We start from the raw sequence: 72,089 nt of genomic DNA, 5'->3' as shown, positions 1-72,089 counted from the left end.
TGTTAGATAACATTTAAAATTTTTTTCAGAAAATAATTTTTTAAAAATTAAACTGAATTAATGTTTAGTTAATTTACTAGGTAAAATTTAATTAAAAAAATTATATAAGCTCCAGAAATTGTATCGCAAAAGACCATCAGCTCAATTGGGAAAACACTAAATAATTTTAAAAATTTAAAAAGAGTAATTTTTATTTTAGAAATATTTATATCTTTTATACTTTTATAATATATATTATAATTTTCTCTTTTAACAACAACGCAAATATACTTTTATTTTCTCTTTTAACAACTCAAATATAGATTAATTTTTAAGAATCATAAAATAAAATTATAAAAAACCTTAATTTTACACTTATTATTTTAGAAAAAAAATATTTTTAAGAGAATATTTTAATTTAAAATATTAAATTTTTCAATTTTTTATATATAATTTTTTTTATAAATATATTAGTGAGAAATTTTTCACTTGTTACTAAATCTAGTATATTAATAATTTCCTTTTTCTTTTATGATAGAATATAAGTAACTTTCAACATAATAAACGCGCGTAATGGTTGGGTTAAGCTGAAAGAAAACTGTTTTTGTAAATTAACTTTCAAATAACGCATATTACATAATTAACTTTCAACATCTATCTCCCAATCAAAAAGGCAAAAGCTTTCATCATCTGTCGCTGTCTAACTTCAAATCTTTTGTTCTGTTGTTGCACTTCTATCTTTTATGCCTTGGATGGAGGTGTAATTGCTCAACACACACAACTCACCCTAAATTTACCCCTTTTTTCTTTGACGCATGACTCTTGGTCAAATTCTTCGGAAGATCCTTATATTAGGCATTATTTTTAGATTTAATCCTTCTATTATGACTTTTATTGTTTCTATTTTTTTTCTAAATGCAGTGTATATTTCTAATTATAATCTCTTCTCAATCTTTAAATAGAAAGAAAATTATATTTTTTTTGTGAAAAAAACATAACAAAAAATACAACTTAAGAGATTCTGAAAGACACTAAAAGATTTATCTTGTTGGATAGTCGAAACCACCACATCAAGAGAAACTTCAAAAATTTGGAGGGAGGTTTGCCAAGATAGGCTGATCTTTGCCAATTGGTCAGCAATTAAATTGCACTCTCTGGGGACATACTTGAATTCTCACTGATCTTTAGATTGTAAAACTCGTTTAAGTTTAAAAAAAATGTATTTAAACACATTTAAACTTACATCTTTCTAATTATTGTAATAGCAATAATGTGAACTGAGTTATTTTTTAAAACTTAAAAAAAAACATATTAAAGAATATAACTTATATTACTATTTAGAAAATAAAAAATATATATTTTTCTTTATTGCTTATATAAATCAGGATGATGTAATTTTCAAATGTATGGAGTTAGTTATAAAATTTTCAATTAAATTAGACCATTAATTCATTTAAACCCAATTGTCGGCTAAATACGTATATTTCCCGCCTTTAAGTAGAAAAAAGGTAGGGTCAGTCGTCACCTCCAAAATCTAGTACCAAATCCAAGTCGCTCACAGGGTTCTAGAAATCTCAGTGCATTACACCCCAAATTAATAAAATAATAAGTAAAAAGAATTACTTGGTATTTAATTACTTTGGACTTTGAAGGATCCCTTCTAGCGGTGGTTTGCAACCTGGCAACAATGCAAGCTCTCACCTTTACTCATCTGCAACTACAGCCTTCTTCCTTCCATCACCACTTTTCTCCCATTTTCATCTGATTTTGTTTTCTGGGTGCCATCTGATCTTAAAGTCCTTTTTCCCCCATTTTTAGATTCTCCTAGAGAATCCAACATTACATGCAAAAGTAAAGAGAAAATCTTTAATTTTTTTAACAGAATTTTGAAAAGAAAATGAAGGACGCCAAGAAAGATTCAGAAATGGTATGGGATCAGATTCAGATGAGGAGCCCATCGGGAAATCCGCTTGTTCTTGGACATTCGACCCGACCCATTCCCAAGCTCATGGTCTGGTTAATCCTCTTTGTTTCAGTTACCTATGTTGTCTACACTCTCAAGCTGCTAACGGCCTCAGTTCATCACACTTCCGATGATTTCCCGTTTACTTTATCCACCAGAACAGGCATTACATCTCCGCCGTCGATTCTCAATCAGACGGCTGAGACAACGTCGCCCCTTCTTCGCCATCGAGATGTCCGAGAAAAACTGGCGGTAGCGGTGCAAATGCCGAATAAACCGAAGCCGACGGAGATCCAGGACATCGTTTTCGGGGTCGCGGCTTCTTCCAAGCTATGGCAGCAGAGGAAAGAGTACATCAAGATTTGGTACAAGCCGAACAAAATGCGGGGCGTGGTTTGGCTTGACGATCGCGTGAAGTACTCTCCGGAGGACAAGCAAACCCTTCCACCGGTTCGTGTCTCCAGCGACACTTCCAACTTCGCCTACACGAACCGGCAAGGTCACCGGTCGGCGATTCGAATATCGCGGATCGTGACGGAGACGTTGAGGCTTAAGATGGATAATGTCCGGTGGTTCGTGATGGGTGACGACGACACCGTGTTTATCACGGACAATCTGATTAGGATTTTGAGGAAATACGACCATACACAGTATTACTACATCGGGAGCTTGTCGGAATCTCATATCCAGAACATTTTTTTCTCCTACGGCATGGCATACGGCGGTGGAGGTTTTGCCATTAGCTACCCTTTGGCTAAGGCTTTGGCGAAGATGCAGGACCGGTGTATTCAGAGGTACCCAGGATTGTACGGCTCAGATGACCGAATGCAGGCTTGTATGGCTGAACTCGGTGTCCCACTCACTAAGGAACTCGGCTTCCACCAGGTCGGTGACTCAGTTTGTTGAGTTGGTAAAGTGCATGCATTGTTTCTATTACTTTTAGTAACTTCAATGCTAGTATAAGTATCTCTAATAGTAATGTAATCGGGTAAGTTAATCCTAACTGAATTTAATACTGTGTGAGTTAATGAAGCATTTGTAGGGGTGTTGAAGTTGCATTTCACATTTCTATTTCAAGAAAATTTAATTCAGGTGCATGAAATAGGTTTGATGGTTCATTTGGGTAAAGATTATAATGCTGCCAGGAGCATAAAAATGAAAAAAAATCATTAAAATACTCTTAATAGCAAATTAAAACTGAGGGAGTTATAAATAGATATTTCAACTAAAAATCCAAAATATTTTGGATTACATTACTTGGAATCGGATGAAATCGAATTGGTCATTACTGCAACCGCGGTTTAATCATTGTTTGTCAACAGTAGTTTAGGTGTATGAACCTTGGGTGGTTGATTAGCTCAATGCATTTGGTTGTCAGAGCTAGACATAGGCGATGGGGTTAGGACCCGTGTGTTGGTAAGGTTTCGACCTCAGTTTGTTAGGTTTATGTGGTCTTTTGCTCAAGCTTTATGATACATGGCTATTAGACTGAAAGATGGAATTATTGACTAGTTGATCCTAAAGACATTGTTAACAAGAAGTAAAATGTTTAGCTTATCACAGCATTGAATCAACTATGTCTTTCAACTAAATTACAAGTTACGAAACGGTGTATCCCCATAAGGTAATTTGTTTAAGTTGGTATGGTGAAATGAATTTCTTGATGGAGTATTATGTGCAAGGCCTGCATACCTACCTGATTTATAGGTGGAGCGTGTAAGTCAATTTTTTGTAGTTTGGATGTCTATGTCACAAGGAAAGTGGCAGTCCTAGTAAGTTTTGGTTTTCACGTAGATGTTCATTGTTAATGCTGAAGCTGGATGACTCATTAGCCATTAGAACAACTTTTGCCACTATTATTAATGCGATGACTCGATATCTGATTCCAAGTGTTCCTTGTTGGTTGATTTGTATCAGTATGACGTGTATGGGAACTTGTTCGGACTCCTTGCTGCACATCCCATAACACCATTGGTGTCACTGCATCACCTTGATGTTGTCGAGCCTATTTTCCCCAATGTAACCAGGGTTGAAGCCCTTCAGCGGCTTATGTTGCCTGTAAAGCTGGATTCAGCAGGAATCATGCAGCAATCCATCTGCTATGATAAATCCAAGAGTTGGACTATATCAGTTTCGTGGGGTTTCGCTGTTCAAATCTTTAGAGGAATCTTTTCACCACGGGAGATCGAAATGCCTTCTAGAACATTCTTAAATTGGTACAGAAGAGCAGATTACACAGCATACGCTTTCAACACTCGTCCAGTTAGCCGAAACCCATGCCAAAAGCCTTTTGTGTTTTACATGTCAAAGGTGGGAATGGATTCAGAACTGAACCAAACAGTAAGCGAGTACGAGCGGCACCGTGTGCCTCATCCTCCCTGCAGATGGAAGATGGCTAATCCCGGTGCACTTGAAATGGTGATCGTCAATAAGAAACCAGACCCACATCTATGGGATAGAGTAAGTCACATTCTTCATTATTTTATTTACATTCCACATCAAAACATGAATTATTAAAAAAAATTGACATGATTTTATTTTATTTTTGGCAGTCGCCGAGAAGGAACTGTTGCAGGGTGATGGAATCAAAGGAACCAGGAACCATGGTGGTGAATGTGGGTGTATGTAAGGATGGTGAGGTTAGTGAAGTATAGTGTGATTAATGCTTTGATCATTTTAGGTGTTAGCTTTTCATCCTTAATTGTGTTTCCTATTATATTTATTAATTTATCTCTCAAGTGTCCAAATATTGTTTCTTTATGCAAGAATAGAGGGAGTGTAATTTGGAGAACAAGCAACAAATTATATGTTGTATAAAAAAATTGCAGTATTATAATACTAGCCTGTTTATAAGTTAAAAATATCTAAAGAGCAGACCTTGTTGGAAGCATCCCAGCCAGTCACATGAAAATGGTAATAATTTATTAATTAATGATGAAGTTTGACTATATGAATTGAGGCTAACGCAGTAATGTCTAAGTTAACATTCTATACAGTAAGAAAGGTTGCTTTTACCCTTTTGGTAGATGATGGGTATATTTAATGATGTTTTGCCAAAAGGAATCAGGTACAGTTATCAATTGGGTCAATAGAGAATTTATGTTGTCCGCCATTGTGTTTAATATAAGTTATTCAATATTAATGGTGGATTTAATGAGGGCAAATGGGCTTAAGAAATGTCGGTGCAAGTGCTACTGTCCAAATGTAAGGGCAAGAACGTGTATGCCCTGCACCTGGTCCAATAAGAAGATTACATGAAATGAAAGCCGGAAAATAAGTATGGCAACCAACCCTTGGGAAGTGGTTGGCCTGCAGATTACTGGTTTCAATTCCATGGTGGGACAAGAATAGTAAAATATGGTAGATCGTGTCGCCCAGTACGGTGGGTCCACTCATCATCAAATCTAATGCCTCGGCCTCATCAATCATCATGACTCTCCTTTATTGGATGGAAAGTTAAGACTAAAAAATAAGAAAAAGTCCAATTACTTTTTACTCTTTCATATATTCTTCAGATTAACTTCATACACATGAATAATATAGATATTACGAGCAACTCGCTACAAACAACCAAGTATGTCTGAGTAATCATAACAGTCACATATTGAAACTTGAACACACACATAATTGTTCATGATCAATCTTGAACTTAGATGTTGTTATTGACAATATCAAAACTTATATAACCATAAATTACAATTACAAATGCATATGAATAAATTATAATGGCGTTCAATTCTTAGAAGAAATAAATCTAGATAAAATTTACACAATATAGACTTGAAATCTTCATATGATTTAAACAATGATGTCTAATAAATAATGAATTTAAATATCAACATTCTCAACCTTTTAAGGTCCAAATGGGTTTGTTACAGGCATATTTTACTTTGGGAAACCCAGTGAGCTCATTAAGGCTACCTTAGTAACATGTGACAAGGGGTAAACGACATAATGTCTGTGCACTTATCACTGGACATCAATCACATTCCTACTTTTTTGAACCCAAAGGCCTAAAGCCCTTGCTTTTGGGTACTAAATTCTATTAAGGATCATTTAAATTCAATAGTCGATTATTCTTTTTTATTGATTTTCAATGCATTGATGGATAGAATCATCATTTATAACCATCTTATATAAATTTCTTAAAATACTCTTTCTCAAATTTTAATTTTACACAATTTATTCTCTCGGATTGTTTGATTTAAAAATTAAAATTTAATTAATAACATTTTAATCAAATTTTTATATATTCAAATTTTAAAGAATATATATTAATAATGTTATCAATTGAGTTTTAATTTTCAATCCAAATAAAGAGAGAATTAAATTTTTAAAAATAAATGTAAAAAAGATATAACATTTGGGTGCATAATTAAACCCACATCATAAGAACACATTTCCCCCCCTTTTTTTTCAATCTGCTAATATATTTGTTGTTATAATTTACCCATAGGAAATTATTAAGAGATTTAACATAATTACATGAAATTAGAACCTCGGGAAAATTTTAATTAATTCTTATCATTAACTTTAAAACTTAACATAAAAATTGAGACTTAATGTAACGCCCCCTAACCCTATACCGTCATCGGAACTGGGTTACGAGACATTACCAGTCAGTACAGTCCAATTTCGGTCATTAATTAAAATAAATATTTACACACATCCTAGTTTTAAGATATCGTCCTTTTAATGGGCCCTCGCGGTCCAATATGAACAGTAAATTTCAAAATTCATACTACATACCGTTGCCAACCATAATTTGCTCATTTCATGAGTACATCTACAACCTAAATGACTCTCATAAAACATCCTAGGTACATGCCATTACCAATAATTAACACACTTTACCTTAATGAATTCGGGATCGAACTGGGATGCTGATTCAACGTTCTATCTTTACTAAACCTGCGCACGGAAACAAACCGTACGCTGAGTATGGTATACTCAGTGGTATTTCCATAATCCGAACACTTAATAATATAACAATTAAACTTAAAATCACAATAACAATTATAAGTATTCATTTACTTGTTTTATAGATAAATTTTCAATTACTTACCATATAAATTCTATACAAGTCATATAACAAACACAATAACATATTTGTTCAATTCTTTTCATTTACTTACCGTATAAATTCTATACAATATATTCACAATTCACTTGTTTTCACACTTTATTTCTTAACAATATACCATTTTAATTCATTTTAACATCAATCATCATCCATTTGAACTTCACTCATTTCATGAACCTTTTGGTTCATGTTTTCAATCTCATATCTCAATTTCAATTCTCAATTCAATTTCTCATTTCATTCCAATAGCTCAATCAATCAAATTCACTCGACTTATCTTTTCACTTATTTACCCCTATTAACAAGACCCGGACCTTGGCGGATACACGGATCCAACCAAACACACCAATATGGCACCCAGTGCCTCATCGGATAGTTCGAAGCAATATTTGACACCCAGTGTCTCATCGGCCTATCCGAAGTAAAGTTGGTACCCAATACCTCATCGAATCTATCCGAAGAAATATAGTGACACCCAGTGTCTCATCGACTCGAGGTCGAAGAATCCCTGAACACTTCCAATCCTATGGCATGCCAACTATATCCGACTCAGCCCGATACTGTTAATAGGGTATTCAATTCACTTTCAATTTTTTTCAATCAATACACATTTTAATTAATCACATAAATTCATAATTCAATACAATTTAATTCACTTTTCAATAACAAATATCCAAATATCACAAATCTCATATTTAAAATTTTCAAACAATTTATATTTCAATTCAATTCAAATAATCAATATATATTCAATATTCAATATATATATCTATATATATACGCCAATTCAATCAATATAAATTCAATAATTTCATCACATACTATATCAATCCATTTCATTTGCAAAACACAATAATTCTTACTTCAAAACACTTAATATACATATTAAGAAATAAATTCAACAATTAAGTATTAGGTTCGGATTATAGAAATACAAACCGTAATTTTCGAGCTAACTCCCGTTGATTTTGTCTTGTCCTTTCTTAGCCGAGATTTCTGGTACCACATTGACTACGAAATTAATACAATTCATAATCATTAATACATTACTAATTCATATCTTGAGTTATAGAATTCTAAATTAAGATCCGCTAATTTTTCCTGAAACTAGACTCACAAATCTTCTTACAATAAAATTTTCAGAATTTTTGGTTTAGCCATTAAGTACAGTTTATTCTTTAAATTCACCCCTATTCTGCTGTCTGACAGTTTCGTCCCTTCTTCACTAAAAATTAATTATCTCACAGTACAGAACTCGGATAACATTCTTGTTGATTTCTAATGAAAATAGACTCATTAGGGATTCCAAACATATAACTTTAAGCCTCTAATTATTTTTATTCAATTTTTGGTGATTTTCCAAAGTCAGAACAGGGGAACCCGAATTCATTCTGACCTTGTCTCACAAAATTCATTATATCTCATAATTTACAATTCAATTGCTTATATCGTTTCTTCTATAAGAAACTAGACTCAATAATATTTAATTTCATATTTTATTCATCCTCTAATTCAATTTCTACAATTTTTGGTGATTTTTCAAAGTTAGACTACTGTTGCTGTCCAAAATAGTCTTAGTACAAAATGTTGATTTACTTTAATTTCAATTTAATTCTAACTAAATTCACTTACTTTGCTATCTTAATTCATACTTTATTTCTATTCAAATTTCATCCATACTCTCATTTAAATATTAAATTTCCAGCATACTTTCCTAATTTCAAAATTTCATCAATTTAGTCCCTACAACATAAAACTTATAACTTACTTTACAATTTGATCCTATTATCAATTCTAGCTTGAAATTTACTCAATTAAACCCTTAATTCACTATTTTATTCAACATGAACTATACTTGAAAATCTATAAACTCTCAAAATATCAACTTAATTTCATCAAAGTCTTGTTCCAAAGCTTCTAAAACATCAAAATTTAAGAAGAAATGACTTAATTGACTTACCAAATTAAACTTTGAGCCTTGAAACCCTAATTTTCCTTTTTCTTTTTCTTTCTTTCTTTCTCCCCTGTTTATTCTCTGTTTCGTTTGCTTTCATTCTGTTTCTTATGTTTCTTTACTTATTTATATAATATAATATATAATATAATATAATATAATATAATAATAATTTAATATATATTTTAACACATAAAAAATCTCAGATTTTTATGTTTATGCCGCCTCACTTAGGACAAATGGCATAATTTCCATTTTGGTCCTCTTCATTTTCTTTTATTCTACAATTCAACTTTCATCCTTTATTCAATTTAGTCATTTTTCCTAATTACTCTTAATTAAACTAAATTTACTTAATTAAACTCTAATTAACCACTCAATTGACTTCGTAAATATTTTTAATAAATATTTACGAATCCATTTTTCAGAAACAGAGACCCGAAAATACACTTTTTCGGTAACGGTAAAATTCGGGTCGTTACACTTAATTCGATTGATATTATTATTATTGTAACGATAAAAATTTAAATTTAATTAAATCCATATTATCTTCAGATTTAAAAAAGGATGAATAATGAATAAAAGTAAATATTTGTATAAAAAAAACATTATAGGATTTAATGTAGCGACGTAAAAATTTTGGTTTGGTCGCTAATTGTGGCAATTTATTGAAAACTTGAAAACTGAAGTTTGATTTTTTGAAACATAAACTGAAAAACAGAAATAAAGAGGGGAGTCGCCACCGATCCTTTTTATAGGTGTGATCGGACACCTAATAAATTTATTTTTAAAAACAAAAGAAGACCGAGTTTAGGTCTACGTTAAAATCAGAGATAAAGTAGGGCTCGGGAGTCAGTTACGCGCGAGGAAGGTATTAGCACCCTCGCGACGCCCAAAATTGGTATCTTTTAAACATGTGTTGTCTTAATTTTCAAAAAATGCAAGTTCAATTTAAATTCCAATTGTGATCCGATTTAAAAGACGAGAACTTTCAATTTTTTATTTTTGAGAAGGATATACCGTTTTAACACGAGCCGACAAATTCCATCCAACATAGCGATGAAATTTACGACTTAATGTTAAATCGATATATTGCCTCGATTAGTAATTAAAACATAAAAAATATTCATGAAATAAGAATTTAAAATAAATCAAAGATGCAAACAATGACATTATCAATGAAAAATGTTAACATAATACTAGAGCAGTAGCAAAAAAATAATAATAATATTTAAAAGAGAAATAAAAACCAAACATGAACAAGTATAAAGTACATTTAGTAATAATAATATAAGGTAATATATACATAAGATAATATGCAAAAATATAATATATGACATATATACATGATGTATAAAAATATAGTTGTAGGCCAATTTTAGCCCATTTACATCAAAACCCAATTTAGCTTTACCTAACCCACCAAAATTAAACCCAAAACTCAAAATCTTAACTACCCAAAGCCCAATTTACATTAAAACCCCAATGGCCCAAACCCTAAGCCCAAATCAAAATAAAAAAAACCTAGCCTACAACTTAAACTTTTCTCAACTAGCCACTCCTTTTCCACCACCAACTCCACTAGCCACACCTTTTCCACCACTAACTCCACTAGCCACTCTTTTTCCACCACCAACTCCACTAGCCACACCTTTTCCACCACCAACTCCACTAGCCACTCTTTTTCCACCACCAACTCCACTAGCCATGTAACACCCCTTACCCGTATTCCTTACCGGAACAGAGTATGATGTATTACTAAATTTTTAAAAATTTTCGACAGCATTCCTACTTATTTTTGCTTAAACCTCCTGCAAATTTAGAACACATTCCAATATACCAACCAATTTCATTTGTATAAACACACATATAGTTTAACTATTAATAAACACTACATTTAAAAGGGAACCATAACATATATTTACATGATGATCCCACATTACATAAAGTGTCTATACATGCCATAAAATTTCGGAACACTAGTAGTAAAATACCCCAAATGTGAAGGATAGTGTAGATGATTGTCTGACTTCGTTCCAATTTCCGAGTTGTTGGAAGTCACTTGGTGCAAAATATCGAAATTTTGCACTTCACTCCACTATCTTTTTTTTTCCTCGTTTGAGATAATCTTCGCGTCTTTCTTGATTATGAGCTTGAGAAAGCAAAGAAACCTTAGCTATGGCTTCCTTCAAATTTCGACAGCAACTAATGAGGAAGATGATGATTTTTGTCATCTTTTTCCCATTTTATTTTTTTATTACCAAATGACTAATATGCCCCCACTTAAAAAAAATCTATTTCTCTCATTTCTTATGTCTATTTTTGTCCATCAACTAACTAATGGTCTAATTACCACATAAAGACCTCCAATTTAAAATTTCATATCAATTAGATACTTCTACATATAGAACTCAACTTTTGCACTATTTACAATTTAGTCCTTTTGACTAAATTGAGTGCCCAAACGTCGAAATTTTCGAACGAAATTTTTACGAAAACTTTCCGTGAAATTGTAGATCATAAAAATATAATAATAACCATATTTTCCCTCGTCGGATTTGTGGTCCCGAAACTACTATTCCGACTAGGCCCAGAATCGGGCTGTTACAACTCTCCCCCCTTAGGGATTTTCGTCCCCGAAAATCTTACCGGAAAAGAGGTTTGGGTACTCTTTCCTCATAATTTCCTCCGGTTCCCACGTAGCCTCTTCCATTCCATGTTTTTGCCACAACACTTTCACTAAGGCTACACTTTTATTTCTTAACTGTTTGACCTCCCGAGCCAAAATCTTTATGGGTTCTTCTTCATAAGTCATATCTGGTCGAACCTCAATCTCTGTAGGAGAAACTATATGTGAAGGATCCGAACGATAACGTCGCAACATCGACACATGAAATACATTATGTATCTTTTCCAACTCTGGCGGTAAAGGTAACCGATATGCTACAGGGCCAACTCTCTCGGTAACTTCATATGGTCCAATAAAACGTGGACTTAGTTTGCCTTTACGACCAAATCTCAGAATCTTCTTCCATGGGGATACTTTCAAGAACACTTTATCACCCACTTGAAACTCAATTTCTTTTCTCTTTAAATCCGCATACGACTTTTGCCGATCTGAGACAGCTTTTAGGCAATCACGGATTATTTTCACTTTTTCTTCAGTTTCTTTCACCAGGTCGACTCCATGAATCCGATTCTCACTGAGTTCAGTCCAATATAAAGGGGTTCTACATTTACGCCCATATAATGCTTCATACGGTGCCATTTGTATACTTGACTGATAACTATTATTATAAGCAAATTCAACCAGTGGTAGATATTTCTCCCAACTGTCCTTCATTTCTAAAATACAACACCGGAGCATGTCTTCAAGAACTTGAATCACCCTTTCTGATTGTCCGTCAGTTTGCGGATGAAATGCAGTACTGAAATTCAATTTCGTACCCAAAGCTTCCTGTAACTTTATCCAAAACCTCGAAGTAAATCTCGGATCTCTATCCGATATAATAGATTTAGACACCCCATGTAGTCTCACTATTTCAGCAACATATAATTCAGCCAACCTGTCAAGTGAATAATCAATGCGTATCGGAATAAAATGAGCTGACTTTGTCAATCTATCAACAATTACCCAAATAGCATCTTTCTTCTTTGGAGTTAAAGGCAATCCTGTCACAAAATCCATCGTAAAACTATCCCACTTCCACTCTGGAATCGTTATCGGTTGAAGTAAACCCGATGGTACTTGATGTTCAGCCTTCACTTGTTGACAGATTAAACACTTTGATACAAATTCCGAGATATCCTTTTTCATGCCTGGCCACCAATACAACTTCTTCAAATCATTATACATTTTCACACTACCCGGATGAACTGACAAGTCACCACTATGTGCCTCACATAAAATGGTCTGAATTAACTCATCATTTCTTGGTACACATACTCTATCCCGGAACATCAAGCAATCATCTGAACCAATTTGAAAATCTGAGTCAACACCTGCTTCACACTGAGCTCTCTTGGCTTGCAATTTACTGTCATTCTTTTGAGATTCCCGAATTTGCTGAAGAAATAATGGTCTAGCTCTCAATTCAACCAACATTGAGCCATCATCAGATAAAGTTAACATCGTACCCATAGCTCTCAAAGCAAATAAAGATTTTCTGCTCAAGGCATCAGCAACCACATTAGCTTTCCCGGGGTGATAATCAATCACTAGCTCATAGTCTTTGATTAGCTCGAGCCATCTTCGTTGCCGCAAATTCAAGTCTTTTTGACTCATCAAATATTTCAAACTCTTATGATCAGTGAAGATTCGGCACTTTTCACCATACAAATAATGACGCCAAATTTTTAAAGCAAAAACAATAGCAGCCAATTCTAAATCATGCGTCGGATAATTCTTCTCATGCGGTTTCAACTGTCTCGAAGCATAAGCTATTACTTTGCCCTCTTGCATTAACACACACCCAAGGCCATTCAACGATGCATCACTGTAAATTACAAACTCCTTCCCGGACTCAGGTTGCACCAACACTGGCGCCTCAGTCAATAATGCCTTCAACTTTTCAAAACTCTGTTGACATTTATCGGTCCATTCAAACTTGACATTCTTCTGCAGTAACTTAGTCATAGGAGAAGCAATCATCGAAAATCCCTTGACAAAGCGTCTGTAATACCCAGCTAAGCCCAGAAAGCTTCTAACTTCTGTCACATTCTTTGGTGGCTCCCAATCAACAATTGCTGAAATTTTGCTTGGATCAACCCGAATACCTTCACTTGAAACTATATGTCCCAAGAATCCAACCTCACGAAGCCAAAACTCACTTTTGCTGAATTTAGCATACAATTTCTTTTCTCTCAGAATCTGCAACACAGTTCTTAAATGTTCTGCATGCTCAGATTCATCCCGAGAATAGATTAAAATATCATCTATGAACACCACCACGAACTTATCCAAGTACGGCCGAAAAATTCGGTTCATCAAGTCCATAAAAATAGCTGGAGCATTTGTTAACCCAAAAGGCATTACCAGAAATTCATAGTGTCCATACCTTGTTCTAAAGGCGGTTTCCGGCACATCAGACTCTTTAACTCTTAACTGATAGTAACCAGACCTCAAATCAATCTTAGAAAACACTGTTGCCCCTTTTAATTGATCAAATAAATCATCAATTCTCGGCAAAGGATACTTGTTCTTTATAGTCACCTTGTTGAGCTGACGATAGTCAATACAAAGTCTCATAGAGCCGTCCTTTTTTTTCACAAATAACACAGAAGCACCCCAAGGAGAAAAACTCGGTCTCACAAATCCTTTATCTGTCAACTCTTGTAACTGAGCTTTTAATTCCTTCAACTCAGTCGGAGCCATTCGATACGGTGCAATAGAAATCGGTGCAGTACCAGGTAACAGATCAATAGAAAACTCAACTTCTCTAATCGGAGGTAACCCAGGCAATTCCTCTGGAAATACATCTGGAAATTCACAAACTACCGGCACTGATTCAAGCTTCGACCCAGTAATATCCGTGTTCAGCACATAAGCAAGATAAACTTCACACCCCTTTCTCAAGTATTTCTGAGCAGACATGTGCGAAATCACCATAGGCAACTTATTCGGCTCCTTTGTTTCAACCCGGAGAATTTCACCGTTTTCACAATTTAATTCAAGAATTTTCTGTCTACAATTTACCTTGGCATCATGCAATATCAACCAATCCATCCCCAAAATAACATCAAACTCATCAAATGGTAACAACATCAAATTAGCCGGGAAACAGTGACCTTGAATCATCAGGGGACAATTCTTGCAAACCTTATCGACTAAAACATATTTGCCTAAAGGATTTGATACTTTAACTACAAATTCAGTGTTTTCAACAGGCAATTTCTTACTAGACACCAAATTCATGCATATATATGAATGAGTAGAGCCGGGATCAATCAAAGCAATAACATCAATATCATGAAGAGAAAATGTACCAGTAATCACATCGGGAGATGAGGCATCCTCTCGAGCGCGTATAGCATAAGTCCTGGCAGGCGCTCTAGTTTCTGATCCTCCAGCTGCATCTTTTATCACACTCTTACCACTGGCTTTGCTTCCCACATTTCTCGGCGGTCTCCCTCTACTAACAATATCACCCGATCCAACTCTTGGCAAATTTTCTTCCTCTCTTCTCTCAGGGCAATCTCTTACATAATGCTCTTGGGAACCACACCTGAAACAAGCTCGTTTAAATCCCCAACACTCACCAATATGTCGCCTGCCACACTGTTGACATTCAGGTCTGGTGTTTCCTACATTACCCACACTTGCCACTGAGGTAGCTCGAGTTGTAGTTCCGGAATATGACCTCCCTCGGTCTCTGCGTGAATACCCAACTGAACCGGTTGGTCGTGGATCCATCCCTTTAAACTTCTTCGGGTGAGATTGAAATGTTCTGCCCATTGACCTCTTCCTTACATCTCGAGCTTCCATCTCTGCCCTTCTCTTTTCTCTACTCAGCTCTTCAGCTTTGCAAGCACGATCAACTAATACCACAAATTCTTTTAACTCTAAAATTCCAACATGTAATCTGATGTCTTCATTTAGCCCCTCTTCAAATCTTTTACACATAATAGCCTCCGTAGGCACACATTCCTGGGCATATTTACTAAGCCGGACAAACTCCCGTTCATATTCTGCTACTGACATTCGGCCCTGTTTCAATCCGAGAAACTCTTTGCGCTTCTGATCAATAAACCGTTGGCTTACATATTTCTTTCTGAATTCTTCCTGAAAGAAGTCCCAAGTAACTCTTTCTTTTGGAACCACCGTTATTAATGTTTTCCACCAACGGTATGCCGAATCCTTCAATAAAGACACAGCACATTTCAAACATTCCTCAGGGGTGCAAGATAATTCATCAAATACCCGAATAGTATTTTCAAGCCAAAACTCGGCTTTTTCCGGATCATCATCAACATTGGCCCTAAAATCTTCAGCCCCATGCTTTCGAATTCTATCAACAGGTGGCTTACTTGATCTCACCAATTCGGCACTCCGTGGAGCTACGGGAACCGGTTGAGGAATAGGAGGGGGTGGAGGAGGAGGAACATTCGGATTTACACGGACATATTTTGTATACCAATCACTCATCATTCGGAGGAAGGCTTCTCGAGCCTCATCCTGTCCATGTGTCTCATGTCTACTCTCTTCATGCGCGGTCCCTTGTGCGGGAACCGGCGTGTTACTTTCAACATCATCTGCCATACTTCGATTAGGATCCATTTACTATATAAAACAAAATTTTAAATTGTCAGAAATCATCACACTATCACAATAATTTTATGGCATGTATAGACTGACTTCCACACGTATTTTATTGGTCCGAGAACCGACTAAACCGTAGCTCTGATACCACTAAAATGTAACACCCCTTACCCGTATTCCTTACCGGAACAGAGTATGAGGTATTACTAAATTTTTAAAAATTTTCGACAGCATTCCTACTTATTTTTGCTTAAACCTCCTGCAAATTTAGAACACATTCCAATATACCAACCAATTTCATTTGTATAAACACACATATAGTTTAACTATTAATAAACACTACATTTAAAAGGGAACCATAACATATATTTACATGATGATCCCACATTACATAAAGTGTCTATACATGCCATAAAATTTCGGAACACTAGTAGTAAAATACCCCAAATGTGAAGGATAGTGTAGATGATTGTTTGACTTCGTTCCAATTTCCGAGTTGTTGGAAGTCACTCGGTGCAAAATATCGAAATTTTGCACTTCACTCCACTATCTTTTTTTTTCCTCGTTTGAGATAATCTTCGCGTCTTTCTTGATTATGAGCTTGAGAAAGCAAAGAAACCTTAGCTATGGCTTCCTTCAAATTTCGGCAGCAACTAATGAGGAAGATGATGATTTTTGTCATCTTTTTCCCATTTTATTTTTTTATTACCAAATGACTAATATGCCCCCACTTAAAAAAATCTATTTCTCTCATTTCTTATGTCTATTTTTGTCCATCAACTAACTAATGGTCTAATTACCACATAAAGACCTCCAATTTAAAATTTCATATCAATTAGATACTTCTACATATAGAACTCAACTTTTGCACTATTTACAATTTAGTCCTTTTGACTAAATTGAGTGCCCAAACGTCGAAATTTTCGAATGAAATTTTTACGAAAACTTTCCGTGAAATTGTAGATCATAAAAATATAATAATAACCATATTTTCCCTCGTCGAATTTGTGGTCCCGAAACCACTATTCCGACTAGGCCCAGAATCGGGCTGTTACAAGCCACACCTTCTCCACCATCACTTGTACCTACAAATGAAGACATAAACAATAAAAAAAATATTTTGTAAATGGCTATATAAGCCTTCTCATATTTTGTATATGGGGGGGAATTTTTTTTAGAGAGTTTTTGGGAGAGAAAGTTATTGTAAAGGATTTTTGGAGAGGTTTCTTTTTAAAGTAATTAAGGAGAAGAGTTATTGTGAAGGCTAGTTTTTGGAGAAGCTAGTTTTTTTTTAAGATTAATCAAAGATCAAAGCAAAAGAGGTTTCTTTGTCTATTCTCATTTTAAATTCTTTGTTTACTTATTGTTTTCCTTTCAATCTTATTTTGTTTCTTTTATACAAAAGTAAAAAATAAAATAAAAGGAGGAAGCTTACCCATTTTTACCGAAAAAGTTTTTTTGAGGTCCGGCTGCCGTGTACGGTGGCGCCGGCGGCGGTCCGGCGACCGGACGATGGCCGACCTTGTGGCCGAAAATCATCCACCCTCTCCCTCTCTCTCCTTTTTTGTTATTATTATATTTCTTAATATTATATTATATATATTCTTTTAATATATTAGGTACATTTTAAATTCTATATTACGTGTATATATATTTTATACTATTTTATGTATATATCTTTAATATTATATTATTTATATATATATTTTTTTACATGTTATCTTATGTATATATCTTAACTAAATTATGTATGTATTTTTAACACTATATTATGTACATATTTTTAATATTATCACGTATTTATTTTTTTATATATGTACATATTGATGTAGTATTATTAATAGTATTGATTTTTAAACATCATTATTATTTCTAATATATATATTATGTACATTTTTTTATTTCTATTTTATTTTTTATTTGTCAATATTAATTATTATTATTCTAATATTTTGATATTTTAATATTTTATATTTTATATATTTTATTATTCACATCATTATTCGCATTTTTTTGACAATAATATTCTTGGATTTTTTTTACTATCATTTTAAAAACTTTTTACAGTTTAATTTTAAGAATAAGGCAATGTACCGATTTTAACATTAAGTCATCGATTTCATCGCTATGTTGGGTGAAATTAATCGGCTCGTGTTAAAAACGGGACGTCCTTCTAAAAAACAAAAAAACTTACAACTTCTCATTTCCTTCAATCAGATCACACTTAAATGTCAAATTGAATTCGTATTTTTGAAAATCAAGACAACATGTGTTTAATAAGATACCAATTTTGGGCGTCGCGAGGGTGCTAATACCTTCCTCGCGCGTAGCCGACTCCCGAACTCTAAATTTTCTCTGGATTTTAACGTAGACCTAAACTTAGCCTTTTATTTGTTTTAATAAGAGATCTAATAGGTGTCCGATCACACCTAGGAAAAAGGATCGGTGGCGACTCCCTGTTTATTTCAAAATCAAACGTCAAATTTCAAACTTTTTTCAATAAATCACTACAATTAGCGACCAAGCTAAGCTAAAATTTTTACGTCGCTACAGCTGGCGACTCCGCTGGGGACCCTTTTTGAGAGTCGAGTCGAATTAAACTCGCGTTGTCAAAATTTTCAAAGTTTCTTGTTCAAATTAACATTTAGTCGTGATCCTTAAATTTTTTGTTTTCAAAAAAATCATGCATTTGCATCGTGTTGTATATATTCTAACTTGTTTTATCAGGTTGTTTTTCAGCTTTAAATTTTTGCGATTTTAGTTTTGGTTTAGTTTCTAAATAAAACGTAAAGGTTTACAAGTTTCTCCCCACACACCGTGCACGTACATTTTTATTGCAAAACATGAGCTCTATACCCGGGCTCCGTCCCTGTTAAGAGAAAGTAAACGCTACGCCATCGTGAGTTAACTCGTTCCTCCGCACAGGCTAGTGAATACTTTCGGGTTACATATGACTTATGCTTTCGTGAGTTAACTTGTCCCTCCGCATAGGCATAAGTAAATGTAATCCCTCGAATTGATCTCGTAAGCCTATGATGGGGCATGACCGAGGCTCTGTACTAATCTTAGTAGATGACAGTGCAGACGATTCGAGTACCCATCTAGAACCAAAACCGCATATAGTGAACCATACGAACCATCCAACTAGAGCCATGCCGAACCTCCGCTCGTTTAGTAGTCACCAAAATAAGTACACGGGAAAAGCACATCTTACCTTCTATTTCTTTTACATTTGTGCTTTCTAAACAAGGGAATCGAGTCCACTGGACCAAGTAGCTTAATTTGTTAGATTTTCCACAGTTTTTCTCTGTTTATATGTGTTGCGCTAACCAAGGTCGTTTGTCTGTATTTCTATTTTTCATCATGCATCGAAAGCATCTTGTTAGGAAGGTGTTGATTAGAGATTAGTCGCCAAAAAACGGGTTTCTAATGGAGGAGTCAATTATACGAGTGACCGAAATGTTGTGTAATAAACTCCTTTGATTAAGGAAATGCCTAAATAGGGGCTATCTGGAAATTAACACCAAATTTTTGCATATTCATTCATGACTGACATTCATTTGACATTCATGCATTCATTCATGCATCAATTCATTCATTGCATATCCCATACTCGTTCGCTGAGGTTAAAACGTACAATTCGCAGTTGCAAGACTTCAAGACTGGAACCACGTCATCCGTATAAAACGCGCCGACAAGCTAGAGTAATGGAGGATGAATTCAATGAGAGAATTGAAAGGATGGAAAGGGCTCAAAAGGAATTACAAGAGCAACTGGCCAAATCGTAACAAGAGACGAGAGACCTAATGGTGAGATCTCGAGAGGAATCACTCGAGCAAAGAGATTAGATGGCTAAAATGATGGAAATGATGACAACTTTGGTCAAAGGAAAAGGACCCATGCAGAACTTTGGTCAAGAATTCACCACGATCAGGATCCATTCTATCCCCCGGGATTCACTCCACCGCCCGCGTATACAACACAAAGAGGGTATACTCAAGGGGAACCCACAGGCTTGGAACATCGACCTATGCCACCCGCTCCACCCACTAATTTAGGGCAAGGAATATTCGCGTCGAACCCAGGGGCTAGTCTTGCTGATCCACTAGTTCCAGATCTGGATGACCCAGCAGAGGTAGCCAAGTTGAAATTGGATAACCATGACGCAAAATATAGGAGTCTAGAGGAAAGACTCAAAGTAATAGAAGACACTGAAGTCTTCTCCGCACTAGGTGCCAAGGAACTCAGTTTGGTACCTGATCTAATTTTTCCTCCGAAGTTCAAAGTGCCTGATTTTGAGAAGTGTGATGGGACAAGGTGCCCAAAAGCACATCTCATTATATTCTGTCGAAAAATGACCGGTTATGTGAACGAGGATAAACTACTCATACATTGCTTTCAAGATAGTCTAACAGGGTCAGCTCTTCGGTGGTACAACCAACTTAGTAGAGAAAAGATTCGATCCTGGAAGGACTTGGCGTCTGCATTCTGCAAGCGGTACAAGCATGTATCAGACATGGTGCTAGACCGGATGACCTTGCAAATGATGGAGAAAAAGACATCAGAGACCTTCAGACAGTATGCGCAGAGATGGAGAGACGTCTCGGCCCAAGTGAAGCCCCCACTAACAAAAACGGAGATAACCGTTCTCTTTATCAACACCTTAAAGGCGCCGTTTTATGACAAACTAGTGGGAAGTGCCACAAAAGAGTTTGCGGATATTGTAATATCTGGTGAGCTCATAGAGAATGCCGTCAAGAGCGGTAGAATGGAAGGTTCAGAAGGTTCAAAAAGGGCAGCGCCTATGAAGAAGAAAGAACCAGAAGCCCATATGGTGGGAATGGAAAACCGTTATGCCCCTAATCCATATCCAAATCAACCCCGACCTCGAAATTATCCACCTCCAAATTTCTATTATCCTCCTCAAACCCCTTACTACCAAGCACCACATCCGTCTTACCCCGTATACGCCATGAACAACCAAAGACCCGTCACCACTTTTTCACAAAACACTGCACCAGTTCAAAACCAACCCAGAAACGAACCAAGACCAACAAGGCCCAACCCCGAGAGGCCACAATTTACTCCTATCCCTGTGTCGTATGGGGAATTGTACCTAAAACTCTTGGAGAAACAATTGATATCTCCCCATTACATGGCCCCCCTTAAACCTCCATACCCGAAATGGTACGATCCAAACGCTAGTTGTGCATACCATGCGGGGAACCATGGGCATTCTACTGAGAACTGTCTTGCTTTCAAAAGGAGAGTTCAAGGGCTCATCGATGCGGGCATTTTGCGATTTGATGGTACTGGCAGTACGACCGGGAATCCATTCCCAAACCACACCGAAGGGAATGTGAGCGCAGTAGGAGAGGAAAATGAACGGCAAAGTAGAAGATGGGTTTCTGAAATAAGAACACCTCTGCAGAAAATCTGGGAGGTACTAGTTGAAAAAGAGTTGCTCTATCGTCTTGACGGAGTATTCGAAGGAAAAGATGCAAAAGGTCACAGTTTTTGTGAGTTCCATGGCGTTGAAGGGCACGACATTCAGTCCTGCGACGAGTTCAGAGGATTACTACAAAGTATGATGGATAACAAGGAGATTGGGATCTTTTATAAAAGCGAGGAGGCCGATAGAGAAAAAATATGCGCTTCTGACAATCAATCATCGGGTTTCCTATATAGCGCCGACCGACCGTTAATAATTTATTATGACGCGAAGAAAGAGCCGGTGAAGCCAAAAATGATAATCGAAGTACCATCTTTTTTCCCATATAAGAACAATAAAACAGTACCGTGGAGATACAATATTAATATTTTCACACCGAAAGTTGGAAATTCCAAAGCCATAACTGAAGATGTGGGAGAGGTAGGTCATTTTACCCGAAGTGGACGGTGCCATTCTAAAGAAATTGAACCGGTAAAGAAAAGTAGTGACTCGAAGCAAAAAGGGAAAGTAGTGATGCACGAAGTCGAAGTCGAGCAAGAAATTCCACCCGTGCAAGAAACTAAAAAGCCTGTGAACGAGGAAGACGCTCAGGAATTCTTGAAATTTATCAAGCACAGTGAGTATAGTGTGGTGCAACAATTAAGCAAGCAGCCAGCAAGAATTTCAGTTTTATCTCTACTCTTAAATTCAGAGCCACATCGGAACGCTTTGCTGAAAGTGTTAAATCAAGCTTACGTAGCTAACAACATATCCGTTGAGAAGCTTGATAGATGGGTAAACAATCTGAATGCGGACAATTTCATCTCTTTTAGTGATGATGAGATACCGCTAAATGGTAGAGGCTCGGTGAAAGCGCTGCATATCACGACTCGCGGCAAGGGCTACATAATACCGAACGTGCTCATCGATAATGGGTCAGCGTTAAATGTTATGCCATTGGCCACGCTTTCCATAATACTGATGGATTTGTCCTACTTAAGGCCATGTCATTCCACGGTAAGGGCATTCGACGGGACGAGGCGCGAAGTCATGGGAAAGATCGAAATCCCTTTGAAAGTGGGCCCTTACATTTATGATGTCGAGTTCCAAGTCATGGACATTACACCCTCTTTTAACTACCTTTTGGGAAGACCCTGGATCCATTCTGCTGGAGCAGTCCTATCATCCCTCCATCAAAAGGTGAAATTTATCATGGACGGTTGTTTGGTCACTGTCGAGGGAGAAGAAGACATTGTCGTATCTGTCTCTGCCGATGCACCGTACTTGGAAGTGAACAAAGACGCATTGGAATGTTCCTTCCGATCCCTTGAATTCGTCAATGCCACTTTTGTTGTTGAAGGAAACAGAATACATGTGCCAAAACTGTTAAGAAATACTAGAATGGGTGTCAAATTGACCGTAGGAAGGGGAGCTCGAGCGAGAAGAGGTTTAGGGAGATATCTGCAATGAATAGTCAGGGCTTTAAAGCCAGTGCACCACAAAGCCCGATACGGTTTGAGGTTCCAGCCAGACATGCGTCAAAGAAGAAGACAGTGGAAGAAAGATCAGGAAAGAAGGATCGCAAGAACTTTGGGTCGAGAACCAGAATGGGAGCCCATAGAATACCCTCCTTTGTCAAAAACATTTATATCTGCAGGAATGATATACCCTGGACAAGATGATCCACGAAACATGCTGGGCTTAATTGAAAGGGGTTTTCAGAATATCAGTATAAATGTCATTGATAAAGGAGCTGACGCGAGTAAAGACGTCTCAAAGATACGCCTTTGTCCCCCGGGTTTCATGTTGAACAATTGGACTGCCGAGGATCTTCTTGTAGTTTATAAGTCTTCAGAGTAATGCTCAAATGTTAACATTCTGTTATGTCCTTAGATATAATAGAATTCTTTTGTAAGAGTTTGCATTCGCTCTTTATCATTTAAATGAATATCAATAAAGATGCATTTTGTCATGATTTTTTTTTCGCATTATCGCTAATTTCATAATCATTTTCTCATTTCATAGCCTATACTCACATTTGCCTTATTGCCATGACATGACATTTCTTTGTTGATTCCAATACTTGGATGCCCCTCTATAGCTTCCTTTTCCATTCAACTTTCAGGTGCTCAGATATTGACGACATGAATAAACCCGTTACGAATCTTGAAATTGATTTTGAGAAGGCTGTTTGCTTAGGAGAATTTGAAGCCGAAGAAAATGCTGAAGATTATGTCTCGTCTCCTGAATTGTTAAGAATGGTGGAACAAGAGGATAAACAGATTTTGCCTTATGAAGAATCTGTGGAAACAATAAATTTGGGCACTGAAAAGAGGAAACAAGAAGTGAAGATTGGGACTTCTATTTCAGAGAGTACCAGACATAGTTTGATCATTTTACTCCGCGAATACAAAGATGTTTTCGCATGGTCATACCAGGACATGCCAGGGCTAGATGAAGATTTAGTGGTCCATAAACTCCCATTAAAGCCAGAATGCAAGCTCATCCAGCAAAAATTAAGACGGATGAGACCCGAAATGCTGTTGAAAATAAAAGAGGAAGTCAAGAAGTAATTTGATGCTGGCTTCCTACAAGCCTCCAAATATCCAGAATGGGTGGCTAACATAGTTTCGGTACCAAAGAAAGATGGCAAAGTACGAATGTGCGTGGATTACCGTAACCTGAATCGAGCAAGCCCAAAAGATAATTTTCCCTTGCTACATATTGACACGTTGGTGGACAACACAGCAAAACATTCATTGTTTTCTTTCATGGATGGATTCTCGGGGTATAATCAGATCAAGATGGCCCTTGAGGATATGGAGAAAACTACCTTCATAACAATGTGGGGAACGTTCTGCTACAAGGTGATGCCATTCGGGTTAAAGAATGCTGGGGCAACATATCAGAGGGCTATGGTAACGTTATTCCATGACATGATGCATAAAGAAATAGAGGTCTACGTCGACGACATGATTGCTAAATCCCGAGGGGAAGAAGAGCATGTAGTGAACCTCAAGAAGTTGTTTGAAAGGCTGAGAAAGTTTTAGCTAAAGCTTAATCCAGCCAAATGTACATTTGGGGCTACCTTGGGAAAGTTGCTAGGCTTCATTGTCAGTGAAAGGGGTATCGAAGTTGATCCAGATAAAATAAAAACCATCCAAGAATTACCACATCCACGCTCGCAAAAGGGAGTTAGAGGATTTTTAGGGAGATTAAACTACATCGCCCGATTTACCGCTCAACTTACCAACCAATGCGACCCAATCTTTCGGCTTCTTCGAAAACATAACCCGGGAGAATGGAACGAGGAATGCCAGGTGGCTTTTGATAAGATAAAACAATATTTGTCCAGTCCTCCAGTGCTAGTACCGCCAACTCCTGGAAGACCATTGATATTGTATTTGACTGTGTTCGAAAGTTCAATGGGTTACGTACTGAGGCAACACGATGAGTCAGGAAAGAAAGAAAAAGCGATCTACTACCTCAGCAAAAAGTTCTCTGAATATGAGGCAAAATATTCGTCCATTGAGAAATATTGTTGCGCTCTGGTTTGGGTAGCTCGGAGACTCAGACAATATATGTTGTATCACACGACATGGCTAATTTCAAAACTGGACCCAATAAAATACATGATGGAATCGCCGACACTATCAGGAAGAATGGCACGATGGCAGATCCTCCTTTCGAAATATGACATTGCCTATTTAAGTCAGAAGTCGATAAAAGGGAGCGCAATAACTGACTTCTTAGCAACTCGAACGACAGAGGAATATGAGCCTTTAATATTCGATTTCCCAGACGAAGACTTAATGTGCATCACAGAAGTAGAATCCGAGTCATCAAAAGAGAAGTCATGGAAGATGTGCTTTGATGGTACGTCAAATGATTTAGGGCATAGAATTGGAGCAATCCTGGTATCACCAGTCGGGAATCACTATCCGTTCACCGCAAGACTGAACTTCTTCTGTACCAATAATATCGCAGAATATGAGGCTTGTATCATAGGCCTTCGAGCAGCTTTTTTTGAACGAAACATCAAGATCTTGGAGGTGTACGGGGACTCAGCCCAGTGATTTACCAAATCCGTGGAGAGTGGGAAGTGAGGGACTCAAAATTGATTAAGTACAGCGATTTAGTGGTTGGATTGATCAAGGAATTCAAAGAAATAACTTTTCATTACTTCCCACGAGAAGAGAACCAACTGGCTGATGCCCTGGCCACTTTGGCTTCAATGTTCAAAGCAAATAGAGAAGTAGAAATAATGCCCCTCAAAATGAGCATATACGAGGTCCCTGCACACTGTTGTAGCATTGAGAAAGAAGTAGACGGACGGCCTTGGTTCCATGATATCTTAGAATATATCAAGAATTAAAGGTATCCCGAACAAGCGAATGAGAACGATAAAAGAACAATTAGAAGAATGACAGCGGGATTTGTTCTTGATGGGGATATCCTGTATAAAAGAGGAAAGGATCAGATGCTTTTGAGATGTGTGGATGATGTTGAAGCCAGAAAAATACTTGAAGAGATCCATCAGGAAATTTGCAGAACGCATGCCAATGGTTTTAATATGGCCAGAAAGATCATGAGACTCGGTTATTATTGGCTGACAATGGAAAATGACTGCATCAATTTTGCCAGAAAATGCCATAAATGTCAAATCTACGGCGATAAAATTCATGTAGCCCCTTCACCCCTTTATGTCATGACTTCTCCGTGGCCTTTTTCTATGTGGGGTATGGATGTCATAGGGCCAATTTCTCCAAAAGCATCAAATGGACATCGATTCGTTTTTGTGGTCATCGATTACTTCACAAAATGGATAGAAGCCGATTCGTTTGCCAATGTGACGAGGACTGCAGTTTGCAGGTTTTTGAAAAAGGAAATCATTTGCCGATATGGTTTGCCTGAAAGAATCATTTCAGATAATTCCATGAATCTGAACAATAAGATGATAGAAGAAGTGTGCAAGCAATTCCAAATAAAGCATCATAACTCCTCGTCCTATCGCCCAAAGATGAACAGGGCTGTGGAAGCAGCCAACAAAAATATTAAGAGGATCATTGGGAAAATGACTGAGACATATAAAGATTGGCACGAGAAACTACCATTTGCTTTGTATGCATATCGCACATCTGTGCGAACATCTATAGGAGCAACTCCTTTCTCTCTGGTTTATGGAATGGAAGCTGTGCTACCTATTGAGGTTGAGATCCCCTCTCTGCGAGTCTTAATGGAATCAAAGTTAGAAGAAGCAGAATGGGTAAAAGCTCGATATGATCAACTGAACCTCATTGAAGAAAAGCGTCTCAGGGCAATTAGTCATGGACAAATGTACCAGAAAATAATGATCACAGCCCGTGACAAGAAGGTACGGCCAAGAGAATTCCATAAAGGAGAACTCGTGCTGAGGAAAATTCTCCCAATACAAAAAGACCTGCGAGGAAAATGGGCACCAAATTGGGAAGGACCATATGTCGTAAAGAAGGCATTCTCAGGAGGAGCTTTGATCCTTACCGAGATGGATGGGAAAGAGTTGTCGAATCCAGTGAACTCAGATGTTGTGAAGAAATATTATGCTTAAGATGAAAACCCGAAAAGGGCATCTTAAAAAAAAAGGATCAAGGCGAAAACCCGAAAAGGGCGTCTTGATTAGTACAAAAAGATTAGGATGAAAACCCGAGAGGGCGTCCTAATGAAACAAACCTGGCGGTCGAACGATAGGTCAAGCAGTGAGGCTACAGTATTTGAAGCATTTCTGAAAGCTCGAAATCTTATACGCAAGAAGCCGCGCTCAAAAAGATTTTTGATTGAGGAACGAGGAAGAGTTCATGTGTTGAATATCTAGAGCATTTGTATCCATTGAATACGATCCTTTCTTTCTTTTTGACATTTTTTACTCTCATTGTTTAACTTGCTTTGTTTGCCACATTTGAAATAGATGAATATGAAATATCATTTTTGTCCCTATCTGACCTTTTTCATGCATCTCATTATGGGTTCATTTACATGATAAATAGTGAAATGATATACTCTAAACAAAAGAAGTGCTAAGCATTACCCGGATAAGAATTTGATAAGTACAAGAGCCTCAAAGCAAGGACAAAGTTCAACCAGGGGCAAAAGAGCGATATCTGAGAAACGCAGATTAGTCGTGAAGCTAGAGGATGGGTACAGGGCCTGAAGAGAAAGTCAAGAGTCAAAGCAATGAACGCAAATCATCAAAAATCATGACGGAAAGGGACATATGACAAGCAAGCCCAAGGCGCATAGCATGATCATGTAGGCATAAAGGCATTTAAGGCAAACATGTGCATATCATGATAACATCATGCATGACATATACATGTATTTCAGCAGAACAAGAGGTTTCGATGATAGCTGTACTGAATTAAAGGAAAAGACACCTGAGTTCCACCAGATGACATCTTTTGGTATTTTGATGTTTTTATTTCTGATTTTCAAAAAAATCAACTCATATTGCGAGAGGTGAGTTGAGCCTCAGGACACGCTGAGGTGGTTTTAATTTATGTTCATAAAAAATTAGCTCATATTGCAAGAGGTGAGTTGAGTCTTGGCTCACACACTGAGGTATTTTCAATTTCTGGTTTTTAATTTCTGTTTTTAAAATCAACTCATATTGCGAGAGGTGAGTTGAGCCTCAGAATACGCTGAGGTAATTTCAATTTCTGTTTGTCAAAAATCAACTCATATTGCGAGAGGTGAGTTGAGCCTCAAGACACGCTGAGGTAATTTCAATTTCTGTTTGTCAAAAATCAACTCATATTGCGAGAGGTGAGTTGAGCCTCGGCTCACATGCTGAGGTCTTTTCAATTTCTGTTCGTAAAAAAAAATCAACTCATATTGCGAGAGGTGAGTTGAGCCTCAGGACACGCTGAGGTATTTTTAAATTTCTGTTTTTCAAAAATCGACTCATATTGCGAGAGGTGAGTTGAGCCTCGGGACACGCTGAGGTAATTTCAATTTCTGTTTGTCAAAAATTAACTCATATTGCGAGAGGTGAGTTAAGCCTCGGCTCACATGCTGAGGTCTTTTCAATTTCTGTTTTTAATGTCTAGTTTTACAGAGTCAATTCATATTGCGAGAAATGAGTTGAGCTCAGGATCACATGCCGAGTAAAGAATCAATATTAGAGCTGATTGAAGACACCAGATTTTGTCTCCCTGAAGTTGCAGTGGAGTTAATCGAGGATATCAGATCTTGCCTTTCTAAAGTGGCAGAAGAGAAGACCCAAAACCTTATCTCACTGAAGCGATAGAAGAGCATATTGAATTACATTGGAACAGATTGAAGCTACAAGGCATATCTCCGAATTTGCAGTGGATTGAACCAAAGCTACAAGATGCGATGGACTGGAAAGAGACTACCTGGATGAGAAGAGCACCAAAGAAGTCCATACTTAGCAAGACGGGGCAAAATTGGCCTTTCTTTATATCTTTACTCTATTCTCGTTACACGATAATAAGCAAAGAGGGGCAGCTGTTGTAGGCCAATTTTAGCCCATTTACATCAAAACCCAATTTAGCCTTACCTAACCCACCAAAATTAAACCCAAAACCCAAAATCTTAACTACCCAAAGCCCAATTTACATCAAAACCCCAATGGCCCAAACCCTAAGCCCAAATCAAAATAAAAAAAACCTAGCCCACAACTTAAACTTTTCTCAACTAGCCACACCTTTTCCACCACTAACTCCACTAGCCACTCTTTTTCCACCACCAACTCCACTAGCCACACCTTTTCCACCACCAACTCCACTAGCCACTCTTTTTCCACCACCAACTCCACTAGCCACACTTTCTCCACCATCACTTGTACCTACAAATGAAGACATAAACAATAAAAAAATATTTTGTAAATGGCTATATAAGCCTTCTCATATTTTGTATATAGGGGTTTTTTTTTTGAGAGTTTTTGGGAGAGAAAGTTATTGTAAAGGATTTTTGGAGAAGTTTATTTTTAAAGTAATTAAGGAGAAGAGTTATTGTGAATGCTAGTTTTTGGAGAAGCTAGTTTTTTTTGAAGATTAATCAAAGATCAAAGCAAAAGAGGTTTCTTTGTCTATTCTCATTTTAAGTTCTTTGTTTACTTATTGTTTTCCTTTCAAACTTATTTTGTTTCTTTTATACGAAAGTAAAAATAAAAATAAAAGGAGGAAGCTTACCCATTTTTACCGAAAAAGTTTTTTTGAGGTCCGGCTGCCGTGTACGGTGGCGCCGGCGCGGTCCGGCGACCGGACGATGGCCGACCTTGTGGCCGAAAATCATCCACCCTCTCCCCCTCTCTCCTTTTTTGTTATTATTATATTTCTTAATATTATATTATATATATTCTTTTAATATATTAGGTACATTTTAAATTCTATATTACGTGTATATATATATTTTATACTATTTTATGTATATATCTTTAATATTATATTATTTATATATATATATTTTTTACATGTTATCTCATGTATATATCTTAACTATATTATGTATGTATTTTTAACACTATATTATGTACATATTTTTAATATTATCACGTATTTATTTTTTTATATATATACATATTGATGTAGTATTATTAATAGTATTGATTTTTAAACATCATTATTATTTCTAATATATATATTATGTACATTTTTTATTTCTATTTTATTTTTTATTTGTCAATATTAATTATTATTATTCTAATATTTTGATATTTTAATATTTTATATTTTATATATTTTATTATTCACATCATTATTCGCATTTTTTTGACAATAATATTCTTGGATTTTTTTTACTATCATTTTAAAAACTTTTTACATTTTAATTTTAAGAATAAGGCAATGTACCGATTTTAACATTAAGTCATCGATTTCATCGCTATGTTGGGTGAAATTAATCGGCTCGTGTTAAAAACGGGACGTCCTTCTAAAAAACAAAAAAACTTGCAACTTCTCATTTCCTTCAATCGGATCACACTTAAATGTCAAATTGAATTCGTATTTTTGAAAATCAAGACAACATGTGTTTAATAAGATACCAATTTTGGGCGTCGCGAGGGTGCTAATACCTTCCTCGCGCGTAGCCGACTCCCGAACTCTAAATTTTCTCTGGATTTTAACGTAGACCTAAACTTAGCCTTTTATTTGTTTTAATAAGAGATCTAATAGGTGCCCGATCACACCTAGGAAAAAGGATCGGTGGCGACTCCCTGTTTATTTCAAAAATCAAACGTCAAATTTCAAACTTTTTTCAATAAATCACCACTATTAACGACCAAGCTAAGCTAAAATTTTTACGCCGCTACAAATATAATGCCTAATAGACATATATGTGCAATATTACTAAATATATATATGTACTAGATACAAGTGCACATAGTATAATTGAACATATACAATAATATTAGGAATACTATGGACAAGGAAAATATATTTATACTAATAATAGTAAAAGATGTATGTACACCAAAGAATACTATAATAAGTAGCAATAGGGAAAATAATAAATACCAAAATCAATAATACGACATACACAAATAATGCAAATAAGAAAGGTATATATATACGTATGATAAAATAAATGTATTAAAATTAATAATAAATACAATATGGGTAAAAATAAATATATGCATGATATATACGTAATGTGGTACTAAGAAAATATATATATATACACAATATAGTATTTAAAAATATATACATAAGATGGTATAAAAATATGTACATGGAAATGTATAAGAACTATATATAACTAGTAATATTAAAAATATATATAACATATATAGAACATATACAATACATACATACCTTAGAAATGATAATAATAATAAGAAAACTATTTTGTACACTACACACATACTTATACATATATATAGTATTAGAAATCATATAGTATAAAGATATATAACTGATAATATTAAAATATATACATGATATTATATATAAACTATTCATATAATATATATTAAAAAAATTGACTATTAATACGTACTAAAAATATATACGGGGTAAGAGGCATACACTAATAAATATAATAATAATAACCATGTAATACAATGCAAAAAAGTAAATATAATAAAATGATATTAAAATAAAGTCATTAAAAACAGTAATATATATATACATCTAATAAGAATTTATAGTAATGTTAATGATAATAATAATAATAATATTGAAATACAAAAGCTATTATAATAAAAAATATTAAAATAAAGTAATAAAAACATTACTACATATAATAGTAATAATAATAATAATATTGAAATACAAAAAAATGTAATATTTAATAAAGAAACAAAAACAAATAAAAAAGGACTAAAATTGAACTAATAACAAAGTTTTGGGGCAAATGTGAAAGGAAATAAAGAGAAAAGGGCTTATTTGAGCGCGCACAAAACATAGGGGGACCGAAACAGAAATTATTCCTTCCCATTAAAACGCAGCACATTAGCGGGGACTAAATCGAAAAGCGCGAAAAATTATGGGGCCAAATTGAAAACAAAAAAAATGACTTAATTGCAAAACCTTGAAAAAGCGGAAGGACCGCGCACATAAATAACTCATTCAAACAAAACACGCGGATCCTCCTGGCGGGTCGGGTCGGATGGGTCGGGCATGGCCAAAACGACGTCGTTTTGGGGCTTAAGTGTAGCCCCAAAACGATATCGTTTTGGAGGGCTATATAAGGCCTAAAATAACCAAAAAAAATCATTTGGGGAGAGGGAAAGAAAAATAGAAGAGAGAGGGAAGAGAGAAGGGAGGGGGGAAGGGGAATCCGGCCAGGGGCTGGTCACTAGACGGCCACCGGAGGCTCGCTGGAGCCGGCGCCCGCCACTGCGTGCGGTGACCGGAAAAGGTAAAATTTTTTAATTTTTTTGTATTTTTTTTATGTTTTAATATATATATGTTAAAAAAAACTTAAAACCGAATTTAAAATAGAAAGAAAAAAAGAAATCACCTTAGGTTTTTTTTAAGCTTTTAATCCTTTGATCTTAGTGTTTTTGTATGCCTGAATGCTATTTCTGTATTTAAACGCTGATTGAATCACTATATTGAATCTAAGATTGAATGTTTCACTTTCTTGTTTTTGTGTTTATTTCTTACTGCCAAAATGAAAGAAAAAAAGAAGAGAACCCCCCTCCTATTACATTCGGATCTGGCCTTTATAGCCATTTCTATACAACATTTTTTAAGTTTCTTGCCATTGCTCCTTGTCGTCTATTCTGTCTTGGTGTTTGTTTCATTTTACAGGGTATGGAGGAGTTGGTGGGAGTGTGTGATGCCTGGGAATGGTGCTGCAGAGGCGTGGGGTGACTAAGGTTATTTTTCTTTGCTATTTTTTATTATTGGTCTGGGCTAGGGTTAGTAGTTTGGGCTGTTTTGTATTGGGTTTGTCTAGTTTTAGGTTTGGGCCTTTCAATGTGAAAATTGGGCCTATTTTGATTTTTGGGCTGTTTAATATTGTAAAATGGACTTGAATTTTGGTTTTTGCTTAGGCCAAAAATTCGCCATTACATTTAATATTTAGGCTTTTAAAATTTTATTTAACATCGAGCAGCAAAAAGCAACATCTTTAGGGCATAAGAATAGATGAGTTGCTGTTATCCAAGAAAAGAACAGATGACTTATTTAATTCAATGAATGTATACCAAATGAATTAAAAAGCATGGCAGGAAGAACATTCACAACAAAATGAATCTATACCATGTTGTGCTGTTGATAAGTTGAAGGGAGCAAATTGTGCAAAGCCTCCTCCACTTCCAATAATAATTAGTATGATTCTCACACGTTTCATGCTGATTTAATTATTTGTTTGTATCAAATTATAATATTAAAATTTAGAAGGTAAAATATACTTGAAGTAAGGTTTTCATAATCAAATCGGTGGTCAAATCGATCAGATCATTGATTTTATAGTTTCGATTAAATAAATCATTAAAAAATTATAAAAAAAATTTGGTTTAATCGATTTTTAGCTAGGTTTAATTGGTCCATATTGATTTATCAGTCAATCGGTTTGATGCCTCTCTCCAGGCTGATACCCGGTCAGTCCGATCATGTTCAAACAACTTTGACTCTAAGTCTCTACACACTTTATACATTTGAAATTTAGTCTTCTTGATTTTATTTTGAAGTCTCTAAGTCCCTCTGCTTTTTGGATTTAAACACCTGTTTTCAAAATATATATCACAACATAATATTTTAATTGAAAAGTTAACAATATTAACTATTTGAATTAATTAATAACATTATGAAAACATAAAGAGCAAATAATGTTATAAATTAAAGTATAAAGATTAAATCTCAATTTTAAGTATATTAAAAGGATCAAAATTAAAAATTAACTATTTTTATAAAAAAAATTAAAAAATGATAAGTGTGTATCACACAGGGGTGAAGTTAGAGGAGGTTGGGGCCTCGACCCCTAAAATGAAAAAATTTAGATTTTTTAAAATTTTAAATCAATAAAAGTAAAATTACATTTTAACTCCCTTAAAAATATAAAAATTTGATCTAATATTCCAAAAATTATAATGATATAAACTATTAAAATCATATTTTTACTATCATAAAAATTAGAATTTAATTTTAGTCTTAAATATTGTTTTTTTCTAATTTCGGCCCTGGTACCGCGTGTTCCGGAGGAAAGTCTAAAGGACCGGCCTTCCTTGTATATAGATAAAGAAAAACTTGTGTTACTTTAGCAGATACTCAATAACCATGTGATTATAGGCACAAAAAACTAATATATTACTAAGAATAATATTCATGTGCAGTTCACCCTAATTAGGATTATTAAAAACTAGTTTTAAACATGTTTTGTGCATGGGATGTATGCTAATTAATTATATTTGTTTTGTAGGGAAAATAGCATGATAAGATCACCTATGGGCTTATAATTAAAATAAAATACATACATGTAAAAATAATAAAATTCCTTGCAAAAACATTATAAAAATGGTTGCTATTTTTTTTTTACATGTATGTAAATCATGAAATTTAAGACTATAAAGCTTTCATTTTCACATATCAAAAAATAATAATAATTATATCAAATCGGAAATTATTTAACGAAATAGGTGGGAAATTCGATAGTAATTTCTATACAAACTATGGAAGTCATCTCAAGTCTAATCAATTATAATTGAACCGAACAAGAAAGTCTCTATTTTATTATAGAAAAAAAAGTACATTAAAAATAATTCAATAATTAATTGAGTCTTAAATTTAAAACAACACTCAATTGAAAGCACATTTAATTGATCTGTTGAGCCTTCAGTTAAATTTAAACAATTAATTAAATTTTTATCCTTTAATATTATTAACTTTTTGTTAACTTCGTCACGTGACACGTCAATATTGTGTCACATTACGAAATCTAATAAATTATTTTAAATTTTTTAAAAATGATTAAAATTATAAAAAATAAAAAAAATATATTATTTTTTAAATATTTAAAGATTAGAATTTATAATTTATTAATTTTTTTAAAAAAATTAAAAACTATAAAAATTCAAAAAAAAAAGAAACCCTCTCCCCTGACCCTTATAAATTTGACTATCCATGTATAAATATTGATAAATATTTTACTTTTTTTTTATGTAAGATTACAAAATAAATGGATTTAAACCTCAAATAAAAAAATAAAGTTAATAATAAAAAATTTAAGACAATGAATATCAAATTTAATGTAATTTTATATTTGAATATTTGTAATTTAAAAAGTTAAGTAGTTAATATTTTATTGCCTTTAATAATTTTTTATTAAAATATATAAGGAGTATTTGGTCATGTTATGATTTTAATGAAATATGGTTAGAATATGATTGTTGGAAAAGTTATTTTACAAGTTTAGTATTCATTGAAAGGTATTAATTAAAATAAGGGTTATTTTGTTTTAATATTTTTTAACTTTTTAATCTACATGAAAAAATAACTTTCCTAGATTTTATCATAAAAATCACTTTGTCATGTCTATGGGAAAGTTAGATTTCACGAAAAATAAATAAAATGTGATATATCAAATGTTGAAATCACATTCTAATTAATTAAACTTTTAGGAAATTGACTATTTTTCATCGTACCAGACGTTACGATAACATAAATAATAAGAAACGTAAAAGATAATCAATTTGGATTTACTATTATTTTAAAATTAAAAATAAATTAAACAAAGCAGACTACATTTATTAAATAGCACGTGATATAATTTAAGGTATTCACGTGTAAAAAAATTAGACTCTCTGCATAGTATTGTTTTTTTAGGGGCTTCGATTTTAAATAGCCTTAAAGTCTGATTTGTCCCTTAAAGTTGGCCTAGATTGGTACTTAAATTTGCATTTTGTTAACATGTTCAGTCCAATGGCATTAATGATCTAGAAAATTTGTTTGAAATGTGGTAGAATTAGAAAGTGCCATTTAGCACTTTTAGCCATCGAGAAAGTTACACATGGCTTCCTTGTTAATATGTATATATAAATTACGAAAATAAAAAATAAAAAAATCCTGGAAAAATGGTTTTTTAAGAAATTATAAAAATAAAAATTTTAGTTAAATTCTTAGAATAAATTCAAAAAGAAAAATCTAAAGAATTGAAAATTTGTAGTTAAACTTTGTAAAATTACAATAAAATATAAAGAATTAATATATGTACATAAACTCTAGAAAATTGCAATTATTTTAAAATTATTTTTTAAAAAGAAAAATATATATTGAAAAATAAAAAATTTAAAATTCAAAAAAATTGAAATATAGTTAAATTAAGAAAATAAAATAAATATATATTATAAAAATAAATTTTAAAAAAAACTAAAAATATATATAAATTTTAAAAAAGTTCTTAAATTTTTTGGTAAACTTGATTACCACCAACCAATTGGTCAACACCGGTAAACATCGATCAATGGCTAATTAAAGTCAACAATAACTTTATAAAATATTTAATTATTTTTATTTATAAATTATTTTTACAATTTTTTTTTGAATTTCTAGCATTTATATATATTTAATTTCAATAAATATGAATGTCATGTGTTGCATTCCAATTGACTAAAAGTGCTGCATGACAAATTCTAATCAAACTTTTTTAACGCCATTGAATTGTACCAAGTGACATAATAGAATTTTAAATACCAAATTATACCAATTGAGATATTAAAGTAGAAAAAAAAATATTGGTTAAGGGGAAAATAATGCTTTAAACCTTAAAATATTTTATACAGCAGATCAAACCAGAGACATCTATTTATTCTAACGTAATACCTTTAATTAAGTTGTTATTATAAATATTTAAAAAAATTTAAACAAATGACAAATATTATATAAGGTATTTACGTCTTTTAATTGTTTACATAGACAAAAAAAAAACTACTTATTTCAACCTTTAAAAACACATGCATCATTCATTACTTCAAAAGAACGTTGTATATTTAATTTAAGAGAGAAGTTTTTTTAAATATTTTTTATTCACATAGTCTATTTATATATTTATGAAATAATTAAGAGAGTTATAAATTTAATAAAAGAAGTAGTGCATGCCTTAAAATTATATATACACACACATGTTAGCAATGTCACCAATCCATCAACTTCAACCACGTCTGCGCTTAATGAGATCTTCATTTTCACTGTTTCATGAGAGAGAGATGAAAATGGCTTTTTTTGCAAACATGCATGCCTTTTGCATTGTTACATTAACAGATTAGCCATGGATTTATTCCAAAGGACGGTCCAAAATATTTTGATTCTATCACCCAAAATTTGAAATTGGAGTCTGCGCTTTTCATTTCTAGAAATTTCGCTTCAAAATAAGATTACAAATGTCTTCTCAAAGTCACGTACATGGGGTTTTGTTGGGTGTAGAAAGTAGACAAGTCTTGAAATTTGGTTTACTTTCAATGTAAAATTTCATTTATGAAATCATCTGGACAATTTTACAAACTCTAAATGATGTCATCAAGATTTTTTTTTTTTTCATTTGGACTGAACTTGACAATTAAACAAAACTTTTTTTATCTTTGATGTGCAATTTAATCTCATGATTAGGAGTTTCATTTTTTGGATGAACAGTTTAAACTTATACTATTAGAAGCTTCATTTTTTGGATGAATAGTTTAAGCTCATGCTTAGGAGTATAATTTTTTTTCGGATGAACAGTTTAGGTTCATACTTAGGAGCATTATTTTGAATTAACAGTTTAAGCTCATGGTTAAGTGCATCATAATTTGGGCTGAACAATTTAAGCTCATGCTTAAGAGAACTACAACAATTTAATCTCATGTTTGGGAGCATCATTTTATTTTGGATGAACAATTTAAATTTATGTTTAGGAGCCATATGACAGTTTAAGTTCGTTGGTAGGAGCATTACTTTTCTTGTTGGTATATTTGACAAGCAACTGGAGTTCAATTGTTATCATTTTAATATTCTAGAAGCAAACAATTACTCTAGTACTTTGAAAATCCACCATTTTACTTGTAATTGGAGCCAATTTAATAGAATCAAAAGGGTTGAATTTTATGGTTCTATCCATCACATTGGATTGCAAAACCATTGTGGTTGATGTTCCTCTTCTTCAAACTTGATTTTCCCTTTGTGATAAAATTACATGATTTTCTCATTCAACAAAAAGCAATTCCTGAGAGGATGGCTACACAAGATTGGCTTCTTCAGGTCGCCTTATTTTTGGCAACCAAATTGACTTGGCTTCAAAAAATTCTTCAAACATATGTAGAACATCTACATCAAGGAATTCTTTCCTGCCTTTCCTTAAATGTGAATTTTGTTGTACCATTGACATGAGTAGAAATTGGTTTCACATTCGAAATCGTAACTATAAAGTGATCAATATATTCATTATCAATTCAAATTTTACCCTTTTATTTGGTTAAAAGGTTCTTAATTCGCAGTAGTTATCATATATAATTTCATGTCATGAGCTTGAGCGGCTAATCCTTCAAATGATTTTAGCCTGATATCTTGGAGAATGCATTGCAAGCCCCAATTCATGCCTTGTATGCACATGTTGATTGGAAAAGGCTCTTGCAATTTCTCTTTGGAATTTAGATTTTAATTCCTCCAACGATGGATTTAATCGGTGATTCACTCGTCTTTCCATAGTCTTGAGCATGTGTACTCGATTATGCAGATAATGTGACAAGTGTTGTAAAATTGATTGAGAAAATTTTGTTCAAAAGTTTTTTAGCTCTCAATTGCTTTAGGCTTAAGATCAATGTAGTAATTGAAGATATTTAATTTTAATGATTGTACAAACTGTTTCATCATAAGATCTCTATCAATGCTAACGCTATTGTAAGTTTCCACAAAATGTGTTGACATGAACTTCCTTTTTTATCTAACTGTTGGAACTCCATAGGAGGATAATTTTCAAGTATCTTCAAATAATTAATCTTCTAAGTGTATGGCTTTATATGTATGTACGAAGGCGAAGCAACAATTTAAACTTTAATCTTTGATGACCTTCTGGAATTAATCTAAAGAAACATTTTGAAGTCTTTCTTAAGTTGTCATCAATATTCTTTAATTAATTTAATTTAATTAAAAATAAATAATAATAACACATAATTATTTCTATTTTGATTCACATCTATAAAATAATATATACTTTTTAATAATTTCATTATAGGATTTTATAATATCTGCTTTTTTTTTACATGATATTTAGAATTACCTATAACCCTTTCCCAACCCATAATTAGGAGGGTAATGTGCTTCAGCACACTCGAACCCGTATATTTCTATATTGACAACAATACCTGTAATAATTGAGCTAAGACTTAAACATTAAGATAATATATATCTTAAATATACTTTATTGTTATTTTTTAATAAAAGAAAGAATTTTGAAGCTCTAGAGACGAACATATGGAGTTAAAAAAAAAAGCATGCCAAAATCCAGAATATTTATTCCTTACTTACAAACCCAGCAACAGCTATGACCATTTGAACGTAAAAGAAGAAAAGCAATAAATGCCCTTTTTTTTGCATTCCAAGAATAATGCTTTTCTTAGTATGTCGACTTCATATGGAAAGGCAAACTAGGCATGCATGCAATTTTCTTTACATATTTCACTTTTGTATATATTAATATGCACATTTTCTTAGAATGTAGTATGTTGATTAGTATGATTAAAATCTAAATCACATTTAAGACAGTGAACACTCTTAATCATCACTCAATCATATAAAATTTAAATTTATCTTTCTATATTTTTCTTTTGTATCTCACTGTAATTTGAAGCAAATTAAATTAAATGAGCATTTATGTCAGGTATAAGATGATTTAATATATCCATTAATTGTTGGGTTAATCTCCCATTCTTTTAGAGTTAAGATTACTTTGCCTATTTTGTTTAAGCCAACATTAAGAAGATAAATGGGTCGTACATCTTATTAGGGCACAAGGGACAATCTTCTTGCAATAACTTCTTCCTCTTTTTTAGATATCTAGCTATGAATTGTAGACCATAACTAAAAATAGATATTGGAATTTGGGTTTATTTCAAATTAAGTGAATATGATAGTTATTGTGGGATGGTATAATATACTTCCTTTATAATTCAATTTGATTTAATTTATTCCAGTTTTTCATATTGATTTTTTATATTTATTTTGATAAAAAGTGCTTTGTTATATAACGATAGAGTATTATTTAATTGAAGCTTGAAAGACTTTTTTTTATTAATATTTTTAGAAAAAAAAATTTCAAATAAATAAAAATATTCAATAATTTTTATATTTTTTTTTAAAAATATTTTTAAATAAAACTTTTAACTTATTTTCACCATGTTAAATATAATATATTTATTTTTATATTATAAAATAAATAAATAAAAATATTTGATTCTAATAGATTTGATTTCGGTTAAATTTCATAAATTATTGGAACACTTTTATTCGAGATGATTTCTCTGTTTTAACATTAATACCCACTGCATATAAATGGTATTTAACAAATGAAGCACTTGAGGAATTGAAATGAAGATCTGAATACCAATTCTTTCCCATTTTACTGGTGGTTCAACCGATGCATAAAACTTGGAAAAAAGGAGAAAAATCTAATGGCTTTTTTTTAGTCACACAACACTATATATCTAAAAAGGAAGTAAGTAGAGGCACCTTTTTCATTGGCAAAAGTAGTAAGCATAAACCATGCCAAAGTTGACAAATCATAAAGCAGGCAATTCTTATGGACATGAAACATCATCTCATGAAGATGAATTAGGGACCACTTCACTTTGAAACGATAATTCTTATGAATGGAATTGTCTTAGTCTCCAAAACTAAGGACCCCCCCCAAACCAAATTGTGTTCCTAAATCACTTTGTCTTCATAGAAAAGGGGGGAAATAATTAATATCTAGATAATCCTCCAATGAAGTTTTTTTTTTTTTTGAAAGTTTCAACTTAAAAACAAGAACCACAAACGATTCAATCACTTAAGCTTTGGGCACAAAGAAAGATACCAAACAGATAATAATAAGGTTAAAAGTTTCTGCAAATTAAAACATAATATTCCCACTCAAAAGAGGAAAATAAATATATATGTGTAACCTTGCATTGAACTGGCATATCCCAAATTAAGCCTTTGCAGGTTAAATAAACTTGTTCTTACCGTTGAACAAAGTGTAGCAATATGTATATATATGTATTTCAGTATTTATATATGCCACCTCTAAACTACTTTATCTACTGCCATTTTCATCATTTGATGAGAGCTCTAATGAACCCCACCAACAAACTGATCGATTTTGACCTTTTTTTTTCTTCTTTTGCTTTGCTATCCGGCCAAATCATGAAGCAATTGTGCCCCCATCAAGTTCCTGTAAGGCAAATGTTGTCCCTCGTTGTCTAAAAGTGAGTACTGAACTGGCTGACAATCTTCTATGTGGTCTCTAGGGTAAAAAAGTGACGTTTGTGTTGCGGGCGAGAAAGCTAAGCTCACGCCACTCCCACCATGTTGTTGCAACCCTAATGTCAATGACACACCTCCTCCACCATTGAAGCTTTGATTAGCGTTATGATAAGGTACCCCACCACCCGCCGTGTGATCACCGTAGGAAGCGAAGTCCAGTTCCATGGCAGTGGCACCATAGGTTCCGAAACTTTGTTGTTGATGATGATGATGATGATGATGATGCAAGTGTTGGTTTTCAAGGGTTTTGGTACCACTTTTCCCATCGTTTTTTTCCGGGTTAGTAGTGATAATGGAAGATAGACACTCCGAGTCAACTCGAACGAGCTGGTCCGGGGTGGGTTTCTGATCAGCCAGTGGAATATTTAACCGGCCATTATTGTTATTATCATCACCACCATCAGTACCTCCATTATCTGAGGAATCCATGTTGTTTTCGTGCTCCTTTGTTTCTTCCAAGTACATTTCCTCCACCATTGGTTTCCATAGCCTCACCCTGGCATTGATGAACCAATTCGATACCTATAATATTTTTGTATGATACAGATTCAATAACTGCATATGATTATAATAAGCTTAAGATCCCAAGAAGATATGGTCCATTGAGGATATAAATAAAATGTAGAAAGGGATGTGGACATGCCTGGCTTCTTGAGAGGCCGGTTTGGCGGGCTAAGATATGTTTATCAACATCGCTAGGGTACCTGAAAAAGTTTTTTTATTCATGAAAATACAGAGTTAGTACGTATTTGAAACATTTGCCGCCATGGATGAACTTATGGGGTAACTTGTTTGTGGGGGAAACATGGGTCCTACATGTGTGTGTATATATATTTATACTAACAGAATCAAATCCATATGATAAAAATAACATAGAGAAGCTGACTAAAACAAATCTATAAGGGAAGCGAAAGAAATGCTAAATGATTGAACATGTGAGAATCTGAATGGTGATGGGTAGAAACTAACAAAGACTCTGCATTGCTTTTGCAAGCAAAAAAATGATTTAAACCTGCAGTACTGTAAAACGACTGCAAGAGTTTTTTGTTTTGTTTTTTACTTTGTAGAAAACGTTGGTTCTTTCACAAAATCTACTTTGTATTTTACGTATAAAAAGAGTGTATGATGAGAGAAATTTACGGGTGAAGGAAATGTTCAAACAGCCAAGCTCGAAGAACTGAAACAGATCTTTCTGGTAAGCCTCTTTGGGGTCTCCACGGATGACTCTCCATCATGCTCATCTGTTGAAATGCCCTTTGTTGCCTTAAAGCTTGGTCGAGTATCCTTAGCCTTGGTGTTTCGCCTTTCGTTGTGCCTGGTGCAACCGTGTCTTTTTCTCCCATGGCTTTCCTTGTAGCTTGAATCTGACTCACAATCCCGTCTCTTAAGCATCTAAAATGTCTTGACATGGCTTTAGAGGCTAAAGCTGAATACACTGATGCTGCCCCAGTACCAGCCACTGCTTCGAACGATGATACTACGGCTTTCATTTGATCACAGTAGATCTTATATCTTCTATCCACCTAACAAGAGAAAGAGAGGAAAGGGATAGGAGAGAAAATGATGAGTTGAAATTTTATGTTTCGTACATGTAATATATATAGGCAGATGAAAAACATACGCTGACATGAAATAAAAAAGATAAGGAATAGAAAGTAAAATGAAAAGCAAGAATTGTCACGATGTGGGCATTTATGGGGAGGTCCCATGATGCTGAATTAGTTCTCCTTCAAATCAACCACAAAGTAAAAATTTCTTTGAGGATCTGAAAGTTGAAAACGTAATACACATATGACATACCTCTTCCAGCATTGAAAGCATCTTGGTTTTTCTTCTCTGTAACTCAGTGAAATCGAGGGAATATAGTGATTGCTTCCTTGAAGAGCTAGCTCCTCCATCATCATCATCCCACTGTTTGGTGGTCTTTTGGGTTTGCTTTTGCTTTGATGTATCCAATTGCTTTGCTCCCAAGCTGCAAAATTCATTCAAAAGTTCTTGAGCAGCATTCAAGTACCTGGAACCCCTTATTTGGAACTGAGCTTGATGTTGTTGAACAATTGCCGGCTTCCCAAAGAACCCATCTCTTGAACTTGAACCAATAAACCTCATATCATCTGGCTGGTCATCATGGTTACTATGGCTTGTTTGTCTTAGTTCAAAAGACTGTAACCCGATACTAGTAGGATTACTTGATGAAAGAGAGAGTGAAAGCCCTTGACTTGGTCTCTCGTTCCCTTCACAAGGGAACACACACCTAAAAGAAGAATCATCAACAAGCAACCTGTTTTCTTGCCATGGAGCTGATTCAGGTCCAACTATTAGATTCCCAGTACTGGTTTCAGATATCCCAGTTGTGAACTCAGGTTTGTGGAATTCATGTTGATAGAAATCAGTGGTTGACTCATTGATTGGCTTGGAAGAAGAAGAAGAAGGGCCTGCTGCTCCTGGGTTGTTTCCATGTTTGTTGGAGAACCCTTTCCACATGATCATGTTGTTGGTGTCACCTTGTTGTTGATGTAGGTTCTTGGCAAACCCTATCATCTCCATGCCTGTTGTTAAGTTGAAGATCTCTGGGTTGGATTCAAAGCCTTGGATCTGATTCACCAGATGGGTTTGCATGGTTGAGTTACCAGATGAAACATCTGAGTAGCAAAATCCAGTGGATGACACAATATTCCTTGATTTATCTTCACACGATTCTCTAGCCATGAAAACCAGTTTTTCTTTCTCTTCTTTTAATCTTCTTTTTGGTCCTTGGTGTATACTTGTCTTGCCCACCAGCTTCTGAGATACTGATCAAAAGTTGATGCTGATTCTGCAACTAATAATTCCATCAAGATTCACTCCAAGAATAAAGGGAAGCCATAAAAACCCAACAATTAAAAGCTCTCAGAGTTAACTGGGTGAAGCAAAGATCAGTGTTTGTAAAACAAAATAAAAAATTTATGAGACTTTTTTTTAAAAAAAGTACCCTTTTGATCATACAGAAGATAAACAAAAAGAGAAAACTTTGGTTTTTCATTTCTTTTCTTCTTTTAGACCAAACTTAATGTAAGAGAGATAAAAGGGAGACCTTACCAGTTATAGGAACAAGTTGAAACTAATATGTTGTTAAAGAATCAACAAGAATAAAGACTTTTTCTTAGTGGAAGGATTGATGATGAAGCACAAGAACAAAGAAAGAGCTGATGATGATGGTGATGAGAAGAGGTAATTGCCAAAGAGCTGCTCATCTCAAACTTTGTTGTGTTAAAAGGCCAACATGGTCTGCCATGAAAATACAAACCTAGGAAGAAAGATCATAGAAATATATATGTGTGTATATATATATTGTTTAGAAATGGAAGCTCAGATATAGAGGTGATGATGACCCTTCCATATAGCCATTATCATAGTTTCTCATTTATCTCATATATTCTTAATTCTCTCTCTTTACCTCTTTCTTCCCTCTGCTTTATCTCTCTCTAGGTCAAGTGGGTCAATGCATTATGGATGTAAAAAAATACATCCAAAATAGACATCCTACTATGAAAAATAAAAAAATAAAATAAAATAAAATAAACTGCCCCTCAATTATTTCATAACCAACAAATAAAATATACTTTGTAATCATGAATAAAGAAATACACTTAAAAAATACTATTGGTGAAAATTTTTAACCTTAAAGCCGCCACATGACCTCTTCATTTTCATCTTTTAACAAAACCCATAGTTCTAAATCCCAATGAAAGAATTAATTGCAGGAAAAACTTTAATGCAAATGGAGACCCTCGTACGGGGCAGGAATCCCAGAAAAAAAATTAATAATTCCTTTAAGTAGAGTTAAATCAAGAGTTTTTGTAGGCTTCCTTTTATGGGGGAGGGTGGGGTGCAGCTGTTGTGAACCAACATACATTTTGATTATATTTTTAAAAAATGTTAATTTTTAATATGTAAAATAATAATTTTGTTCCTTGAAAAAACTGGGTTCCCATTTTGGATTGGAGTGGATGGTGTTAAATGGAGCACTTGAAATGTGGAAAAATGTTCCCAAAATAAGGTAGCTATGGAGTGTAAAAGAGGGAGAGAAGAGGTGTGGTCCAAATGTTTGCACCAATTCAATTCTAATTCTAATTAATGGCTCTATTAATGTACAGTCCATTGCCAATGGAATGGGACCGCATCTTTTTCATTTTTTTCTCCTTATTTTCCTTGTTTTTTTTTATTTGTGATGAAAATTATGTATGCTTCAATCCACGCGCACCGCCCTCACCACCTTTCAACATTTCCATTTTTCATACTCCATTTAATGTCTAAACTATATAATAACCGGTTTTAATTTAAATTTTTTATTTAAATTTATAAAAAATAGCGTTTTATGTTCAAACTTTATTTTTTTAATATTTTATAAAAATAAAATACTCTCGAATTAATATTTGTTATTTAAGTAAATATACATTTTGGTATCTAAGCTTGATTTCACAGTTCAAATTTATACTTAAGTTTTTTTTATTTAATTAGATACTTAAATTTGGATTTAGAGTTCGATGTTGTACCTAAAGTTTATTTTGGTCTAATTAGGTACTCGAGCTTGACTTCTTGGTTCAACTCGATACTTGAACTTGGCTTTTTGATCTAATTTAGTACTCAATTTTTTGGACCAATTTGAACTATGAAACCAAGTTCATTAACCACAAGATCAAGTACTTGAAATTAGCTTTTTGGTCCAAATTAATACTTAGCTATTCGAACCAAATTGTACTATATATCCAAGTTTCAGGTATCAAATTGAACAAAAAAAATGAAGTTCAAGTACCTAATTGGATAAAAAATGCTTAGGTATCAAATTGAACATTGAGGCCAAGTTTAGGTACCTAATTGGACCTAAAAAACCTTAAGTGCCGATTTGAATTTTAAAGCCAAGTTCAAGTATCAAAATGTACAATTACACTTATTATTTTATAAAATAATGGGTTTTTAATAATGTAGCAATTGAACTAATGTCACCACTGTTAATAATAGTATAGATACATTTTTCTAGAGTTGTTATTTCTTTAAAAAAAATTAGAATTTTATAGTTTATTAATTTACAAAAATAATGAGTTTAAATAAAATCGCAATTGAATTAATCTCATGACTCGTGAGTTCTAATAATAATATATATATTTTCTAGAGTCGTTATTTAAACAAAAAATTAGAGTTTTAGAGGAGTTTTTTTTCTTAGGTTTTCGTATTATTTTTTTTTATAATCATAATCATACGTGCTCATATTTATTTTATGGTCGAAATTTAATGTTATTTGGATCAAAGGTGATAATTACATAAAATATGTCAACAATGTAAACTTTAGAATTCGAATTTATTCTAAATACCTTAAAAAAAATTCACTTTCACTACTACTAATCACTTGTTAAAATAATTTACATTATTTGAATATTTTCTACAATACAATATATTTACTCAATTAACCACAAATTTCTTAAATGACAAGCAATAATATTCAAAAATGTTTCATTTTCTGCCATTAATCTATTAATAATTAATTTTGAAGTAGCTCCAAGCCTACAACCAACATGTAAAAAATCGCATAATTTTCTTATTTAATAAAAAAAGGCCATCGGCAATATATGCTTGACATTGAATTTGTATTGAAATTGGCACACCCTATCACGTTTTTTACATCAACTTTCATTTGTCCATTTTTACGAAGAAAAACGGTGTTTTATATGCAAATACTTAAAGGAAAAAATAATAAAAAAATAGAGGTTTAATTAAGAAAATTGAATTAAAAAAAATTTAAGGGGTTAACGAGAATCCACCTCCGTTTAAAAGTCAATTCCCCATTTCTTAAGTATGGAAGTCAATACGGCATATATAGACAACAAACTGTAGCTATTATAGCCAAAAATAAAGGCTTAAGAGGGTATTAGCGCCAAGTAATGAAAGGAAAGGAAAAAGCACGCGCGGGAGAATGAGAATGGGAAAAGTGCAAAGCACAGAAGGAGAGCAAAGAGCTTTAATTTTTGTCCGTTAAAAGCAGGTGGTCCTACGAGCAAGCTTTCTCCGCCGCTTGCCTACTTTAACCCTTACCCTAAAACCCCCCCACCCGCCTACCCCAATGCCCGCGTCATCCTTTCTTGTTAACCCCCCCGGTGCACGATAGCAACTACCCCAAGCCTCACTCGCTCACTCACTCACTATCTGACTTCATCACACTTTGTCACTTCCCACTTCCCAACAGTAATAAAAAACAACTTTATCTTCCTTTGCATTACGTAACTTTCATTAGATCTTCACCCTTTAATAAACATTTACATTACATGACAAGATTTTCTTTTTTACTATTATATTTCTTTTTACACTGCACAAAGCAAATAAAAAATGCGTACGAATGATTGAAGTAGGAGCCCAGAAAAGACGGGGTTGAAGGGGAATAGAGTTTGATTATAGCCCAAAGGCAGAATAAAAGAAAGGAGTTTATAAAAAAGATAACCTGCGAGAGACTGTGTGTACATCTGAGCCAGACCACACTTTTGAGATTGGTTCCTTTTCTTTTTGAAACTCGTTTAAAACCCTAAGGTCTTTATAGGGTGGTCCTTTTGACCCTTTTCCCAACAAATAATTTGGACCATCCTACCTAGCCTAGTATACACCATACCTAAATGTGAATTCAGTATATGTGTGTGTGTGTGTACTTTTATAGGGTTTTCAGTGGCTGGTTGGCTGGCAGCCTGACCACTGTGCCTACACTGGGTTGTCTGATCATATCATCCCATGCATGCCCATGGTTTTTTACTTTATATTAATTTATTATTTTTCTTCTGTTATATTCTTCTTCTGTTGTACTCTTTGGAACTGGACCTAGCTATAATCATCAAACAAGGAGAGTGTTGTTAAAGGAGAGAATCATAACATTGCAGGTTTAATTATTGTTAGGGGCCAGTTGCTTGGTAAATGGTATGGGGGGTGTCAGTGTCATTATATAGGTGAAATGGTGTTTGATTTATATTTGCACCTGATCAACAGCATGTACTTTTGGTACAAAGACTGTGCTTAGGGTATATGGGGTTCTCTTTATTTCCCATTAGTACATATCGAGCTCTTCTACCTTCGCTTCGACCCCGTCGATTATCATGCTCATAATTGAAAAGTGTGTTAGTCTGCATTCTTTCTTGGTATAATTTTATGATGGAACCAAAGATATATTCCACTTTGAAAACGATACAAACTTTATGCTTTAAATTTCTAAGTTAAATTCTGCAATCTTTCTTGGTATAATAATAATAATATTATGAGCACAGTACGTTTTCAGACCAAAACATTCGGTTTATGTAACTTGCATAATAAAAACACTCAAAAGAAATAATAATATTAATAAAATTGGTCGGAGACAAACCCAACATTCGAATTATGAACAAAAAAGACTAGGTCTTATAGGAGCTGTTTGTGAAGCTATTTATGTGTTGTTGACTGATAACTGATATCAATAATGATGTGATTTTTATTAATAATTGTACCATATATTAAAATTAACTATATAGCTAAAAGGGTTTAGGGTCCTAACCCTCTAAACGAAAAAGATAGATAACTTCGTTATATATAAATTAATGTTCTTTTCAGTACATATTCACTTGGGAGAGGAATATGAAGCCGACAATGGTCAAATCTTGTAGCAGTAACATGAAAGATCACTTGGGCAATGGGCTAATGCTCAATGGTACAGTAATTTAATACCTTGTAATGGTAGGGTCATCGACTCCACCTTCGAAATCTGATCCCAACAGTCCCCACAAATGCAATAAAATAATGCTAATTTAATAATATTTCATGAAGGAAAGAAAATTTTAGGGCAACCTAATATATATTTTTTTGTTTGTTTGTATTGATTGGAACAAATTCGTTCCTACCTTACGCTTGGTTTGAACAATTTTAATTTTTAAAGCTAGTTGGTATTGCTAAAAAAAGTAGTATATATCATATAATTATTTTTAATAATTCTTTTGTTATTACTACTTTATCAATTTGTATAGTCTATTTATGACCTGAAATATCATTTTTGATACACTATGAATTTGGGAGTGAGAAGTGTGAACTCTTTCATGCTTTCAAAACTAAATTAATATCTTTATTCCTTTTTATCTTTTATTCCCACTTTTGTGGGAGAAATTCCAATTTGTCACAACAACTGTGTTCTTATAGAAGAGCACAAATAGACCCATGTGAAAAAAATTTGTTCTTTGGTGGTCCAACTTATAAGCTTATATTTATGAAATTAATTCAAGTTCAATTTTTTTAAATAATTTTATAATTTTTACCACTTTAAAAGAAAAGTGGTTTCATGCCATTGCTATAGCCTTTGATTACTTCTAAACAAGCTAGTCATCCATCAAAACCATAACGGTTTTTATCAAGTTCATGTAAAAGGGAAAAGAAAAACTTGTTCTAAACATGAAAGTGAAAATGAAAGGTGGAATTGATACATCAATCCAAAAATTAATCTTTTCTATGTTTTAGATTTAGAAACACTTACCCAAAAATGACTTTTCCATTTATTAGATAAAAAATTCTTCACATTCAAGTTAATAATTTTTGTAAGAAAAATCTTTTTATTTACGTGAAAGACCATTTTAAGCATTTTTCATATTCCCTTTGTAGTGGGCCAAATTTTCCCGGCCTAAATAAACCAAAAAAAAACCCATAAACATTGAATATAAATATTAATAGTCCAAAGTCCAAATAATTACAATAGTCCACGGGCCAATGACCAATCAAAGCCCAATTACAAGACCAAGACTTAAATCTTATAACAGTTTATTAACAGGCTTTGACCCAATTTAAAACACTAATACCTAGACCCAATAACTAATGCTCCACAACCAATGCCCAATCCTCAAATTAACCCGGGACCCAAAACCACATTGGCCCAAATGGCCCAAAATTTTAGAACCCTAGGGTTCTCCTTCAGCTTGCGCCGCAACCAAGTAGCCAAACCCCAGCCCCCACGTCAGCCACCTCCGTACCCTCTCGCACAGCCTCCGTAACTGCGCCAGCACAACCCCGTGTGCCTCACGCCAAGGGCCAGCGCATGTCCTCTGCACCTGTACCTGCGAAAAGACACAAAAGACAGCAACGAGAATGGCAGCCAATAGGAAATTATTTTGTATTTTTTTTTTGGTTTTTCTTTCCGGCTATAAAGCCAACGATTCAATCTTTGTAATGACTACTGACAAATACACCAAAGAAATATACACGATACATACGCAATATATTGCTTGAAAATCAAAGAGCCATTTTTCGAGAAGGTGATCTTTGTTCTTTGGTTCCATTCATTATTTCCTCTATTTTTATTATTGTTTTTTCATTTTACATTCAAAAAAGAAAGAAAAAAGAGACTTACCTTGAGTGTGGGCCGCGGATTCCTTTTTACTCTGTCAAAATCGGGGTTTGAAGGGAACCCGATGGCCGAAAGAAACCGTGTTTTGAAGGCTGAAGGCATCAATCGCCATGCTTTGCGGCGGGCAGGTCTCTTTGAGGGAGGAAATGTAGATTGCGGCTGAATGAGGGAAATGAGGCTAGGGTTCCAGCTGAATGGGCTAAAATAAGCCTTTATATAAGACCTTAAACGGCACCATTTTAGGTCTTGTCCAAGGGCCCAAATACGGTGTCATTTTGGTGGGAGATGAGCTGCAAGAGTTGAGAGACATTTGGGTTAGTTGGGATGAAAGGATTAAGCAGTTGTTTTACCAAAGTTATGGTGACATATCCTACCTGCTAGACATTAGAGTGGATAAGCATTTGTTCCGAGCCTTGGTGCAATTTTGGAATTCCGCATATAAGTGTTTCACCTTTGGAGAAGTGGATTTGGTACCTACCATGGAGGAATACACTACGCTGCTTAGGTGTCCAAAGATTCAGGTCCAGAAGACTTATGCCCGAGTTTTTAGTAATCAGGCTTTCGTGAAGAAACTGATGAGTATTTCTGGGATGAGCGAGCCTTGGGACACCGCTCGGATTCAGTAAAAAGGAGATAGCAAATGTATCCCTTGGGAAAATTTACGAGATTTGATCTTTGACGAATCCAGATGAAAGAAAGAGGGTCGATATATTTGCCTTAAGCATCTACGGATTAGTGATCTTTCCTAAGGCTTTGAGGCACGTGAACGAGGCGGTCATCGACTTGTTCGATCGCCTTGAAAAGGGAATCACACCGGTACCGGTATTATTGGCAGAAACGTTCAGATCTTTGAGCTCGTGTCGGATGACAGACGAGGGGCGATTTATTAAATGTGCTCAACTATTGATGGTATGATTTCGTGGGCACTTTTAGAAGGTAGACAAGGTTCCTATCGAGTCTTTTCAGAAGGTTATTCTCCTTCGAAATAAGAGGCAGCTATACAGAGGAAAGAGGATATCTCGGAGGAGAAATGGATGGATATTTTTCAGAACCTCAAGGAGGAGGATATCGAGTGGAGAGCTTATAGGATGGTTCCTGACGAGATTGTGTACCGATGTGGTAACTTCGATTGGGTGCCATTGTTAGGAATCTGGGGAGCTACCGGGTATACTCCACTGTTAGCCTTGAGGCAATATAAGTCGAGTGTAATGAACCAAAAGTTACGGTATCGAAAATTGAGTCTTGAGTATTGTTTCCGTGAAATTTATTCATGAATATTTATTAGAAATATTTATGAATTATAGTTGAATGGTTATTTAGTGTTTAATTAAGTGAAGTAGCTTGAATTTAGTTTAAAGGGCTAAATTGCATAAGGAATAAAAGTTTAATTATAGATTAAAGAAGTAAAAGGGACTAATCTAGTAATTAGACCCTAAGTGCCATGTGTGTGTTAATATTGAATAACGTGTGTAATAGTTGGTATATATGTGTAATAGCTATAAGATATTTTATGTTATAGCTATTACACATGTTAGTTTTATATTTATTATAGGTTAATAATAGTATAATAAGTAAAATTGAAAAAATTGAAAAAGAAGATAAAAACACTAACAGAGAGCAAACGTGAAAGAAAGAAGAAAGAAAGAAATAAAAAAGGGAAATTTGAGGATTAAAGCCCTAAAGTTTAATTGGTAAGTTGTTTTAGCTTATTTTCTTATGATTTTTATGTTTATGGATGCCTAATTCAAAGTTCTACATGTATGAGGTTAAAATGAAGAAAAATAGAGAATTTTTAGATATTGATTTAGTTGAATAAATTTAGGTTTTATGGGTTAAATTGATAGAAATTAAAGTTAGAAGTGATTAGTTAAAGGAATTTCTAAGTTAGGTTTAAATAAGGACTAAGTTGAATAGAGCTCAAAATTTATGTTTTATAATGAATTTTATGAGTTAGAAATTGTTAATGAGTTGATTAAAAGAGAATATGAAGCTTAAGTTAAAGAAAAAAAGATTAGTAATGGAAAAATGACGAAATTGGAATTTTTGTAAAAGTTTGGTAGAAAGTGAAAATGTGTTTTATGAATTAATATAGTGATGATTTTTAATTGTATGATTGATAGTAGCAAACGTAGCACCGGATACGTTATCAAAGAAGGGAAAAGAGAAAGTGAACGAAGATATTGATTAAATTCGATAAATAGTGGTTTGTATTTCTATAAACCGAGCTTAATCGTTATTGCTATATTTGATATTTATATTGTATGAAAATGTGAATAAGGTAAGTATTTTTACCATATTGAAATGAATGTGATTTTGAATACCCTATTAATAGTGTCGGGCTAGTCGGATATAGTTGACATGTCATAGGAATTGGAAGTATTGGGATATTCCGACATTGAGTCGATAAGACACAATGTGTCGACTAATGTTAAAGTTTCGGATTTGTTCCGATGAAGTACTTTGTGTACTATAATGTTAAAGTTCCGGATTTATTCCGATGAAGCACTATGTGCTTATCCCGGAGTGTGGGTTGGATCCATGTATACGTTACAAGCTTGATTAGTATCAGAGCTAATTAGGTTTAGTCGGTTCTAGGACTAAATCGAATGTCAATGTGAATCTAGAAGTACATGCCATTACTGAGTCAAATTTGAGTTGGGATTGGATGCTGATATGTTTATTGAATATTTTTGTTTTATAGCATTAAGAATGTCTGATAAAAGCATTGAGGATACTGATCAAGAGATGTATAGTGAGGATGATGAACCGTATAATGTGAATGAATCGGAGTCTGCAACTCCAAGTGTGAATCCAGTAGGAAATTAACCGAATGTTGGAAGTGATAATACTGAAGTCTTTAGAATAATCGTCGATGCCCTTCAAAAAGCGGTAAGAACTATGCCTGCTACGTCCTCTATCCCTATTACCCGAAGAGCTCCAATTAAAGAATTGAGAAAATATGGAGCTACAGAATTTTTGGGTGCGAAGGGAATTGATTCGACTATTGCTGAAAATTGGTTAAAGACTACAAAGAGAGTTCTGAAGCAACTTGAATGTACACCACAAGAAAGTTTAGTGTGTGTTGTCTCATTACTGCAAGATGAAGCTTTCGTATGGTGGGAATCAGTGATTCAGAATGTACTTGAGGAACAGATAAGTTGGGACTTCTTTCAAAAGAGTTTCAAAAGAAGTATTTGGGAGAAATGTACATAGAGGACAAAAGACAAGAGTTCTTAACACTGAAACAATGTGAGATGCTCATAGTGGATTATGAACGAAAATTTCTGAGATTGAGCAGATATGCCACTGAGTTTGTACCGACTAAAGCCGACCGATGTAAAATATTTTTAAGAGGATTACATGATGAATTTAGACTACAGTTGATGCCTCTTAGAATCACTGAGTTTGCGGATTTAATGGAAAGAGCTAAGATGATTGAACAAATTCTCGGAAGGGATAAAAAGTCTGAAATTGCTCGTTCGACTGAAAAACGTCCCGGAATGGTTAGTTCAAGTTCGCAGCCTAAGCGGTCAAAGGAATCATGAGGTAATTGGAGATTTAGTTCTCGATCGGAAAGGAGTGATCGAGGTGAAAAAAGACAGACTACTGTGTCTACTGGCAGTATCCGAAGTCCAGTTCAGAATATTGAAATTCCAATATGTGAGCATTGTGGAAACCGGCACAAAGAGGAGTGTAGAAAGTTGACTGGAGGTTGTTTCCGTTGTGGAGCTACCGATCACTTTATTAAAGATTGCCCAAAGATATCTGGACCAACACCGACAGTAGTGCAAAGATCTGAATTTGCTTCCAAAGGCTGGGGATCAGGCCGAAGTAGTTCGTCTGCTAGAGGTGGTACTAGAAGAACTAGTGAGAGTGCTACACAACAATCTGAAGCTAGAGCTCCAGCTCGAGCGTATGTTGTTAGGACTCGAGAAGAGAAAGATGCTCACGATGTGGTGACAGGTATATTCTTATTGAATTCAGCACCCGTTTATGCTTTAATAGACCCTGGGTCATCACATTCATATGTTAATACGAAAGTAGTTGAGACAAAAAAATTAGAGTCTAAATTGTCTAAAGTTATGATAGAAGTGTCTAGTCCACTGGGACAAACTACTTTAGTGAACCATATATGTTGAAGATGTTCATTAATGATTCAAGATAGAATATTCCCTGTTGATCTGTTGATTATGCCATTTGGCGACTTTGATGTTATTTTGGGAATGGACTGGTTATCAGAACATTGAGTGATTTTAGACTGTTATAAAAAGAAGTTTATTGTTCAGAATGAAAGTGAAGATAGAATTGAAGTAAATGGTATTTGGACTAGTAGATCAATTCGTATTGTTTCAGCCATTAAAGCTAGCAAGCTTCTTCATCGAGGTTGTAATGCTTTCTTAGCATATGTGATTAATTCAGATTCAGTTGAAAGTCAGTGTAGTAAAATTCGGACTGTATGTGAATTTTCTGATGTATTCCCTGAAAAATTACCTGGATTACCCCCTGATCGAGAGGTAGAATTTGTGATTGAAGTCTACCCAGGTACAGATCTGGTATCGATACCTCCGTACCGTATGGCACCTACTGAGCTAAAGGAATTAAAAGTACAGTTGCAAGACTTATTGGACAGAGGTTTTATACGACCTAGTACATCACCATGGAGAGCTCCAATGTTATTTGTTAAGAAGAAAGATGGGTCGATGCGGTTGTGCATTGATTATCGACAACTCAACAAAGTGACTGTCAAGAACAAATATCCACTTCCCCGAATAGATGATTTGTTTGATCAACTGAAAGGAGCTTCCGTATTTTCAAAAATTGATCTGAGGTCGGAATACTATCAATTGAAAATAAAAGAGTGCGACATATTGAAGACGGCATTCCGTACGAGGTATGGGCATTATGAATTTTTAGTGATACCATTTGGACTGACAAATGCCCCTGCTGCTTTTATGGATCTTATGAATCGGATTTTTTAGTCATACTTGGATCAGTTCGTAGTAGTTTTTATCGACGATATTTTGGTGTATTCCAAGTCAGAAAAAGATCATGAGCAACATCTCCAGATTGTTTTGTAAATACTACGAGAAAAGCAATTGTACGGAAAATTGAGCAAGTGTAGAATTCTGGTTATCAGAAGTTGTGTTTCTTGGTCATGTCGTATCAGCGGATGGAATTAGAGTGGATCCAAAGAAGATTGAAGCAGTTATTAAGTGGAAAGTTCCTAAGAATGTATCAGAGGTACGAAGTTTTCTCGGATTGGCTGGTTAGTATCCAAGATTCGTCAACGGATTTTCAAAGATAGCCTTACCGATGACCAAGCTACTACATAAGAATATTCCATTTGTTTGGAATGAGCAATGTTAGAAAAGTTTTGAAGCATTAAAACGAATGTTAACAGAGGCACTGGTGTTGACTTTACCAGAATCAGAAAGAGATTTTGTAGTGTACAGTGATGCTTCATTAAGTGGACTGGGATGTGTACTGATGCAGAACGGGAAAGTCATTGCTTATGCTTCACAGCAACAGAAACCGCATGAACGTAACTATCCAACTAATGATTTAGAATTAGCAGCTGTAATTTTTGCCTTGAAGATTTGGAAGCACTATCTTTATGGTGAAAAGTGCTATGTTTATAAGGATCATAAAAGTTTGAAGTATCTGCTTTCGCAAAAAGAATTGAATCTAAGACAAAGGCGTTGGATAGAGCTTCTAAAAGACTATGATTGTGTCATAGACTATCATCCAGGGAAGGCTAATGTAGTAGTCGACGCACCGAGTAGAAAAGCTGCAATTGAATTACGAGCAATGTTTGCACAACTTAGTATCAGTGAATATGGAAGCCTTTTGACTGAATTAAGAATAAAGCCAGTAATGTTTGATCGAACCAGATCAGCACAGTTAGAAGATGATAAGTTGTTAAAGAAAAGAGAGATGATTCGGAATGGTACAACAGAAAATTTTAGCATTGATGGAAATGGCTGTCTAAGATTTCAGAATCGACTTTGCATTCTGAATAATTCTGAGTTGAAAGAGTTAATTCTTCGAGAAGCTCATAATAGTCCATTTGCATTTCATCCTGGAGGTATGAAAATGTATCGTGATTTGCGTGAATTGTATTGGTGGTCGGGAATGAAAAAAGATATAACTGAATATGTGGTAAAGTGTTTGACTTGTCAACGAGTGAAGGCAGAACATCAAGTTCCACCGGGATTACTTCAACCCATCAATATTCCTAAATGGAAATGGGACCGAATAACGATGGACTTTGTGACGGGATTACCGACGTCTACAAGTAAAAAGAATGTTATTTGGGTAATAGTTGATAGACTTATGAAGTCAGCTCATTTCTTAGCTGTAAGAACCGATTGGTCGTTAAAGAAACTTGCTGAGGTTTATGTTCGGGAAATCATTAAATTATATGGTATTCCAAAATCAATAATTTCTGACAGAGATCCAAGGTTTACATCAAGGTTTTGGAAGTAATTACATGAATCTTTCGGTACTCGACTTCACTTTAGTACAGCTTTTCATCCACAGACTGATGGTCAATCTGAACGGGTAACACAAATTTTAGAAGATATGCTTCGACCTGTATGATTGATTTTGAGTCTAACTGGGAATATTATTTGTCATTAGCCGAATTTGTGTATAATAATAGTTTCCAGTCAAGTATACAGATGGCACCGTATGAGGCTTTGTATGGACGAAGATGCCGATCACCCGTATGTTGGACAGAACTAAATGAGAAGATGATGATTGGACCTGAATTGGTTCAAGAAACGGAAAGTACTGTAGTAGCCAATTTTCGCCTGGGCAAATAAATACAAATAAAATAGCCCAAATTAAAAGTCCATTTACAAACAAAGCTACCAACTCAATTACAGCCCAAAAAAATTAAAACCCTAAAAGCCCAACTAGCCCACTATCCTAAAATTTTTCAGCAACCAACCCTAGGTACCAAGACTTTCAGCCGCCGTATGCCCCTTAGCCTTGGCCATCCCATCACCTGCAAAACAACAACAGAGAACCAAAATAAAACGCAAACAGTAGCAGACAAAACACAAAAAAACAAAGAAGAAAAAATAAAAAGGAGCAGAAAAGAAGCAAGAGAACAAGGAAATAGATAATAGCAAATCCATGGTATTTCGGCTATAAAGCCTGAAATCCCGAATTTTTTGGGTAAAAAAACAAGAATATTGTAAAAGGGGGGAGAGAGATTTTTTTGGGGGGGGAGAAATAAAAAAAAAATAGATTGAAGAAAAAAAAGTGTAATCTCTCTGAAGATTTTTCTTTAAAAAAAACATCAAGCAATACAAAAAAAAAGATAATAACAAAGCCATAAAAAAGAAGAAGTGCAAACCGGCTTAAGGTTTTTTCTTTTCTTTTTTTTTTCTTTTTTCTTTTATTATTCGAATCCATCTCTTCTCATTCATGCATTAAAATATATCAAGGTATATATATAAGAAATATATAAAAAAAAAACTTTTTGAAATATCCGGCCACCATGCGCGATGGCCGGCGGCGGCGGATGGCGGCGGACGGAGCCAGAGTTTGGTCGGAGGGAGAAGGCCTTGAGAGAGTTTGAGAGAAAGGGGTTAGTTTTTTTTTTATGAAATGGGAAAAATGAGTTTTTTTTAGGAATTTTGACTTATATGGCCCCATCAAAACGAAGTCGTTTTGGGTTTAAGCCACTAATGCCAAAACGACGTCGTTTTGGCTCTTAACCCATGGCCGACCCGCGACCCGACCCGCTCCAACTTTAGGATCCGCCTGTTTTCATTGGAGGGGCTATTTGCGCGTTTAGCCCCTCCGCTTTTTATTACTTTGCAATTAAATTATTTTTTATTTTTAATTTGGCACCAAAATTTGTCGCAATTTTCAATTTAATCCTAGCTGATGCTGTGCATTTTATAAAAGGGGTTATTGCACTTTAGGCCCTCTGTTGTTTCACGCGCATTTAAATAGGTCCTTTTCTTTTTTATTTTTAAATTTGCCCCAAAACTTCGTTTTTAATTCGAATTTTGTCTCTTTTTTAATTTAAGTTGATTTTTATATTATCTTTGCTACTTTAATTTTTAATATTAGTTCCAATAATATTATATATATGCTTTTAAATACACTCTTTTATTTTCTTTTATTATAAATATTATTATTTTATTTTCTTTACGTTATTATTATATCGTATCGTTTTTTTTATCATATCATTATTATTTTTCATGTACACATTATTTATATTATTTTCATGATTATTATTGTGTTTATTTTTACTACTATTATTGTATTTATTATTAGTATTAGTATTATAATTACTATTATCATACTTATATGTATATATATTTATATGTAAAGTTATCAATGGTTATTTTAATATTATCATCATCTTAATATTAATATGTACTTATTTTTAACATATATATATGTATGTATATATTTATGAAGTATTATTAATAATTGTTTTGTAACATTATTATTATTTCTAATGTGTATGTATTATATATATTTTTAATACTATATTATGTATATATTATATTATATATATTTATTATATTTTTATGTATATATTTTTAATATCACACTATTCATATGGTTTTTATATATTATCCCATGTAAATACTTTCAATAGTACATTATGCATATATTTTTGTCTCTATTATATATATACTTTTAATATTCAATACTATTATTACGAATATGTTTTTGGTATACGTATGTATATATATATTTTTTCTTTATTCATATATTATTATCATTATTTTCTACGTTATATTATTATTATTATCATTTTCATTTTCATTGTCATTGCCATTTTTGTTGTTCCATGTTTTATTCATTTTCATTTATTCGTTAATTTGCTTATGTCTTCGATCATTTCATTTTCCTCATGCATTTGTTTATATTTACATATTACTAGTCTTGCTATTACTTCATCTTTTATAATTACTCATATTATCGTTTTTGACACTGTCGCACCTATTATGTTATTATTCATATTAATATTATAATTTGCTTTTATGTTTTACTATAAATCACGTTATTTTTCTTACTCAATATATTAAAACAATTCTTTCATAAAAGTAATAATCCGTATTAGGTAATTCGAGATAATCGTACCCTAACTTACTGGGTTTCGATTTTTCTTATTTAACCTAAATAATAGAATATTCCTTTTAATCACAATGTGAGTTTAAAAAAAATGTTTATTTTTGGAGATACGAGGTGTGGTGCCCTAACTTACCGGGTATGACATGTTGTTACCTCGAAATAAGATTTTTCGCAAATAAAGGCAATACTCGGTGTTTGATGATTCGAGAACCATACCTTATCGTGCTGGGTTGTGATTTCTCGTTTGCTCAAAAACAATCGAATATTCCTTTAGGTTTTTACCTATGCTTATTAAAAGCCTTTCAAAACAAAGGATGTTTGATGATTGGATATTTGAGAATTGTGCCCTATCGTGTTGGGTTGTGATTTTTCATTTATTCTAAGCAATCGAAGATCCCTTTGAAGTTTCATCCACGTTTTCTAAAAACCCTTTAAAACGAAAGAAATGTTTGATGTTTGGGCAGTTCGGGGAATAATGCCCTATCGTGCTGGGTTGCAATCTCCCGTCTGACCGAAATAATCAAATATCTCTCCGGGATTTCACTCGTATTTTCCAAAGTGAGGCAATGATCAATGTTTGGGAATTCGAAGAATCGTGCCCTACTGTGCTGGGTTTCGATTTTTCGTTGGACTAAATAGTTGAGCATCCTTTCGTGGTTTTCAAATTATAAATTTCCGGACATCGAAACAAGAAGATTTTTGACAATTAACTCGGGTTATTCAACTTTTATTAAAAAAAGCCACATTTCAAAAACATTTTTAATTTTAGACATAAGGACAATATTTAATCGATTTGGTGCGAATTTTGGGCGTAATGAGGGTGCTAATCCTTCCTCATGCGTAACCGACTCCCGAGCCCGTTTTCTAAAATTTTTCTAGACCAAAATTGTTGTTTTAGTAAATCATAAATGTTTTATTAAAATAACCAAATTTTTAGGTGATCCGATCACACCAAAACAAAAGATCGGTGGCGATCCATGCATTTGTTTTTCAAAAGTCGATTACCCTTTTTTTTAAAATTTTTAAATTTTTAAATCGAGGAATGGTTTCGATAAATACAGTTAAAAAAATTCGAGAAAGATTGAAAACTGCTTTTGATAGACAGAAATCATATGCAGATTTGAAACGATGGGATATTGAATACTCAGTCGAGGATAAAGTATTTTTAAAGGTTTCACCTTGGAAGAAAATTCTAAGATTTGGTCAAAAAGGAAAATTAAGTCCTCGTTTTATTGGGCCTTACGAAGTTATTGAGAGAATTGGACCAGTAGCGTATCGATTGGCCTTACCTCCTGAATTACAAAAAATGCACGATGTCTTCCATGTTTCTATGCTAAGAAGATACTGATCGGATCCTTCACATGTCATTATGACCGAGAATGTAGAGATTCGACCTGACTTATCGTATGAAGAAGAACCAATAGAGATTCTAGCACGAGAGGTAAAAGAATTACGTAATAAACGTATTCATTCAGTAAAAGTGCTATGGCGAAGTCATAGTGTTGAAAAAGCTACGTGGGAACCGGAAGAAACGATGAGATCTCAATACCCCCATCTCTTTTCAGGTAAATTTCGAGGATGAAATTTATTAAGGGGGAGAGAATTGTAATGAACCTAAAGTTACGGTATCGAAAATTGAGTCTTAAGTACTGTTTCCGTGAAATTTATTCATGAATATTTATTAGAAATATTTATGAATTATAGTTGAATGGTTATTTAGTGTTTAATTAAGTGAAGTAGCTTGAATTTAGTTTAAAGGGCTAAATTGCATAAGGAATAAAAGTTTAATTATAGATTAAAGAAGTAAAAGGGACTAATCTAGTAATTAGACCCTAAGTGCCATGTGTGTGTTAATATTGAATAACATGTGTAATAGTTGGTATATATGTGTAATAGCTATAAGATATTTTATGTTATAGCTATTACACATGTTAGTTTTATATTTATTATAGGTTAATAATAGTATAATAAGTAAAATTGATAAAATAGAAAAAGAAAGAAAGAAATAAAAAAGGGAAATTTGAGGATTAAGGCCCTAAAGTTTAATTGGTAAGTTGTTTTAGCTCATTTTCTTATGATTTTTATGTTTATGGATGCCTAATTCAAAGTTCTACATGTATGAGGTTAAAATGAAGAAAAATAGAGAATTTTTAGATATTGATTTAGTTGAATAAATTGAGGTTTTATGGGTTAAATTGATAGAAATTGACATTAGAAGTGATTAGTTAAAGGAATTTCTAAGTTAGGTTTAAATAGGGACTAAGTTGAATAGAGCTCAAAATTTATGTTTTATAATGAATTTTATGAGTTAGAATTTGTTAATGAGTTGATTAAAAGAGAATATGCAGCTTAAGTTAAAGAAAAAAAGATTAGTAATGGAAAAAGGATGAAATTGGAATTTTTGTAAAAGTTTCGTAGAAAGTGAAAATGTGTTTTATGAATTAATATATTGATGATTTTTAATTGTATGATTGTTAGTAGCAAACGTAGCACCGGATACGTTATCAAAGAAGGGAAAAGAGAAAGTGAACGAAGATATCGATTAAATTCGATAAATAGTGGTTTGTATTTCTATAAACCGAGCTTAATCGTTATTGCTATATTTGATATTTATATTGTATGAAAATGTGAATAAGGTAAGTATTTTTACCATATTGAAATGAATGTGATTTTGAATACCCTATTAATAGTGTCGGGCTAGTCGAATATAGTTGACATGTCATAGGAATTGGAAGTATTGGGATATTCCGACATTGAGTCGATGAGACACTATGTGTCGACTACTGTTAAAGTTTCGGATTTGTTCCGATGAAGTACTTTGTGTACTATAATGTTAAAGTTCCGGATTTATTCCGATGAAGCACTATGTGCTTATCCCGGAGTGTGGGTTGGATCCATGTATCCGTCAGTGTCCGAGTTATGTTAATAAGGGTAAATAAGGTAAAGGTTATTAAAGTATTGATTGATATTGAATAATAGCAATAATGTATTTGAATTACCATGTTTTAAAGTTGATTAAGCTATTGTTTATAGAAATACCACTGAGAGTATTCTCAGCATATAGTTTTTTTCCGTGCGTAGGCTAGGTACGAAAGTATAAGGACTCAGCATACAAGCCGATCCCCAAACTCAAATTGGTGAAATTTCTATCTTTTTGGAAAATGGCATTGTACCTAGGATGTCTTTTGGTCATTTTGAAAGTATCTAAATTGTTAAGTGATATTTTGGTATGTTTTGTAAATGTTACCAAAACCTTAAGTATGGTATGTTTTGATATGTTAGTGAAGAGTAATAAGAGGAAGTGTTGGTAAATATTGTAGAGAGAAGAAATGAAGATGTTATAAACTTAGTTATCAACATTTTATACTAAAATAGATTTGGACAGTAGCGGTAGTCCAACTTTGAAAATATACCAAAAATAGTATAAAGTGAATTAGATAATGAATAAAATTTTTAATTGAAGCTTAATGAATCTATTTTTATATGGAAGAAATAAAATAGGTAAAAGAGTTGTATTTTATAAGATATTTACGTTTTGGTGAAAGAGAGTTAGAACAATTTCTGGATTCCCTATTCTGACTTTAGAAATTCACCATAAATTGTGTATTAAGAATTAGGACTCAAACTTTATTTGTATAGATTCCTTATTGAGTCTATTTTTAATTGAAACAAATGGCATAGTCATTGTATTTCTGTACAGGAAGAAATTTGATTTGTAGTGCACAAGGGTTAGAGTAGCCGAATCCTGAAACAGGGGAGACTTTTTCTAATAAACTGTACTAATTGGCCTGATTAAAAATTCTAGAAAAAAATTAGTCAGTAGATATATGAGTCTAGTTTCAGGAAAAATTTACGGAATTATATTTCAAGTTTCGTAACTCGAGATATGATTTTTTTAGCGATCGTGACACAGATGGATAGTTTACTACGAAAACTGTTTAAGTGCTAAGATAAGTTTTGTAATATCTCCTGCTCGACTCCGGCGACGGTCTCGGGTAGGGGGACGTTACATCGAGGCAGTTTGTACCCACGACCCACGAACTTGCTCAGAGTGAATTCTCGTTTAAAGGTGCTCACTATAAGAAGAGAGTTCAGGAATTATCGGATGCTTAGAAGCAAACTTGTTGGATTAAGAGGTTAGCCGTCAGTTCCATGGTAACGCCAGAGTATAGCGAGTGGTTTAAAAAGAGGATTAATGATAATATTCCTAGGCCAAGCTTGGAGAATGCTCGACCTATCGGGGAACAATTACAAGTCACCCCATTGGAATTGGAAATTATAAGGCAAGATTTTGAGAAGAAGAGTTCGGAGCTTGGGAAGAAGATCGAACAATTGGAGGAAGAAAAGATGCACCTAAGGTTAGAAGCTGATGTCCAGAGGTTAGAGGCTGAAAAGTAGAGAAAAGGGAAAACTAAGGCTGAAGAAGACCTAGACAGCAGGAAGACTGACTATAAGAAGCTGCGCCTATCTATGAGAACTGCGGGGTTAGGTAAGACTTCCGAACAATGGCGCCATGAAATTCAGGAAGAAAAGGCCAATACCGACCGGTGGGAAAGAAAATTCCGAGAAGCTCAAGCACGAAACGAAGATTTGAAGAAAAGTCTGTCAGAAAGCAGAAATGAGCGAGGGGAATTAAGGGCTAGAGTGGCAGAACTTGAGAAGTCCCTACATCAATACCGAAACCGCAACACCACGATGGAATTGAGGGCAAGCTTGAGCAAGATAGAAGAAATGAAAGAAAAAAAAAAGAGTTAGAGGCGTCGCTACAAAACTGTGAGATGAGGATCCAGTTTTTCGAGGCAAACGAGGATCGTTGGAAGGAGCAGCTTCACCATGCGCAAAACCAAGTTAGAAACAAATATTACCTTATGGGGGAGGCCATAACCCAGATTCGCGAAGTAGCAGACTACTTGCAAACTTTAGCTGTTCAGGCGGACACACTGAGCGTGAAATATGAGTTAGAGTCGGAGCACGGACAAGAGCTGGCCTCATTGCTTAGAAAAATTAGGACTTTGAGCGTTAGAGAAAAATTCTATTTGTAACTCGACTTTATGTAAAAGATTTTATTTTCAAGTAAAATTTTCTAAGGGCAATTGAATTAAAAAATTGATGCCTCCTTTACATTCATGCATCTGCATTTGCATTATATCATTATGCATTAAAGGCCATAAGAGTTTTCTGATTAATTAACTAAAAATTATTTCAGTAACCTGGAAACCAACGAAAACCAACCAGCCACACACCCCTACGGTACAAGAAAAAAATCAATGGATAAGAGACTCGAGAAATTGGAGCAGATGCAAAAAGAAATACAAGAACAAATGCAGTCTTAGATGCAAGAGCAGCTAGCCAAGATTCAGCGAGAGATGAAAGAGCAAATGATGGAGTCTTAGAGGGAAATGATGAGTCAGTTATCCCAGCTGCTGTTGGGAGGAACGGATAAGGGAAAGGGCCCTATGGACAAAGTTGAAGAAACTAACGAGGATCCTCAATACCCCTTGGCTTCACTCTGACGCATGTACCGATGAAGCCCGAGATTAATTTACTGAAACCATCTGTCATGATTATGCCCCAGTAGGTTCAGGCCGGAGCTTCAATACCGATGAATTTCCAAACCGGCTCAGGCTCTAACTTTGTCAACAACCCGGACAATCCGCCCGTTCCTGACTTGGATGAAATTGCCGAAGAAGAAAAGGCGAGGATGGATTCACAAAAATAATTGGAAGAACGATGCAGATGGCTCGAGGAAAAATTTAAAGCCTTGGAGAGCGCGGATCATCATCAAGGGATTGATGCCAAAGACCTGAGTCTAGTCCCAGATTTAGTCTTTCCCCCTAAATTCAAAATGCTCGAATTCGAGAAATACAATGGAACGAGCTGCCATGGAGCCCACATCACTATGTTCTGCAGGCGAATGACGGGATATGTTAACAACGATCAATTATTAATCCATTGCTTTCAAGATAGTCTTGTCGGGGCGGCGTCTAAGTGGTACAACCAATTAAGCTGCTCTAAGATTAACTCGTGAAAGGACCTGGCCTAGGCCTTTATGAAGCAATACAATCACGTGACAGACATGACCTCTGACAGAATCACTCTCCAAAATATGGAGAAGAAATCGAATGAAAGCTTCAGGCAGTACACACAAAGATAGAGGGAGGTGGCCATACAAGTTCAGCCGCCACTTCTAGAAAAGGAGACAACGATGCTCTTTATAAATACCTTGAAGGCCCCTTTTATCACTCATATGTTGGGAAGTACCGCCAAGAGCTTCTCCAACATAGTGATGATGGGAGAAATGATCGAGAATGTTGTAAGGAGAGGTAAGGTAGAATCAGGAGAGAGTGCTAGGAAGTCAGCCCCGAGGAGAAAAGACAATGAAGTGAACAACGTGAGTACATTCAACAAGGGACAGCCCAAGTCAATTACCGTAAATCAACCCAAAACGGTGACTACCAATCAACAAAGCTTTGTAAGGCAAGAATCCAATGCGAGGAAGAACACAGAAAGGCTACAATACACCCCTATACCCATGTCGTATAGGGAGTTGTACCAGAACCTATTCAACGCTCATGTGGTATCCCCTTTCTACCTGGAGCCACTGTAGCCCCTGTATCCCAAATGGTATGACGCGAACGCCCAATATGAGTACCACACGGGAATCATCGGGCACTCAATCGAAAATTGCACTGCGTTTAAGAAAGTGGTCGAAAGACTCATTAAAGTGGGAATCGTGAGATTTGATGACCCAGCCACGCCCAATGTAGTAGGAAACCCACTCCCCAATCATACCGACCAAGGAGTGAATGGGATAAGTGAAGGCTTGAACAAGAAGACCAAGAATGAAGTGGCATAAATCAGGACCCCGTTGAGGCGGGTATGGAAAGAGATGACCAAGAGAGGATTGATAGCATTGGATCCAAGGGAAGAACCCGAAAAAGAGAGAAACTACTGTGAGTTTCATGACGAGGTGGGGCATGAAATCCAAGAATGTGTGGAATTCAGAGCCCTCGTGCAGAACATGATAGATAACAAAGAAATGGAATTCTATGAAGAAGCTAAAAGCCCCATAGAGGGAAATGTATGCGCATCCGAGGGAGAATCAAAGGCGCAGAATCAAACACCTAATTATCCCGTGGTGATCATTTCGAGACCCAAAAATAATGAAGCTGGAGTACAAATGCCACCGAGGGTTATAATCCAAAAAACTGTAGTCTTCCTTTACAAAGACAGTAAAAAGGTCTCATTGAATTAGGATTGCAGTGTGACGATGCTGGGAAAAGAGAGCCCGGTTGGCGCTTCAAGAGGGGATCAAGACAGAGGTTCCTATACAAGTAGCGGGAGGCGTTACGATACGGTGAACAAGGAGGAACAACCCACAAAAGGAAAAGCCCAGATGGTCGAGGAAATGAAGGGAAAAGCAACCAAACTTGTTAATGAGCCAGTTAACGAAGACGAGGCCAAGAAGTTTTTAAAATTCCTAAAGCATAGCGAATACAGTGTGGTTGAACAGCTACGTAAACAACCAGCCCGTATTTCGGTGTTGGCCTTGCTTCTGAGCTCGGAAGTCCATCGCAGCGCTAATGAAGGTCTTGAATGAAACGTATGTTCCAAATGATATCTCCGTTAACAAGTTGGACTGCTTGGTTAAGAACATCAGTGCCGATAACTATATCTTCTTTAATGACGATGAGATACCACCCGGGGGCATGGGGTCAACTAAAGCTCTGCATATCACCATACGCTGTAAAGGGTATACGCTACCAGGCGTACTAATTGACAATGGATCCGCCCTGAACGTCCTGCCATTGACCACACTGAACAGATTACCTATATACAGCTCACACATGAAGGAGTGCGAAAACATCGTGAAGGCATTCGATGGCACAGAGAGAAAGGTGATGGGAAGAATCGAGGTACCCCTTCAGATTGGGCCAAACACATATGAGGTGGATTTCCTTGTAATGGACATCAAGCCCTCATATAATTGCTTATTGGGGAGGCCCTGGATACATTCAGCTAGGGTAGTGTCTTCCTCGTTGCATCAAAAATTGAAGCTGGTGTCGGAGGGGAGGTTGATAACTGTGTTCTTATAGAATAGCACAAATAGACCCACGTGAAAAAAATTTGTTCTTTGGTGGTCTAACTTATAAGCTTATATTTATGAAATTAATTCAAGTTCAATTTTTTTGAATAATTTTATAATTTTTACCACTTTAAAAGAAAAGTGGTTTCATGTCATTGCTATAGCCTTTGATTACTTCTAAACAAGCTAGTCATCCATCAAAACCATAACGGTTTTTATCAAGTTCATATAAAAGGGAAAAGAAAAACTTGTTCTAAACATGAAAGTGAAAATGAAAGGTGGAATTGATACATCAATCCAAAAATTAATCTTTTCTATGTTTTAAATTTAGAAACACTTACCCAAAAATGACTTTTCCATTTATTAGATAAAAATTCTTCACATTCAAGTTAATAATTTTTGTAAGAAAAATCTTTTTATTTACGTGAAAGACCATTTTAAGCATTTTTCATATTCTCTTTGTAGTGGGCCAAATTTTCCCGGCCCAAATAAACCAAAAAAAAAACCATAAACATTGAATATAAATATTAACAGTCCAAAGTCTAAATAATTACAATAGTCCACGGGCCAATGACCAATCAAAGCCCAATTACAAGACCAAGACTTAAACCTTATAACAGTTTATTAACAGGCTTTGACCCAATTTAAAACATTAATACCTAGACCCAATAACTACTGCCCCACAACCAATACCCAATCCCCAAATTAACCCGGGACCCAAAACCACATTGGCCCAAATGGCCCAAAATTTTAGAACCCTAGGGTTCTCCTTCAGCTTGCGCCGCAACCAGGTAGCCAAACCCCAGCCCCCACGTCAGCCACCTCTGTACCCTCTCGCACAACCTTCGTACCTGCGCCAGCACAGCCCCGTGTGCCTCATGCCAAGGGCCAGCGCATGTCCTCTGCACCTGTACCTGCGAAAAGACACAAAAGACAACAACGAGAATGGCAGCCAATAGGAAATTATTTTGTATTTTTTTTTGGTTTTTTTTTCCGGCTATAAAGCTAACGATTCAATCTTTGTAATGACTACTGACAAATACATCAAAGAAATATACACAATACATACGCAATATATTGCTTGAAAATCAAAGAGCCATTTTTCGAGAAGGTGATCTTTGTTCTTTGGTTCCGTTCATTATTTCCTCTGTTTTTATTATTGTTTTTTCATTTTACATTCAAAAAAGAAAGAAAAAAGAGACTTACCTTGAGTGTGGGCCGCGAATTCCTTTTTGCTCTGTCAAAATCGGGGTTTGAAGGGAACCTGATGGCCATAAGAAACCGTGTTTTGAAGGCTGAGGGCATCAGTCGCCATGCTTTGCAGCGGGCAGGTCTCTTTGAGGGAGGAAACGCAGATTGCGGCTGAATGAGGGAAATGAGGCTAGTGTTCCAGCTGAATGGGCTAAAATAAGCCTTTATATAAGACCTTAAACGGCACCATTTTAGGTCTTGTCCAAGGGCCCAAATACGGTGTCGTTTTATAAGACCCGACCCGATCCATTCGTCCACCCTATGACCCGCGCGTTCTGGCGGAGAGGGGGTAATTTCCCAATTGGCCCTTCCCTTTTCGTTTGGGCCTTCAATATTGCCCTATCTATTTAATTATTTTTTTAAGTTTGGCTTTGCAATTTATGCGCGTTTGCGAATTGATCTGTGTTTTAATGCGGTGTTGTGAGGACTGGTATATTTCCAGTTTAGACCCTCCTGTATTATCACGCCTCGCGCATAGGTCCTTTTTTTCGTATTTGCTCCATTTTCTTAATTTTCCCCTCTTGTTTTAGCTTAATTTCGATTAAGTCCTTTAGTTTATAGCCCTTTTGTGTGTTCTTAATTAATTATTTTTAACTTTAAGTCATGGTTATTCCATTGTTGTAAATTGTTCTCTTTTAGCAACCGTAGTATCATGTTTTGTACATTTTAAATATTGGTTTCATTTATATTATTACATATACATATATATTATAATAATGTTAACCTACTTTTATGCATAATGGCTTTGGACTCTATAAATATATCATTGCATTTCAACATTTTTTTTAACATGCTTTATATATGTTTTACATTGAATTTAAACTATTTTGTATCCATGGATATTAGTGCATGCTTTTGATTCATATAAGTTATTGAGTATGTATATACATTATCTATAAATATGCATGTACTTACTCTTAGACACGTATATTTATATATTAATATATTTTTTATCTTAATAGATTTCTTATCTTAAAATACTTTTCATTTTATGATTTATTAAATAATCTCTTCATATACATATGAAATAATTCTTGGAAACTTCATTTTTCTTGTATACTTATAAAATCATTATTTTTGGGGTGTATTTATATATCAAATCATTTTTGTGTTTTACATATAGCTTATTATCTAAATATTTTGATATAAGTGCATACGTATAACTCTTAGAATATTTTAAAAATTTACATATGTACTAATTTTGATCTCATTCTTTTATAAATTTACATGTACATTTCTTTTTTTTAAAATCTATTTTGGGCCTCATGTTTTTGTCGATTATTCTTTTATAAATTTAAAAATCTAGCTTCACGATTATTTAAAATTCTTCAAAACGAAGACGAAATTTGATGTTTTGCAATTCGCGGAATCGTGCCCTAACGTGTTGGGTTGCAATTTCGCATTTGCTCAAAATAATTGAATTTCCCTTCGAAATTCCATTCATATCTTTTAAAATCCCTTAAACGAAGATGAGATTTGATGTTTGGCAATTCGCGGAATCGTGCCCTAACGTGTTGGGTTGCGATTTCGCATTTGCTCAAAATAATCGAATATCACTTTAAAATTTCGCTCGTGTCTTTTAAAATCCCTAAAACGAAGGCGATATCTGGTATTTGGCAATTCGTGGGATCGTGCCCTAACGTGTTGGGTAGCAATTTCTCGATTGTTTAAAATAATCAAATACCCCTTCAAAATTTCACTCGGCTCTTCTAAAAATCCTTTAAAACGAGGGCAATACTCGGTGTTCGACAATTCGGGAATCATGCCTTATCGTGCTGGGTTGTGATTTCTCGTTTGTTCAAAACAATCGAGTATTCCTTTAGGTCTTTATTCATAATTATTAAAAACCTTTCAAAACGAAGGTGATGTTCGATGTTTGGCAATTTGAGAATCGAGCCTTATCGTGCTGGGTTGCGCTTTTTCATTTGCTCAAAACCATCAAAGATCCCTTCCGAATTTCACCCTTATTTTCTAAGGTAAGGCAATGGACAATGTTTGGAAATTCGAGGAATCGTGCCCTACTGTGCTGGGTTTCAGTTTTTCGTTAGACCAAACAGTTGGGCATCCTTTTATTAATTTCAAATTGTAGACTTTCGGACGTCAAAACAAGAAGATTTTGGTAACCCACTCGGGTTATTTAAACGTTATTGATAAGAACCACATTTCAAAAATAATTTTTTAAGCTTTGACATAAGGACAGTATTTAATCGATTTGGTACCAATTTTGGGCGTAGTGAGGGTGCTAATCCTTCCTCATGCGTAACCGACTCCCGAACCCATTTTCTCACATTTTCGTAAGACCAAAATCGCATTTTAATAAACCAAAAATGTTTTATTAAATTAACCTTATCTTTTAAGTGATCCGATCACACTAAAATAGAAGATCGGTGGCGACTGCATATTTCTATTTTCCAAAAAGTCGATACCCCTCGTATTTTCATCAAATTTAAAATATTAAATTTTTTTTTATCGAGGGATGGTTTCGACACCCTTTATTCAAAATAAATCATGTGAATGATTAAATATAATTATTTTTTTAGTAATTGTATTGAGATGTGTTGAAAAACAATATTCTTACCAAAAACAATCCAACCTAATGGGTAATACAAGATTTAAAGCTAATAAAATATAAAATAAAAGGTATAAGTTGTTATCCCAATGTTTATAGAAGC

At 34.5% G+C, this 72,089-nt stretch overlaps 2 protein-coding genes across 3 annotated transcripts; one reads left to right on the top strand and one right to left on the bottom strand.

The window, feature by feature from the left end:
• Positions 1 to 1,520: 1,520 nt before the first annotated feature.
• On the top strand, positions 1,521 to 4,805 carry LOC107949024 (uncharacterized). Its single transcript, XM_041083568.1, has 3 exons — positions 1,521 to 2,827; positions 3,860 to 4,402; positions 4,495 to 4,805. The coding sequence occupies exons 1-3, from the start codon at positions 1,877 to 1,879 to the stop codon at positions 4,594 to 4,596; spliced, it is 1,596 nt and encodes a 531-aa protein (XP_040939502.1). The 5' UTR covers positions 1,521 to 1,876; the 3' UTR covers positions 4,597 to 4,805.
• A 36,413-nt stretch (positions 4,806 to 41,218) lies between these two features.
• On the bottom strand, positions 41,219 to 45,082 carry LOC107949025 (homeobox protein BEL1 homolog). Of its 2 annotated transcripts, none has more exons than XM_016883725.2 (5): positions 44,681 to 45,082; positions 43,403 to 44,423; positions 42,743 to 43,125; positions 42,246 to 42,306; positions 41,219 to 42,124 (listed from the first exon to the last, which is right to left on the bottom strand). In XM_016883725.2, exons 2-5 carry the CDS (start codon positions 44,309 to 44,311, stop codon positions 41,468 to 41,470), a joined length of 2,010 nt encoding a protein of 669 aa, XP_016739214.1. In that variant the 5' UTR covers positions 44,312 to 44,423; positions 44,681 to 45,082; the 3' UTR covers positions 41,219 to 41,467. The 2 variants fall into 2 exon arrangements, with proteins under 2 accessions (XP_016739214.1, XP_016739213.1); XM_016883724.2 differs by having other exon boundaries at positions 43,403 to 44,417.
• Positions 45,083 to 72,089: the final 27,007 nt, after the last annotated feature.

This window comes from Gossypium hirsutum, chromosome A12 (assembly GCF_007990345.1).
Source record: "Gossypium hirsutum isolate 1008001.06 chromosome A12, Gossypium_hirsutum_v2.1, whole genome shotgun sequence".
NCBI classification, from domain to species: domain Eukaryota; kingdom Viridiplantae; phylum Streptophyta; class Magnoliopsida; order Malvales; family Malvaceae; genus Gossypium; species Gossypium hirsutum.
The sequence above is the reverse complement of the archived record's forward strand: the minus strand, read 5'-3'. Positions and strand labels throughout refer to the sequence as shown.

Coding starts and splice junctions, on each gene's coding strand:
- LOC107949024 (XM_041083568.1), top strand. CDS start 1,877: ATGAAGGACGCCAAGAAAGATTCAGAAATGGTATGGGATCAGATTCAG. Junction 2,828..3,859: donor AGGAACTCGGCTTCCACCAG/GTCGGTGACTCA, acceptor GATTTGTATCAG/TATGACGTGTATGGGAACTT. Junction 4,403..4,494: donor ACCCACATCTATGGGATAGA/GTAAGTCACATT, acceptor TATTTTTGGCAG/TCGCCGAGAAGGAACTGTTG.
- LOC107949025 (XM_016883725.2), bottom strand. CDS start 44,311: ATGGCTAGAGAATCGTGTGAAGATAAATCAAGGAATATTGTGTCATCC. Junction 43,126..43,402: donor TGCTTTCAATGCTGGAAGAG/GTATGTCATATG, acceptor TTCTCTTGTTAG/GTGGATAGAAGATATAAGAT. Junction 42,125..42,245: donor CCGGCCTCTCAAGAAGCCAG/GCATGTCCACAT, acceptor AAAATATTATAG/GTATCGAATTGGTTCATCAA.